Source organism: Arachis stenosperma, chromosome 1 (genome assembly GCF_014773155.1).
Source record: "Arachis stenosperma cultivar V10309 chromosome 1, arast.V10309.gnm1.PFL2, whole genome shotgun sequence".
NCBI lineage: Eukaryota > Viridiplantae > Streptophyta > Magnoliopsida > Fabales > Fabaceae > Arachis > Arachis stenosperma.
This window is the reverse complement of record NC_080377.1, coordinates 25,375,643-25,447,731: the sequence shown is the minus strand read 5'-3', so window position 1 is coordinate 25,447,731 and position 72,089 is coordinate 25,375,643. Positions and strand designations below refer to the sequence as shown.

The window sequence follows — 72,089 nt, the reverse complement described above, 5'->3', positions numbered from 1 at the left end:
TTATATAACAAAGGTAATTTTGAGTGGTATTGCAGTTTAAAATTTTAAATAGGCTCATATTTTAGTATTAAATAGTAGAAGAGTCGTCATAATATCCGATCTATCAGAGTCACGCAACCGGAAGCGTGAGTTTTGATAGTTAGGGTGTTACAAAGTTTACTGTCGAATTTATCGTCAATTAAATATACCGGTAACTATTAATTTAATTATTAATAATAAATAATATATTACTGTTGAATTTTCTAGGAAAAAAGTCCGATGGTAACAAGCTTCAAAATTTCGCAATTAAAATTTTATATCCGTCGATAATTAGCGGTGGATGAAAAAATTCTCCGATAAATAGTTACTGGCGAGATTTATATTATCGGATTTATTCCACTGTTTAATCTGACAATAAATAAGTTATTGGCGAATATTTTTGATAAATTTATCGATAAATTTGATAGTATCCGATGACTTTTTTATAATAAGATTATGGGTTTGTGTGGGAGAATGACAACACAAGAAAAAAGTTAAAAAATAAAAAAATAAAAAATAAAAAATTTAAAATAAAAGAAATAAAAATATTTAAACCGCACCTTTCTTTCAATCAAATTGAGAGACACAATGCATTTTTATTCTTCAATATTTTGTACGAGTACTGAAAAAAAATCATAGCTCCTTGCTGAAATGAGTTTGTATTGTTGAAATAACAACACTTATTTTATTTTATTTTTGGTAGGCTTAGTTACACTATAGACCTATATATGATGAATGTTCTACGTAATATCTTGATATAAATAATCATTCCCAAAATTTTAGTGACCGAGTAAAAACTTAAATGGTTTTATATCTAAATAAATGATGTTAATACTTAGAGAAAATTACATTTTCCTTTTCTATGAGATGTTAAAATGATTCTCTTCTCTCTTCTATTTTATAAATGTATATTTTCCTCTCTTCTATTTTTTAAAAAATTCCTTCTTTAATTTATTTTTAAATTTTTTGTGTTAATTAATATTAACTTTATTCATTTTTTAAGAAAAAATAAATTATTTTTTAAAAAAATACCTATTAATAAAAATTTTATTTTTTATCATTAAATTTTGCTTACCAAAATATCCTTTAATAAATTATTTTTTATTGATTAAATTGTATTTTTTAAAAAATTTAATAATTATATTTTTTTCTAAAATATTCTTCAATAATTTTTTAATTTTTAAATTATAATTTTACCAAAATTTTCGTTAACAATTTTTTTATATTTTACTATTAATTTTTTGATATCTATATATATTATTTTAACATTAAACAAAAAAATTTTTTGATATCTATATATATATATATATCTATATCCTTCATTGATATTTTGGAATTTATAGTATATTCTCTTCTTTTTATCCTATTTGATTTTCAGTTGCTTGGGGACAAGCAACAATTTAAGTTTGGTGTTGTGATGAGCGGATAATTTATACGCTTTTTGGCATTGTTTTTAGGTAGTTTTTAGTAAGTTCAAGCTACTTTTAGGGATGTTTTCATTAGTTTTTATGTTAAATTCACATTTCTGGACTTTACTATGAGTTTGTGTGTTTTTCTGTGATTTCAGGTAATTTCTGGCTGAAATTGAGGGATTTGAGCAAAACTCTGAAAAAGGCTGACAAAAGGACTGCTGATGCTGTTGGAATCTGACCTCCCTGCACTCGAAATGGATTTTCTGGAGCTACAGAACTCCAATTGGCGCGCTCTCAACGGAGTTGGAAAGTAGACATCCAGGGCTTTTCAGCAATATATAATAGTCCATACTTTATTCGGAAATTGACGACGTAACTTGGCGTTGAACGCCAAGTACATGCTGCTGTCTGGAGTTAAACGCCAGAAAAACGTCATTATCCGGAGTTGAACGCCCAAAACACGTCATAACTCGGAGTTCAACTCCAAGAGAAGCCTCAGCTCGTGGATAGATCAAGCTCAGCCCAAGCATACACCAAGTGGGCCCCAGAAGTGGATTTATGCATCAATTACTTACTCATGTAAACCCTAGTAGCTAGTCTAGTATATATAGGACCTCTTACTATTGTATTAAACATCTTTGGTCTCAGTTTTATTTTATTCTTCATCCTAAGAGGCTATTGATCACGTTTTAGGGGGCTGGCCATTCGGCCATGCCTGAACCTTTCACTTATGTATTTTCAACGGTGGAGTTTCTGCACACCATAGATTAAGGGTGTGGAGCTCTGCTGTACCTCAAGTATTAATGCAATTCTATTTTATTCCATTCAATTCTATCTTATTCTTATTCCAAGATATTCATTCGCACCCAAAAACATGATGAATGTGATGATTATGTGACGCTCATTATCATTCTCACTTATGAACGCGTGTGATTGACAACCACTTCCGTTCTACATGCAACAGAGCTTGAATGTGTATCTCTTAGATTCCCCAACAGAATCTTCGTGGTATAAGCTAGATAGATGGCGGCATTTATGAGGATCCGGAAAGTCTCACCTTGTCTGTGGTATTCCGAGTAGGATCCTGGGAATCCGAAAAGTCTAACCTTGTCTGTGGTATTCCGAGTAGGATTCCGGTAATGAATGACTGTGACGTGCTTCAGACTTGCAAGTGCTGGGCGTTAGTGACAGACGCAAAAGAATCAAGGGATTCTATTCCAGTAGGAGCGGGAACCAACCAGTGATTAGCCGTGCTGTGACAGAGCGCGTGAGCGTAGTTTTCACTGCGAGGATGGGATGTAGCCTTCGGCCAGTGTGATGCCTCCAGACGATTAGCCATGCGAGTGACAGCCGCAGAGGACCATTTTCCCGAGAGGATTCAAAGTAGCCATCATCGAACGGTGAACCCCTATACACAGCTTGCCATGGAAAGGAGTAAGAAGGATTGAGTTGAAGCAGTAGGAAAGCAGGCGTCCTTGAGCCATACAGTATCTCCATATGCTTATCTGAAATTCCCACCAATGAATCTGCATAAGTATCCCTTTTATTATTTCTTTTTATTATTTGATTTTCTAAATTCCATAATTTTATCTGCCTAACTGAGATTTACAAGGTGACCATAGCTTGTTTCATACCAACAATCTCTGTAGGATCGACCCTTACTCGCGTAAGGTTTATTACTTGGACGACCCAGTACACTTGCTGGCTAGTTGAACGGAGTTGTGAATTCAACTGGTGCCATAATAATGATTTCATACAAATACAAGGAATATGGATCACAATTTCGTCCACCATTTATTCGGGAATTGATGACGTAAAGTGGCGTTCAACGCCAAGTACATGCTGCTGTCTAGAGTTAAACGCCAGAAACACGTCATAACCCGGAGTTGAACGCCAGAAACACGCTATAACTCGGCGTTCAACTCCAAGAAAAGCCTCAGCTCGTGGATAGATCAAGCTCAGCCCAAGCATACACCAAGTGGGCCCCGGAAGTGGATTTATGCATCAATTACTTACTCATGTAAACCCTAGTAGCTAGTCTAGTATAAATAGGATAAGTTACTATTGTATTAGACATCTTTTGATCACTTTGGATCTAAGGAACATCTGGGGGCGCATAGTCCTTAGACCATGGGGGCTGGCCATTCGGCCATGCCTGAACCTTTCACTTATGTATTTTCAACGGTGGAGTTTCTGCACACCATAGATTAAGGGTGTGGAGCTCTACTGTACCTCAAGTCTCAATACAATTACTATTATTTTACATTCAATTATCTTTTATTCTTATTCCAAGATATACGTTGCACTTCAACTTGATGAATGTGATGATCCGTGACACTCATCATCATTCTCACCTATGAACGCGCGTGACTGACAACCACTTCCGTTCTACTTTAGGCCGGGCGCATATCTCTGAGATTCCCCAACAGAATCTTCATGGTATAAGCTAGATAGATGGCGGCATTCATGGGGATCCGAAAAGTCTAACCTTGTCTGTGGTATTCCGAGTAGGATCCCGGGAATCCGGAAAGTCTAACCTTGTCTGTGGTATTCCGAGTAGGATTTCGGTATTGAATGACTGTGACGAGCTTCAAACTCCTGAAGGCCGGGCGTTAGTGACAGACGCAAAAGAATCAAGGGATTCTATTCCAACCTGATTGAGAACCGACAGATGATTAGCCGTGCTGGGACAGAGCATTTGGACCATTTTCACTGAGAGGATGGGATGTAGCCATCAACAAGGGTGATGCCTCCAGACGATTAGCCATGCAGTGACAGCGCATAGGACCATTTTCCCGAGAGGATAAAAAGTAGCCATTGAAGACAGTGATGCCCTACATAAAGCTTGCCATGGAAAGGAGTAAGAAAGATTGGATGAATGTAATAAGAAAGTAGAGATTCGAGAGGATTCTAGCATCTCCACACGCCTATCTGAAATTCCCACCATTAATTTACATAAGTATTTCTATCCTATTTTATTTTCTGTTTATTATTAATTTTCGAATTCATCATAAACCAATTTAATCTGTCTAACTGAGATTTACAAGGTGACCATAGCTTGCTTCATACCAACAATCTCTGTGGGATCGACCCTTACTCACGTAAGGTATTACTTGGATGACCCAGTACACTTGCTGGTTAAGTTGAACGGAGTTGTGCCACACATAGCAAAGAGCCATAATAATGATTCCATACAATAACAAAGAATACTACATTGATGTGATCACAATTTCGTCCACCATTATCTTTAGTAATTCTTGTTCATATCTTTTATTTAACTTTAAAATCTTTTTCTTACTTTTTATCTTATCTTTTATATCTTTTTCATATCTTTCAAGTTTAACAACTTATCTTTTTCTATCTTTTTCAAAACTTCTTTATCTTTCTTTTAAGATTTAATTCGAAAATCCCTCCCCCCTCCGTATATATATATGTGCTCCCCCCTCACTCATTCACCACCTCTCCATTCAAATTCTCTTCTTCTATTCTTGCTTCCTTCACTTTCTTCTTTTTCTTTTCTTACCTTTTGCTCGAGGATGAGTAAACCTTTTAAGTTTGGTGTGAAAGGAGCCCTTTTCTCTCATTGAGATTCAAATCCCATGGCTCCAAGAAGTGGCAAGACCGCTCTAAGAAACTAGAAAGAAGATGACCCAACAATTATTTTCAAACCTGTTAGATTCTACACCAAGCAACATTAAGAACATTATCACAAAATAATGAGTAAGAGGCCAGTGATCCCTGAGGTCAGGTTCAAATTAGGAGAAGAGGAATACCCGGAGATTCAAGAGCAAATTTGAAAGAGATGCTGAGGGATTCTAGCCAATCTTGAGATCACTATTGGATTCAACATGATCCATGAATTCTATGCAAATCTGTGGATGACAGATAAACAAAACAAAGATGGAATAACATTCCATAATTTTTACACTATAGTCAGGGGAAAGATCATCTACTTTTATCTGGATAGAGTGAGAGAGATCTTTAAATTACCCTTACAAAGGGATGACCCTGATTCCTACAATAGAAGGATGGTAGCCAACCCTAAGCTGGATCAAGTCTTAGAGGACATCTGCCTACCCGGAACTCAATGGATTGAGGATGCAAAAGGCAAGCCAAACCAGCTGAAAAGAATGAACCTCAAGCCAATTGCTAGAGGATGGCTAGACTTTATTGGGCGTTCTATACTCCCTACCAGTAACCACTCTGAAGTCACTATTCAAAGAATTGTGATGGTTCACTGGATCATGATGGGGAATGAGGCAGAAGTCTACCAAATAATCCCCTGTGAGATGTACCATGCAGGTGATGGAAAGCTCAAAGATACCAGAGGATCATCCCAAAAGGAAGGCACTTGAGCCTCCCCAAGAGATCCCTCCAATTGAATTTTGGGATCGGTTGAAATTAACATCTTTTAGGGTTTGCTTTTACTTTTTAAAGAGGAGATTATCTAGGTTTATAAATATTCAGAAACATTCACAGAAAGAGATTACTTCAAATCTTCTTTTACTTTTGTAAAACATGAGTAACTAACCTCCTGGTTAAGGTTAGGAGCTCTATTTATTTTTTATGGATTAATATCATTACTCTTCTATTTCAATTAATGTTTGATTCCATTCTAAGGTGTTATTTTCTTTCTTAATCTTATAAATCTGGGGTGGAACGATAGTTTGAAACCTTATTCTACATGAGCACTTATGATTCTCGACAGAGTTATCTCGCTTGGGCTACAACTTGAAAGCATGCCACCTAAATTGCAATTTATCTAGGCTAATTAGATATGTGATATATAATCCGGTTAGCATTGGGTAATTGAGGTTTTGTGGTGCTAAACTAAATTTCTGAGCTTCACCCTCTAATCTGAAAGAATTGACCTTGTCTGTGGCGTTTTAGTTAGATTAGGAGAGATTAACTCACCAAGACATTAGGCTTTAATCACTAATGATTTTCCATGGAATGAATCACTCATTGATGGAATAGTGAGTAAGAAGTATTAATCCGGAAAGATAAGCACCTCCGAGGCCTTAACTACTTTCATATATTGTCTCTTTTCCATTCTTTAATTGCTTTTCTTTCCTTTCTTGTTTCATGCAAATTCAACAACAACAACTCTCTTTGTTTTTCGCCTGACTAAGTCCAACAAGATAACTATTGCTTCTGAATCCAACAATCCTCGTGGGATTGACCCTCACTCACCTGAGGTATTACTTGGATAACCCGGTGCACTTGCCGGTGAAGTTGTGTGAGTTCTAATTTTGTGCACCATGATATTGAGGGATGATAATGATTGATTATGATTAAGGTATGATGAGGGTAATTATGATATCAATAGATGATGATGATTGATTATGAGTAAGGTACGATGAGAGCTAATGATTAATGAATTGATTGAATACGGAATTAAATTGAGAAATGAATTATGAGTCTCAGTTACTGATAATTGATGAAGGATGGGGATTAGTGAACCTAAGCTTGGTAAATTGATGATGGATTAGGGAGGTTGAGGATTCCCTCCGGGTTATACTTTATATACGTGAATAGGGATTATGACGAGATTATGATTGAAAAGTGTGACGGGCACTATATCCCGGAATGAATAGGCGAGTTGAGGTTGAGGTTCCCTCTCTCGTATTATGATTATAATTGAGAAAGTATAGTGATTTACGATGTGAGGACGGTGGCGTTGTCCCACTCACAGAAAGGTGAGTCGAGATTGATGATTCTCTCACTTGCTGTGATAAACAAGTTGAGGTTGAGGATTCTCTCTCTTGTTATGGTGGGAAGTGGGTTGAGAATTCCCTCTCTTGCTACATCAGGGAATTAAATAGAGAAGGTTGAAGATTCCATTCGATTTAATTTCTGACTGTAGTGTAAACGAGTTAGCTTGAGGATTCTCTATCGTTACATTACAGTCTCTCTCTTATTGTGAGGTTGAGAATTCTCTCTTGGAAGATTGAGGATTCCCTTCGTATAGAGAGATAACATCCGGGTTAGCTACCGGACATGTCAGATCTGCCTGTATAACCAACAGATGAGCTCATTGGCCATAGGGAAGACATGCATCATTTGCATATGTATGTATTGTTTTAGTATGTATCTTGTACTTGGCGTGCCTTCTTGATTAAATATATCTATATGCTACTTGACCTAAATGTTTTATCTGTTAGCACTATCTACGTATTCCTTGTATTTTTTTGTCTATGATTGCATAACCCTCATGCTGGCGGTGGTGACGCTGAGGGTTGATTATTGATGCAATGGTAATGATGGAATGATTGGACAATTGAAAATGAGTTGCTTGGGTAGCAAGGATCGTGGCCTTGTCTCACTTGCTCTTGGTTAAAAATTGAGATCACTGGTAAGATTAATGACTTGTATTGAGAGGAAATGATATTGAATAAATGAAACTAAATTATTATGATACTGAGAGAATTGTTGACTTGTATTAAAAGGAAATTGGGAATCTGAGATTATTAATTAGTTGAGATTTAGTTTCTGTTTACCCTGTCGGGATTTATAGAGGACCTTAGGCTTGGATCTTGTCTACTGGAGTTTTAGAATTGCCTAGTAGGTTCGTGTAGTCTTTACATAATCTCTATTTAGAATTTTTACCCTGCTGAGAACCCTGTAAAGGATGATGTTCTCACCCGTTTTAGGAATTTCTACTTTATAGATACAAAATGTGATGCACCTCGCTCGGCGTGCAAGATCTGCTCTTGGAAAGCAAAGATTTCACCTTTGTGGTTTATACACTCTCCGATATTAGGGTTTATGGTTTGTGCTTTATCTTATTGAATTTAATGCCTAAAAATTGTGGAGTTAAACTCTATTGGCTGCACACATAAAAACTATTCTAAAAGTCGATGCATGGATGAGAAAAATTTTGGATGGGAGCTCTTCATGTTTCCAGTATTTTTTTTTTGTCATGTCTTCCATAAGAATAATAATGTCTTCAATGGATTTTTTTAATTTATGAAAGTACTTATAACACATACTTCATATCATGCAGACCAAGTTTATCCTCCCAGCTAGTGGAGAAAAGTGGATGATGCAAGTAATTCTGGATGCTTGGAAGTGGTTCAAAAGAAAGATTAAGCAGAAGCACTTTGTTCCCTATGATAATATTGAAGATATAGTGAAAAATCGACCCACGCAAGTAACCAAAAGTCAATTCATAAAATTGATCTATTATTGGAGTCATCATATAATCCAGGTAAAATTATACTGTTCTGTTCACTGCAATTTCCATTCTGCAAGTCTGGTTTCTGGTTTCTGGTTTAGGGCACTTCTAGTTACTGTAATTCTATTTTCTGTAATTCTGTTTACTGTAATTCCCGAATTTCGATTTTATACAATTTTGGTTTTGTGCACTTCTGTTAAGCTTACTCTCCGCTCTTTGCTATGGCTCCCTTTGTCTCTGGTAAGCTTCCATTTTTTCTCTTCCCCTGTATTTTGCCTGATTATATGTTAAATGAGTGAAACCATACTTGTTCTACAGTGATTTATGTATCGAATATACTCTTATGTAAAACCACTTTGAGAAAATTGATTTCTAATATTTTGTTTTGTCACTTATTTGTTTGATAAAAACATCCTTGGATCAAAGATGTGAGAAGCAATGTAGGTTACATTTTGTTTCTCATGTCTTCTTTTGTTTCTTGTGTTTATGTTTTCTTTTTAGTTATTTTTATGAGCTTTGTTTTATTTTTAGTACAAATGGGCTTATATGTTTCAAGTTTTAAAATCTCAATCACGTTAAAGATTGACATCAGGAAAGGTTAAGAAGTGTAGTGGAGACAATACTTTCTTCCTTGTTGTTCTTCAAGTCTAGAACAAAAGTTTAGGCACCACAAATTAGGTTTTGAAGGTATATAAAGACCTTATGGGATTTGTTTATGGTGATGATCAATCACTTTAATTCCATATATGCTCACATGACTTTAATTCAGAAAATAAATCTAATAGAGGTTGCACTGTAATTGGATATCAATGTCCCTTGTCTTGCTAAAATTTCTTGCTTTGATGATATTTTTCTCTATTGTTAGTTTTTCTGGGTATGATTTTCTTAATGCAAATTTTGGATCTCTTAATGCACATTGCTTAGGTTTCTCAATGCGTATATAATTTGGTCTTGTCGAATTCAAAAAAGCATCTCATGACATTCTAAATTAATGGTAATTTCCTAACCTACTTCAGCATTTAATTCTTGACTATTAATTATAGTACTGTACTGGGTTATTAACCTTAATCTTATTACACTCTTCAATGTTGTTGTCGTAAATATGCCTTTCTTTCTTTGATTTTCACATATAAATAGTAGGTTAATGTTGTTTAGCTTTTAAGATTGAAACTCTGAAAGATTCCTAATTTTGTTTGTATCACTGTTGTAGGCCATGCAGTTGCTGCAGCTGCAATTGTCTTCCCTCCATCAATTGCTCCTTATCAAAATGGTTGTGTTGCTGCTTGTGTCCCACTCTATCATCAAATTACTGTAAAAGGAGTAACTGCTTCTCGTTTTCCAAATCAAGTAGTTATAAATGGAGTAGCTGCTGTTCTTGTTCCAGATCAAAGTGCAGTAAACAAAGAAGGAGGAGCTGTTTCAGTTGCTCTTGTCCTATATCAAAATGCTGCCAAGGTAGAGATGACTTCGAAAACTACTGCATTCTCCCAAAATCCTGCACTTGTTCTTGCCCCAGGTGTCCCAAAGTATGCCCTTGTTACTGTTGTACAAAGTCCTTTTGGAGAAGTATTTTCAGCTGTTTCTATTGTTAGTATTTCAAATTATATTATATTACCCGCTCAATTTGCAATTATGATATAGTTAGAGTATAAATAAGTGGGATTGCTAAAATTTAGTGCTCATTTATTTTAATGCCATTGTCAAGTTTGTCAATGTTACTAATTAGTATCTATCTTTTGCCATTGTATTTTCTCTATTTTTAGTTTGTATTTGACGCAAAAGTGCATGAGGTTGCAGAACTACATGAGAAAGGATTATCTAATTTGGTATCTCTACAGTTTGTGGAAGTACCACTACAATTTGCACGTGTATTAAGGTATGAACAAATATATTACCATCTCTAATAAAATTATAAAAATGGATATATGTTTTCCTTCATTTTATTTTATTTTATTTTTGGCGAATTGCTGCTATTAATCTAATATTACAATCAGGATGGGTTGAGATGGATATTTTGGGCATAAAGATCATTTTAAATCCTTATGTGAGATGGTGGAAGTTGGTAATGATTACTATCTTCTTGGCTCTGATTAATTATAAAAGGAGAAGTTGGTTGATTAATGTTAACAATGTAGTAATAATTATAAGGGTTAAGTACTTTTTTCGTCCCTAACGTCTTGGGTGAAAATCAAAATCGTCCCTAACCTTTTTTCCTTATTAAAATCATCCTCAACGTTATAAAATATTATAAAATTGTTCTACTTTAATTTCATTTTCTTGACCAAATTACGCTTAAAATTAATAAAAATAATATTAAAAAACAAAAATAACCCCAACCCCCTCCCCCCCACCCTGTCTCCATATCTCTTCCCTTTCTTCCCACTCATCCCCTTCTTCCTACCCTTCCTCCTACCCCTTTCTTCGAAACCCTCCCTCCCAACCACAACCCCAATTCTTCTTCTCTTTCTTTCCGCCACCGTATCATCTCCGCCCCCATCTCCTTCTCCACCTTCTTATCCCTTTCCACCAACCTCAACCCTTCCTCCATTGACATTGGCCTTCCTCATATCCCACGATGACCACTTTCTCAGTGATCTCGGCCTCTTCTTATCCCTCAACGACAACCATGTCCTCTGACTCTTCTTTGGTGCCGACTCCTTCTTCGTCGCGCTCTTTCTCTTGCAGCGCCGGCATGCGTTCTTCCTCTCGCAGCGCCACGTCTCCATTCTGCCTCCTACAGTGTTGCGCATCCGTTTTGCCTTCTTGCCACATCTCACCTCCTTCCAGATTCATATCTATTCTTCTTCCTGTTCTGATTCTCTAATTCTCTATATTGCTTCCTGAAGCTCACCTCTTTCCATGGGGATCGATGGAGGTAGGAGGAATGAGGTCAGTTGTGAGAGGTTGGGAAGGTAGAGAGCATAGGGTGGAGGGATAGATAGAAGCGTCTTCGAGTTTGTCATCATGAATCTCTCTTCTTTTTGTTCTTCCTTTTTTTAATTTTTTTATTTTTGAAGAACATAAACTGATAAATATCATTTCTTTCTTTTTACATTTGTTTAATTTCTGTTGCTGCTGAATTTGGATCTGAAGTTGCAGTTGATGATTGCTGAATTGTTATTAAATTTAAAATTTTTGTTGATTTATTTTGTGGATGTTGTTGTTGCTGTTGTTCATTTTGTTGTTGCTGTTGCTGAAAGTGTGTTAATGTTGCTAAATCTGCTAAATTTGTTGCTAAATTTTTGTTGTTGCTGTTGCTGAATTTAGTTTGTGAGTGGGTGATAATGATTTAGAGAGAAAGAAGGTGTGATAGTTATGGAGCAGTGGTGATGGCCATGAGAAAAAGAAGAGAAAAAGGGAGAGAGATGCCTAAGGATGATGAAGATGATGCAGAAGTTATGGACAAAAAGTGATAAGGATGATGAAGATGATGCAGAAGATGATGCATAGGTGTGATAGTGATTTTTGGTTTTTTTTAAGGGCAAAATAGTCAGAAAAATGTTGTTGATGGGCAAAAGGACGATTTTATAACGTTTTAGAACGTTGAGGATGATTTTAATACGAAAAAAATGTCGGGGACAATTTTGATTTTGAACCAAGACCTTAGAGATGAAAAAAGTACTTAACCCTAATTACAACATTATGTTGATCTAGTAATAGTTCTTGTTCATAATTCACTATTAGTTCAGATTGCTTAATTGTTTAGTTGATGATAATTTTTTTCTGTTGCTGATTCTAGATTTATCAGAGAATACGGATTCTGGTGTTACTCTGTATTTGTGCAACATCTATTTCCTGCAATTGATTTTACACAGCCAACTATCTAGAATTTATGATTTTGATTTAAGAACCCTTGTGGTTTAGTACAAAATGTCACACTTCTTTATGCTAAGTGTCCTTTTATTTTGTTTCTAGATAGATAACAATGAGCATATTTGGTAGAAGGCTAATGCTAGAGAGGCAAAGGAAGAACTAATTGATAAAGGGCCTAAGTTTTTGGACTAATATATTTTTGTTTACGAAAACTTTTGTTGTTAATTGTTTAGAATTATATAAAAAGCAGTGTAATATAGATTTGCTGAGGGGTAACTTTATTCATTTTGTAAAAGTTAATTTAATTTTACTTATCTTCTTTTTATTTAATGTGAGATATATAAATATTTAAAATTATGATCATCTCAATACTTTTGGTTCATTATAAATATATTTGTTTAAGGATAATTTTTATTATTTGAAGAATATTATATAATATTATTGTGTATTTATTTTTATTTTATAATATTTGACTAATTTAATTAAAAATACAAGATTATATATATAATTATATTACTAGATATTAGGTTATAGAAAAAATTATTAGAATATATATATATATAGAAATAAAAAAAATGGCAAACATAAGGTTACATTTATATAGAGTAGTTATGATATATAATGTGGTTATGCTATAAAAGTGATGCAGTAGCAAAGATAAGTATATCTTATAAAGGTAAAAAGTGTAACTTTTGGTCCTAAAAAGTATTACTTAAAAAGCGTATTTTATTCTCAAACGTTAAAATTATAATTTTTAATACAGAAAATTAAGCATAATCTTTGAGAATAGACAACGACTGAATAGATATCCCCTATCAAAACGTCTCTATAATCAAAAAACATTACTTTTATTTAAAGTATTAATTTTTTTATTTTTTAACTATGTTTTTCAAGTGTGACTGAATTGATATTTTTCTTGTAATATATAGTGTGTGTTGTTTTCACGTTATGCATTGTAAATGTGGATTGGAATGCTTTGACTATGCAAGTTTTGTTCAGCATTTCTATTCAATGAACGTGAATGGAATTTTGCTTTCAAACACACGTTCAACCAATTTTGCTTTTAAAATAGTTCATTGAAAAATTATGATTGCAATTTTTTTTTACCAATATTGTCCTTTTTATCTACCAAAAGATTTATTGTTGTAGTTAATTCTTCTTTCACCTACTTTATTCTTCTTACTACAAAGAAAAAAAAATTAACTCAAATATTTTTTTACATACTTTAATATTATTTTGGAAGATTTTTCTATTTATCTTTAAATAACATAATTTTAGTAAAAAGTATAAGTATTATATTAAAATAAATGAAGAGTAATGATTAAAAATATAGTTCTATGTCTTTTTTTGTAATTTTACACATATAAGTACTTTAAAAAATTATTCAAACGAAATTTGTTTTGTCATAACCAATTTTGATATTAACTTGCTAAATATAAATCACGTGGATATGAATCCAATTTTAATCAAATTCAATCCTACAAAATAAAGTTAGAGTAAACTCGAGTATGCAAACTCAAAACCAAAATGTTACATCCGTACGTTAGTTTATATGGTATAGTTGAATTCAACCGGACAACAACTATGATATAATTAATGGTTGATGCTTGTTAGGTAAAGTGACATTTATTTTCTTTCATGGGAAGGTAGTGTAACAATTACTCCACGTTTGTGATAAACATTGGTTAGAATAATGCGGTAGCCAAAATATTATAAATAATAAATAAAATATATGAATAACAATATTTGTATCGAGAAAAGAATATAAATTATTTTTTTATAATTTAATTGACAATTTATTTTTTTTATAATTATGTTCTCTCATTTAATTTGATAAAAAATCAATTTTAAATTTATCATGAACCAAATTTCAAAAAAGTCTTTTTCATTATTATATTTACAATTCTATAATTTTTTTTTCAAATAAAAAATTTAAATTCTGATATTTTTAATCCTAAAAAAATCTCAAATTGTCTCAATATATTTTATAAAAAGTAAAAACATCTTAAATTTGATTAGTCTCTATTATTAAAGTTCAGAAACTTTTAAAATTATTAATTTTTGACCTGTATGTAAATTAAAATAATAAATAATAAATTAATACCAATTCATTGATTATAGATATTATATTTTAAAATTATAGATATATGTTATACATATAAAATTATGGATGATATCAAAATTAATTATAGAACCACATTGCTTCCCATCAAGACAACAACAATGACTAGATATAATAATAAATTAAAAGAATTAAATATAAATAATTATATATGTTTTAGTTCATAAAGTACAAAACAAGAGAACATATGTCATGAATTAATTTGGGACTCGGTAATTAAGTCTACGTTTGTTTACTTACAGGTAACGAGCACTGAAACAGGAAGATAATATAAAATCATGTTTCGTAAATGAAATATAGATCCAAATGTTATAATTTTTCCTTTGATAATGGATTATGTCAAATTGAAAGCGAACTAAGTTTACATATTTGGTATCATCAATATATATATAATTCTAAAAAAGTTATATTTGTATTAGTTTATATATATACCTTTTATAGGATAAAAAATAAATATTTTTATTTTTTCACTTCTCCTTAATAACTTTTAATAACAAAATAAAAAATATAAAAACATATCCACGCAATATTAGTATATATAATATTTCTTACATATTTTTATTAGTAAAATTTATGTAGTAAAAAAGTAAATAAACTTTCGGAATTTAAAATAGAGTTAGCAATGCGTCTCATCTTTAAGATAACTTTAAGCGATTGAAACCATTTTATCTAAATCTTGTGTAATTTCTACTAGACTAACTCTTAATCTCTTATTAGGTTTTAAATATATGGATATATGTGGATATGAATATTTAGTTTGTTTTCAATGCAATCAAGTTTTCAACTTATTTCCTTCTCGTTTAATTTTCATTGAGATGAATGTTGGACTTTTAATTTTCCACATAAGAAATACCACTACTATTATGTTGAAAACTCCAATACTAATGGTGCAAATTGTTAGAAAGAGAGGAGACTAGAGGAAAAGTTTTGTATATTTTGTTATGCGAAATATATATATATATATATATATATTACAATTTATTATTTATAAGTATTGAAAAATCAAAAAATAATAAATAAATAATTTTTTTCAAAATTATTATTTCATTCAATGAAAATTAGTGGTTTGGGTCCACGCTGAACCTCATACAAGACTTGAGTGGGGTTTTCCAAAGAAAAGAAATATCTATAGACAACAAAAAACGATAGAAATAATTTTTTCACAAACATAATAAATAAATAATATATTATTATTAATATGAGTATAATGTCATGCTAATAAATATATAAATATCCTAATAATTCTGATACAAATAAAGTAACTATTCCAAAATGGAGTAGTTATTTAAGTTTTATTTTTTGAGAAACATTAAAAGAAAAAAAATTGTCTTGGTGAAGGAACAAATTGACTTATGACTAGTTCAATTATTAATCTTGTTTTACAACTACCAGGCAAAAGTATTCAAGCGTAGTATAGCAATATTTTTTCCACGTTACTTTCTTACTGTGTCCTCTCCCAACGACCCACCAATATAATATCAATGTGAGATGTTTTGGGGGCAACAGATGGAGTGCGTTGAAGGAGGGATTAGATGAAGATGAAGATGTTGATGACGACGACCATGACGACTACGATAGATCGCAATTTGGGTTTAAACAATAAAATAGTCATGTGAAAATGATTATAATGGAGGTAAACATGTTATTAGGATTTTATTTTTTTGGGATAATGTCATCTTATTTCTCATCATCATGTTTAGATAAGATATTATATACATACAAAAAAATCAAATACTAAATAAACTATTATGTATTTATATAAATACATATATTATTTAATTTATTTTTAATATATAATTTATACAAATAATTAATTTGATAATTGATTTTTTGTGTATAACATAGTATATAGTTGTATATTTAAATTTATGAGTTATCCAGTACTCCTATTTTAAAACAAAAAAAAAAATAATTCAAATCACGACATTTAGGTTTTATTGACAAATTTTAGGACAATTTACAATTTTACATACTTAAAATAAGGTGAAATTCTTTTTTCAATTGTTTTAATTTCACTTCAATAGGTTACATTTCTATCTTTTGACATATGTATGCAACTCGTTGGAGCTTGAAACAAATTAGAAAAAAACATATAGTTTGGGATGTAGCTGAAACAAACTATGTTGTTTTGCTGGACTTAGTCAGACGAAAAGTGAAGAGAATTGAATTGTTGTTGTTGTGGGCGCATAAAATAAGAAAGTAAAAAAAGTAATTAAAGATTGTTAAAGTGATAATATATAGAAGTATTTAAGAGTTTGGAGATGTTTATCTTTTTGAATTAATACTTTTTACTGACTATTTTAATAACGAATGATTCATTCCATGACAAACTATAAATGATTAAACCCCAATTCCTTGGCAATTTAATCTCCTCTGATTCTCATCAAAAGCCAAGGTCAGTAGTCATTCAATTCGAACGAGATGAAGCTTAGAATTCTAGTTTAGCACCACAAAAACCTTAGTTACCCAAAACTAACATGATTTCATGTCACATATCCCAATTAGTCGCAGGTAACCCTTAGTTTAGGAGGAGTATTTTCAAGCTGCAGCTCAAGCGACCTTAATCAGAGTATCACAAAAAGCTCATATAGAATCAGGGGTCATACTTCCGTTCCACCCCAGATTCATTGAATTAAGAACGAAAACAGCACCTTAGAATTGAATCAAATATTAACTAAAAGAGAAGAGTAATAATATTAATCCATAAGAATAAGCAGAGCTCTTAATCTTAATCAAGAAGTTTAGTTACTCATACTTTAAAAAAAAAAACAGAGAAAAAGATGTAAAGTAATGTGTCTGATGATCCTCTCTAATCCTAAGTGATCTCCTCTTTAAATAGTGAATACTAAACCTAAAAGATATTAAATTAATTTAAGAATTACAAAAATAAAATAAGAAAAGCCTAAAGAGTGCTAAAATTCACTTTGGGGTGCACTTGGTGAGTGTTTGGGTTGATGCCAGGCGTTCAACTCAGGTTCTGGGCGTTCAACTTGGAGAGGGGGGTGAATTCGCTGGCTTCTGATCTCTGGCTGGCGTTGAACACCAGTTTTGAGCGTTCAACTTGAGAGGTTGGTCCTTTTTTAATTTGGGCGTTAAACGCCCAGGCTTGGCGTTTAACGCCAGTTTTAACAATCATTCTAGAAGAAAAGTATAGACTATTATATATTGCTAGAAAGCCTAGAAGTTATCTTTCCAACACCATTGAGACCGCATCAATTGGACCTCTATAGCTCAAGATAGGCTCATTCGAATGCATAGAGGTCATAGCATCTACTATCCTTTCTTTGTCTCTGAACAAGATTCTGCCAAACTCGCCCAAAATTCACCTGAAATCATAAAAATGACACAAAACTCAAAGTAGCATCCAAAGATAAATTTTTCACTAAAACATGATAAAAATTAATAAAATCTAACTAAAAACAACTAGAAAATACTATAAAAAAGGGTATAAGATGCTCACGCATCATTCGTGTGAGACACTCCCGAGTTATTAGAGAGGAGCTTGTTATGCCTCCCTCCAACGAATTATGAACAAATTTGTGATTTGTTTGAGGGAACAATAAATTAATGTATCACATGGGCCTAGAAATATGGTTTGAATTTAAGTGTGTTATGGAGTGGCTGAATACAATGTCTAATGATAAAAGCTTTCTTATGCACCACAAAGGAAAGATTAAGAAAAAAATTAAAGGAAAAATAAAGTTCACTAACAAGGATCAAACATGTGTCTTTATCTGTCAATCAAGTATTTTCACTTACTACAAATCAACACATTACAGAAACCTGAAATGTATGGAATCAAACTGGTGAAAAAATTATTTTACAGTATACCAATTTTTGTTGTGTTAGATTTTGTAAAATATGATTCATTTGTGAGAGAAAGTGATGAAGATCTAAAAGTGTTGTTTCACTGCTAGAAAAAATTTTTGGAGGTGAGAACCATTGAGTTGTATACCAAGCTTGAGGATGTGATTGTAAATTCTAAAGGATAAGCTCCGAATCCACAATTTGTTAGTTTGAGGAGAGCTTCGAGGTTTAATGATTATGGTTGCATGAGGTCCAACATTAGTGACATCTTCATCTTTTGCAGCTGATTCAAACCATGACAATAAGGGTGTTCGTAATGTGGGAGATAATTGTTCCTTTGTGAACTTGCAATTGCAATGGCATCTTCTCCTCATATGGTCCTTTCTTCTACAGAGGATAGAGAACCAAAACCAATTGAAGAGGTACTACGAGAAGATGATTTGGACGAAGATCCAGCCATGATATTAGGGATAGCGACGATGATATAAGGAGCACTCCAACCCTACAAGAGGTCCATCAAGCTCTAGAATACAACAATACTGCCACATTTTTTCTCTCTAAACTTGGAGGCGATTGCACAACAAATATTTTTTGTTGTAGAATCTATATTTGGGGAACAGATCTTGCATGTCACAAAGCACTCCAACTGAGTTCCAAATTGGGATCCTTTTAAAGTAAAGCAAAAGTTGTACTTAGTGTCAAGAGTTATAGCATCCATCGTAGAGTTGAGTACAGAGTGTTGGAATCAAATAACATCAACTACTATGGGAAGTGCAAGAAATTTGAAAAAGGTTGCAGTTGGTTAATTTGGATTACACTTCGTCGGAGAAAGGGTACTTGGGAGGTCAGAAGGTATAATGGACCTCGCACATATTTGGCAACCAAGATATCTAGCGATCACAATCAACTTGATTATCATGTGATTTGTATTTTCATCTTTTTGGTGGTTAGGGCTAATACTGTTTTCACAGTGAAGGTATTGCAAAATGCAACAAAGACAAGTTATGGTTATAGGGAGGTTTAGTTGAAAAAGTAGAAGGCAATTGCACATATTTATAGAGATTGTAAGGAGTTTTACAACAAGTTGCCAAGTTGGGTTATAGGCATGCAGCTAACCATGACTGCGAAATTGCAGTGCTAAAGACTTCTTCATTCAAAGTTGGAGATCAAGTAGACAACTCTTGTCAGTATTGATAAAACTCACTTGTACAACAAATATGGGAGTACACTACTTCTAATAGTTAAGTAGGAAGGGAGTTCCAACATCATCCCCGTAGCTTTTGCACTTTTGAGGGAGAAAACAAAGAATCGTGGATCCAATCTTTGCCATCACGTAACATTTCAGGTAGGATATTCTTGTTATATCTAACAAACACAATGGGATTAAGGTTGCTTTAGAGGCTTCTAATTGTGGTTGGCTCCCATTAGGTGCGTGTTATGTTGCAATAAACTTTACTTTAAGTTTCAAGAGTGAGAATGCAAACAGGCTACTTATGAATGCTTCTTGTGCCAACACAAAACTTGAATTTGACTATTGGTTTGACCTATTAAAGATTGATGACCCGACTATGTGTGAATGGGTTATCAAAATCGAATACGATCAATAAGTGAATCTAATATCAAGACACCAAAAGAAAATTTAGACATATGACCACAAACATATTTGAATATGTTAATTTTGTTCTGAAAGACACAGAATCTTCCAATCACTTTGTTAGTCAAGTCCACATATAGTAGGTTGGTTGAACTATTTGTTTGCAAGAGAGTAGAGGTCGAGGCATAATTTGAGATATGCCACCAATTTTATCAAGCTTTGATCAAAGCTATAGAGTGCAAGAGAAGGAATTTGAAATTCTTCATAATAACTTTGTACGATAGGTCTAACACTCTAAATTTACAATAGTAGAGACGAGTTTTACAAATAATTATTCACTTGGCTCATATAGAATATCATTAAGGGAGCAAAAGCACGACTGTTTACCCATGTTGGCATGCCATGGCTTGTTGTACCTACTTACAACTCAATTGGGTAACTTATGTTCATGGTGTATACCTATAATGTTGGTATTTAACGTCTATATATAGAATGAGATTCACTTCTATTCTAGAAGATTTTTGGCCACCATATGCTTAGATTTGTTATGTTCTTTTTCCATCGTATCTATAGTATTTCACCTTGCTCTGTTTTCACTCCGCTTTAAAACATTATCCACATGTACTTGAAATAATGTCTTAATATTATCATTTGGTTCCGTTTGTTATTGCTTCATTTATGTTCATATCATCATTTAAAACCTTACATAAATGACTAGGTAAATAACCTAAACCAAAATATAAATTTGAGATTACATAAATGATAATTTAATCATCATATTGTTTCTTTTACATACGTTCATCTCATCATTTAACCTTACATAAATGACTACGTAAATAATCTAATCAACCAAAATATAAGTTAGAGATTACATAAATAATAAAAAATTATTATTTATACACTAAAATCAGCTATTAATATATTTGTATATAAATATATGTGTGGTTTAATTTATTTTTAATATGTATTTATATTTCAATATTTTAGTATACACATAATATAATCGATAAATAATAAAGGTTAGATAAATGATAATCTATAATCACCCAAAAGAATGACTGCTTGCGCACAATTTTATACATGTAAAGTGTCCTCAATTTTACTGAAGTTTATTAAAAGAACTATCGCGAAAATATTTTAATGATTTTTTTTCTTCTCAGTTGTTTTATTAATTCTTTTTTTATTATGTCATCAGTAATTAATTTATACTAATCTGATTTGATTGAAATCTCAGAAAAAAAAAAAAACGTAAGAGGTTTAAATAGTTATTATGTTTAATTCAAAAATTGAGTTACGTGAATTGAAATTCAATTATATATTTTAACACAATAATATGTTTTAGGAGTAGTAATTAGTCGCTATAATATATGATAGGAGTATGCTTTAGGTGTTAGGAGATATAGAAGATGTTTCATGTCGGGGTCTCATTTCATTTTCCGAAGTTTTTAATTCTAGTAAGTGTGGCGTGGCTCATGACGTATTCGGGGAAATAAGAGACATCTTCACATCTACCATTCAATTTTGAGCAGGTGGGAAGCTGCGATAAACGTGTGAGGTTGATTTTCAAAGCTTGCTCTTTTTTGGTGGTTCCAAAAATTTGTGGCAATATTATAGTACAATCAGATAGATTGAAAAAGTAAAAAAAAAAAAAAAAAAACATTTTGAAATATATTTGAAAATTAAAGTGTGAGTTTAAATTTTTTGTCGCTGTAAAATCTTTTTTTCTGGGGGATTTAAATTTACTTTTATCAAGGATACAAAAATGCAGTCCGTGGTCGAACAGGTGGATTTAAAAGTTAAAAAATTTAAAATTTAGTTGAAATTTATATTATTCAAAGTTGAATTAGGTAAAAATATATATATTTATGTATAAAATATATTTTAAAGTAAAATATCATTTTTTGTCTTTAATATTTAGAATAAATCGTAAAGTTATTCTTAATATTTAAATCATCTAATCTAAGTCGTTTTTAAGATTTTGAAATTATTTTAATATTATTTTGCTGTTAATAATTTGTTAACATACTTAATAATTTGTTAACATACTTACAAAAATTATCAAATCAAGTAAAATCATAGTGAATTTTTAATGGAATGGGTTGCATTACAAATCCAAAATTTTTACTCATATTTGTAAAATAATTAGTAGATAAATTTTTGAAAAAGAAAAACAAGAGTATGATACATATACAATAATATATATATTATACTGAATTTTTTTAATATTTAATTTAATTAAACTTTATTTTTAACTTTGAAAATTATATTTTACTTCTATTCTTCAATAATATCAATTTTTTGCAATAGATAAATTTGATAATTATCTACCGTAAAAATTGATATTATTAAAGAATAAAATTAAAATTTAATTTAAAAGTTAAAAATAAAATTTATTTAAAAATCAAATATTAAAAAAATTTGGTACATTAGAAACAAAAACGTATAATTTATACTTTATTATATGTATCATCCTCTTTTTTTTTTTTCCTTTCAAGAAATTTTATCTATTAGTCATTCTATACAAGCATTCGACGATGAGTTAAAATTTTGAATGCGTAATACAATTCATTCTGTTAAAATTTATTTTCATTTTACTTGATTTGATCATTCTTCTAAGAGTAATATATCATTTTATTTCCCACCAAGTTTCCATCAATAGGACTCCGCCCATAACACAATCGACAAATCCAAGATATATTCCTACAAGTAAAAGGGATTCGAATAGATATTGATTGTGTTTGAAAATTTATTAAACGATTGATTAGTTTAATCCCAATATCTTGATTTCGAATGGCAATACATCCCAAACCTATATATATATTGTCTGCTAATACACGACCAATTAATGTTTGTATCAAAATTCTTTCTGGCATTATTTCATTATTTTTGTCCTATTTAAGTTCCTACGTTTGAAAATTGTATTAATGTTGTCTACCGTCAACTCTGTTAATATATCACTATCGGCAAGATCGATAATATTGAGACAATTTTAAAACATTAGAAAATTAAATAGGAAAATTTAAACGTAAGTGACAAATTAGAGACTTATACCCAAAACTTTGGAGACCAAAATGATACTTTACTATATATTTAAAAAATATTATTTTTGGTTTTTAATTGAGTAACTGTTAAAAAATTAAACCAATTTAATTAGTTTATTGATAGCTAATTAGTCTACAATCATACTAGGTAACTAATTAGAGTATCATCCAATTACATCTAATTATTAGTTATGTTGTAAAAAAAGTCGGAAAAAAAATCCAAATTCAATCTAGACCTCACTTTCACTCACGTTCACAAAAACAAAATAAACTAACTGAAACCTCTCCTTTCTCATTCCTCTTTCACAGTTTCTTTTCCAATGGCACACTTATCGCGAGCTGGTCAGTACTTTTTACTAATTATGCGTCGAAAGAATGCCATTATCGCGTCAGAAGTCTGCGTTGTCCACCACAACGTGTCGGAACGCTGCGGTGTTAACCACATCGTGCCGAAAGAATGTTGCTATCGCAGCCTCTATCTATCTATCGCTACCATTTTGCGTGTGCAAGTCTGTTTAGCTTCATCGCTAGTTCAAGCCATCACCATCTGGATGTTCTTTTTCGATGATTTTGAATGTTTATTTTTGTTAGGTTTTGGATGTTTTGTTTGTTTTTTTCATTATTTTTGGATTTATTTATTAGGTTTTAGATGTTTTCTTTTGTTAAGTTTTGAATGTTCTTTTCCAATAACTTTGGATGTCTCTTTTCCACTGAACAGATTAATAATAATAATCCACGAGGAGAAGAACAGACGCGAGTTCGCTGCTAATCGGATGAGTCGGAGGCTTTTTCTGATGTTGATAATCACCATTGCTATTCGTTGCCACTATGAATAGAAAGATCTCATACTAAGTGAAGAATGTGATATTGAGATAGTTGGTGCTGCGATGTTCGTCGTGAAGAGAATGATGGACAATAGCAACACAAAACACTGAGAGTGATGATCAGTAAAAAAACATAGCAAAAAATGCGTAATTAATACATAATTAAAATAAATCAGCATATTGTTAATTTAAATCAGTATTTTATTAATTAAATAAACTCATTTTCGATTAGCTACAGTTTGGATAAACAACTTAATTAATTAAGCTCTTTTGAAAAAATGCTTAAAACATAAAGACTTATATTAAAAGTAGCTTATAAATAAATTATTTTATATTTAAATTTTTAGTCAAATAGAAATACTTGTATAATAAATAAAGAATGATAAATATAGTTTTTGAAAAATAAAGAAGTCATATTTTTTTCACTTCTTAAAAAACTTTTAAATAAGGGTTAAGTATGATTTTGGTCCCTAACGTAGAGGTCGAAAATTTATTTCGTCCTCGACCTTTTCTTCGCTACAAAATAGTCCAAAAGATTTCAGTTTATTTTAAAATCGTCATTATTATCAAATTTTTAATTTTTATTCCAAAAATATCCCTAATTATAAAAAAACAAAAACATTGAATAAGGGGGAAACGGAAAGGGGGGAAGGGGGAAAGATCTCCCCGCTCCAATCCGCCGCCGTTGCTCCTCTGGGCTCGGCGGAGGTGCTCGATGGTGGAGGGTTCTGGTTCGAGGCAAGAATAAGGCCGACGTTGCTCCTCTGGGCTTGGCAGAGGTGCTCGATGGCGTTGGGTTCTGGTTCGAGGCAAGAACAGAGAAAGGTTTCGGTGGTGAGCCGAGGGAGGAGAAGAGGTCGCGCTGTGACAATGGCGCTAGGGTAGCGCGAAGAGAGAAGATGGAAAGGGTTGCGGCGCTGTGATGGCGGATCGGCGCTGTGATGGCGGTTTTGGGTGGCTCGCTGGCTTCTTCTTTTGCTTCCATTCTTCTTCTGCTTCTGCTTCCATTCTTCTTCTATTATGTTGTTGATTTTTTATTATTGTTGCTTCTGGTTGCTTCTGCTTCTGATTGATTATATTATTTCATTATTGTTGTTGTTGTTTTGCTCCTGCTTCTATTTCTGCTCCTGTTCCTGTTTCTGCTTGATTCTATTGTTGATTCATTGATGATTCATTATTGTTGTTGTTGTCTTGCTCCTACTTCTGCTTGATTACATTGTTGATTCATTGTTGATTTATTGTTGTTGTTGCTTCTGGTTCTGTTTCTGCTTGTGCTTGTGCTTGTACTTGATTTTGGGAAAGAAGGAGATCGATGGACAGTTTAGTCCGAAAGACGGTTTTAAAACTAAATTAAATCTTTGGAATTATTTTGTAGCGAAAAAAGTCAGAAATGAAATAAATTTTCGGTCTCTACGTTAGAGACCAAAATCATATTTAACACTTTAAATAATTTTACAAAAAATTAAAAACATCTTTTAAAAGTTGTATCAAATAATACTAATGTAATTTTTTATAGTTAAAAAAAAAAAAAGAAAGAAAGAAACGTTGCCACTTTCTGAATGGACTCTAACTCGATCAAACTACCTTATTCGGTTCAATTGAATAATGATTTCCATAAAACACTTGTTAAATCTAGAGACAGATAAAAGATCAATAAGGAGTTTATCCAAACTCTTTCAAACCAAAAACGGAAAAACTAAAGTTGGGGCTGACATTGAAAACTGAATCTCATGTTAAGTTTTTGTAAGAGACAAAGACCCATATTCATGGTCTTCACGTGGGGGGTGTGACCCACTGCTCCCCTCAATCACAAAGAATAACAAGAGACCCCATATTTTTTAAGTTGGTTCACGTATTGTAAGGATACATAATATACAGGGGTATGCTCTATTCTTTCTTTTTTTTAGGAAAAAAAAAAAGAGAAACTCGCAAAGTATGTCATTCACCCTTTCTCACTTTGTATATTTATGCCAGCTCTCAATACATATTTGAGTTTCTCCCGTATCTTATGACTTTGTTTAGGTGATGTTTTGTTTTAGTGAATGTTCTATTTTTAACCTTTTATACATTCAAATTATTAGAAATTTTTTATTTAAATTAAATAAATATAATATTTACCGATTTAAATACACATAAAAAAATTTATTAAAATACGTAATTAATCATATCTCAAATACAGTAGCTAACTTCTAAAAATAGTCACATGTCGGGTACTGACCCCGTACTGTGATACAGGGTCTAAGAGTCATATTTCGGGTGCACTCGAAATATGAACATGAGAGCATTTCGGATACACTGTATCTGAGATATGTTTACATTCTAATGTGTATTCGAGATACGTGTGAAGATGTAGGATGGGAGCACTGCATCCAAGATATAGTCAAGATCCTATATGCTTATTATAATATAAATAAAATAGCATAACAAATAAAAAAATTACATAACTAATTAAATTTGTGTTAACATAACTTTTTAAATAATTTTTTAAATAGTAAATTTAAATTCTTCCGAGAGAATTTATTAAATATTTTAATATAGAAATTCTTTTAAATACCGTTATATATAAAATTTAAGAGCATATCATACTTTTATATTCTACTTATAATTTATAATTCAAGCAGAGATAAACAAAAGTGAACAAAGAAAAATATTTATTTTTATTAGAAGTTTGGAAATAAATTAATAAACACATATAAATTAATATATTTGTTCCTATTAGTATATTATCTTTGTTCTCATTGAAATTTATGTTAAAAAAATAATATTATTAAATTTAACTTGAAACAATATTTATCTTATTATAGGTATCAAAAATATAAATAAATAAATAAACAAATTCAACATTAATAAATATCGATATATAATATATTTTTTAAAACTAACCAAGCTTAATTAATTACTAAGCTAAAATTTAATTATCTAAACATAAGTGAAATTATTAGCTTTTTTTAAAAATGGTTAAGATAAAAAAGTATTATCTATTTATTAATATTTTTTAAATTGATAATATATCAAATTAATTTAAAAAATATATATAAAATATAATATTTAATTATTTTAAAATAAAGAGAAGAAACCTTTTCAATTAATTTTTTATTATTTTAAATTAAATATATTTTTCAGTTTTTATATATCTCGGATGCAGTATCTCCATTCTGCATTTTTGCATGTATCTCAGATAAACTGGTCTATATCAAAATATAAACATATCTTTGATGTAATGTATTCAAAATGTGCTCATGTATCTCAGATGAACATGTTCATATCTCAGATGCACCCGAGATATAATTCTCAAACCCCATATCATAGAACGAAATTAGTGCATTCGTGGTATGACTATTTTTAGAAGTTACTCACAGTATTTGAGATGTGACTAATTATGCATTTTAATAAATTCTTTCATATTTATTTAAATCAATAAATACTATATTTATTTAATTTAAATAAAAAATCTAAATTATTATTATATATTATATATTAATTAAAATATTTTTTTATCCTTTCCATATGCACATGTAATAGATAAATACAATAAGTGTGTGTTACCTCCTTTAAATACGTTTTATGCATGTCTTTGAATAATTTTATATTGTTAATGGCATGACTTGTCACTAAACAAGGCCTAAAGAATACAAGTAATTTTGTTTCATACGTACGTTGAATCATTCTATATTTTTTTTAACCATTTAGATAAAAATTGTTTAAAACCTTTTTTTTAAATATTTTTTAGTAATTAAAATTTAACATAATCAATTAAAGCGTATTGTTTTTGTCAAAATTAGGTCAGATAAATTAATTTGACAAAAAAAAATAATAAATTAAATCTTGAACTGATCTAAATTAATATTATCTTTATAAAAAATAACTACAATACTTTTATTATAAAAAATGATTAAAATATTCTTATTATATATATTAATTTTAAAAATTTTAAATTCTAACTCTTTTTTTTCTCCATCATAATATAAGGTTAAGATTTAAAATTTTTAAAATTTATATAATAAAAATATTTTAATTATTTTTTATAATAAAAATATTATAGTCTTTTTTATAAAAATAATATTAATTTAAATTAATCTAAAATTTAATTTATTATTTTTTTGATTAAATTAATTTATCTAAATTAATTTTAATAATAATATAATTTAATTTGTTATATATATATATATATATATATATATATTAACTTTTAATTAATAAAAAATATTTAAAAAAAAACATTTTAAACATCTTTATGTAAATAGTTTTTTTATTCTCTTTTATCATTTTCCGGTTCGTTAGATATACATACATTAACTTAATGTATGTCGGAGCATAATATATTTTTTTTTGGTGAGTTCTACCCAACCCCCTCTATTTCAACATGTAAATTACCCCTCGTGACGTGACATGCTTTAATTGGATGCTTAGTTTTAGTTTGAGTTAATTTAACTCAATAAGAGTTAATATGTTAACTAAAGTAAGGTAATTTTGTAATTAAATATTTTTATAAGAGAGATAAATATATAATTTCTATAAACATTAAAAAATAAAGTTATATTTTATCATTGTGTAGAAATTCAATTTACCCCAATCCCATTTCTCTCTGAAATTGAAAGAAAAAATCAACTTATTGGATGTTCCATATTTTGATGAACCAGGAAATAAGGGTGTGTTTGGCAACCACGTTCAAAGAGAAGAAGTACGTTTAGATATCTTGAAAGCTGTAATTTTTGGTTTGGCAAATTTTTGATTCATGAACGCAGAAGTAATTTTGCATTCAAAACCACGTTTTCAAGAAGCAACAATTTTAAGCTTCTGCGTTTCACCAATGGGCTTTTAGCCATCAATACTCAATCTTTATTTATTTTTTACCAATTTTATCCTTTATGCATACTATTGTATTATTTATATTATTTTTGTTTATATGAACTATCTTTTTCTATTATTTATTATTTTTTTATTAATTATTTATTTGATATTATACACTTTTATAATTATAATTTTTTTGTATTATTTTTATTTTTTTTAATATAATATATTGATCCTATTAAGAAAGTAATTAAACAAAAATTAATTGTAAATAATAATAATAAAAAATTATAACATACTAAAAAAGAGTACTAAGAGTACTAAAAATATACTGTATAAAAAATATCATAATTTTTTTGATTTATTTCAATTACTACCAAAATAAATATTTAATTTTTTTATTATTTTTAGTATTCTCTAAAATTTATATTTTGTTAGTTTTAATTAAAAGTATATTTTGCCAATTTTTATATATTATTTTTATCTTAGTGTATAAATATTAATTTTATTATAGAATTAATTAATAACATCTATTCAAATATCTAAATTAAAATAATATACAAAAATTATTTAAGTTGATGTCTATTTTAGTAATTTTGTATCTAAAAGTGATTTTGAATAGTGTAATCCAAACAACATTTATTTTACTATAATTCATTTTGATATAAATATTGCCAAACATAAATCACTTAATACAAACTTACTTTTCATCAAAATCAAGTTTGCAAAATTAATTTTATTCAAACTCCCGTTTGCAAACTGTAATCCAAACACACACTAAGTATTTAGAGAAAATAACTAATTAAATGGCCAGGAAAAAAATATTTGAGCCTGCCAGAACACCGTGAGACCATCTCGACCACAAGGTTGTAGTGCGAACGATCATCCACCGTTCAGATGGCATGCGCTTTGGAACAATTAATCACGCTCTGACCTCACCGTCATAGTTCAACCAAAGTCTTCTTAGAACTCAAGGATACAGATGTACGAGCCTATAGAACAGATCCTGTTCAAGTAAGGTCGTGTTCTGTGTTTTGTGTTCTTTGTGTTTAGTTATAAAAATTGCTTTTGTTTTGTGAACCTAGCCCAGGTGAGACTAAATTTACGTTTGCGAAATTCAGAAAATATTAAAATTTAAGAACGTGAAATCGATTATGATGGCTTTTTATGATGATAGTGTAGAAAGGGAAGACGAAAAAGAAAATGAAAATAATGATGATAATGATAATGATGATGGTGATGGTGATGGTGATGATGATATGGGATTTCTGGATGGCATTGAAATTAAATTTGGAGGTATTTAATTATATAATCACCCACTTTGGACTATAATTTAATTACCAATAATTTAACCATAGTTAACATAGCAACCAATTAAAAGATGACATGTCAGGGTAAATTACATATTATTATAGGAAGGGTAGGCTAGAATTTACCTTTTTTGAAACATATATCTCATATCAAAATATTTTACTTACTACACGTATATCTTGTCATATCATATAGGTGATGAGATAATTTAATCTCAAATGTTATATTCCTGTCCTTTATTTTTAATTTCCGATTTCCACCTATGTGATCATTATCCTTGATTAACGATTGAAATTTACACAAGTGTTTTGACATTTTAATGGGATCTATTCCCCGTAACTCCCTCAATCTTTCTCAACCTCATTTATTTATCTTTATTATAGTCAATCGTTATCGATCCCATTCTTTGTTTATGCACTATATACCCTAATCACCGCCACTACCAATGTCTCTACTCAAAACTAAAGTCTCTCATTCATTCAGGAGAGTCTCTTTTTAAGCAACTGATTTTTGTAGACACAAACACGTGACCTAACTTACTTATCCACACACTTCAACCTTTCTTTCTCCAACTTAATAATAATCGCCAATAATATATATTATCCAAATTATTGAACTACCAACGTCTTCAATTTTTTTTATTTTAACCATTTGATTAATTTGAGTTGGATTATTAGAATAAATATTCAAGAAAAAATTTATATTTTTCGGTAACTATTTTATTTTTTAAAAATTTGAACTCAAAATCACTTATTATAATTTATAATAGACTTCAGTGGTCTAACTGGAATGAATCAAAATTCATGCATGTAACTGGAAAGTGAAATTGATACACAAATTCCGTGGACATAGATACATATATGCCATAATAATAACATGGTATAGTTACAAGATTGAATAACAAAAACAAATTCAGATAATTCTTTCCTACATTGATATGTCTTCTATAAACATACAATAATAAAAGAAATCCAAAAGAAAAACTAACAGTAATTTTTTATCAGTAGTTACTGCTAAAATTTCTACAGTGTATATATATATATATATTACTTATACTAATTATACCATTAATCCTTTTCACTAGCTACAGATAGTCCATAATAATAAAGACGTATATCCCTCAACCAAACAAATACAATGGTAATGAGGGAATACTCCTGTCTAATTTTGTTCTGTTTTACATATCCTTGAAAAAAGGGAAGGAAAAGCCTAAATAATAATACAAATAGACTATTTTCACGAAGACATCTTCATTTCATGTAGAGAGATGGTTAAATGATTTAGCATGTTTAATTAAATATATTTGATTGAACTATCTAATAAAAATCAACATGCTGCGGAAGGATTGGTGAAGGGACTAAAGAAGTGGTGAGGCTTGGGGGCCATGGAGATCAAAGGAGTATTCTTGATGTTATTGGAAGCGCTGCCACCGCTGCCAATGGCAACGGCCCGGTCGCAAGAAGGGCAGATGGTGAGTGTCGCGGCGGGCATGGGAGGCATGTACAAATGCTGAGACAGTTTGAGTGCCTTAAGCTCTTGAAGCTCTTTCTGTAGCCTTCTATTCTCATCTGTTAGTGTCTCACAACACTTCTTTAGGAACTCGCAATCTACCTCCGTCTGCTTCAGCTTTGTTCTGTTACAACAACATACTCAATCCAAAAACTTCTTAGATAACAACTAATAGTGTTTTTTTTATCAATCATCTTTTCATAATATAACATGGTATAATATATTAGCCACACCATATCATACGAGGTGTATATCAAAAAGAGTAATATTAAAAAGATAATAATTTAAAATTATTTTATTCGATTTAATATCTATAATTTTATATATATAATATTTAAAATTATATATTTATTACATTTAATATTTTACATTTATTACATCTGATCAGGATGAATTTTTATTATTTTTTAAATATTTTAATATAAAATATATATTTAAATACAAAATATATTTTAAAATTGAATTAAACATCTGTTATATGGTGAATATTTACATGTTATTATTTTAATATAAAATTACTAGTTGATTTAAATGATTTAATAAATTTAATTAAATTATCATCTACTGTATATTTACTGTCTATTGATTCTTGACTATCAATTTTTCAAAAGACAAACTCATGTAAATTTTTACTTAAGATATATTTATATTTATATATTTATATGTAAATATATAATTGTTAATATAGTTATTATATTTTATATATAAATAATATTTTTTGTTAATATATTTGTCTTGAAACAATTTTTTACTAGTTCTCGTTAAAAAAATTTACATGTATTAAAAAATAAATATTTAAAACAAAATATTAGTTACTAATATTTCTCAAAATAACTAAAGGTCAGTATACCTTAGTAAAACAAAAAATTAAAAAATTAACTAATATAATAACTCAAATAAAATAAATATAAAAATATTCCTCACCTAATAAAAATATTCATCACCTAATATTTTTATTAATTAAAATCAGATAAAATTTACGTGGCTATCCCACTATATTTTTTAGAACTTCTGATTTTTCTCATTTATGAAAATACATAAATATATTCCAAAATAATTAATCAAGCAATCATATCAGCGTATATATATACACCTGGCTCTCCGGTTCTGGAACCACACTTCAACTTGTCGAGGCCGTAGATTCAATTGCATCGCTAAAGCTTGCTTCTGCTTCTGTAAATCCAACCCAACAAACAAACAGTATTAATGATATAAAATCACTTAATTATTCTTCGTCTATTACAAATCATACTGAAATTCATCAACATATCTAAACGCCAAAAATCGAATAATATATTATTATTATTATTAAGATACATGAAGAAACTATACATAGAGATAAACTATGTATTTTTTTTCCATCTTTAGTTGTCGTTGAGTCTCTTTGATATTTGGAAACGAGAGAGAGAGAGAGAGAGAGAGAGAGAGAGAGAGAGAGAGAGAGAGAGAGAGAGAGAGAGAGAGAGAAACTAATTACAGGATTGAGAGTGCTATGTTGTTTGAAGCTGTCTTCCAACAGAGCAGATTGTTCTTTGGTGAGCCTAAGCTTCTTCCTGGCAGCGGCGGAGGCGGTGGTGCCACCGTCTTCCTCTTCGTCGCTGATTCGCGACGAAAGCCTCTCAATTTCCGTGGCCTCCGCCTCCGCCTCGGCTTCGTCGCTAGCGCTAACATCCCTCTCTCTCTTGACTCCTCTTCTGCAGCCGCTGGAGAAAGACGAAACGGCGCTGTGGTGAGGCGAATTCTGTGCCGACACGTCACCAGTAGAAGGGTAGTCCTCACTACTGTAGACCTTATTGTTGTTAGCCTTGGTAGGGACTACCTGGACCCTATGGTGCTCTTGCGGATCATCGTTTTTGTTTTTGTTCACATCGTGACCGGAGAGAGCTAAAGTAAGAGACGGCAATAGCAATTCAGCATCATCGGTTGTTACGGTGGAGGAAGAGGAGTACGGCGGGATCTTAGTAGAGGTAGTTATGGTTTCTTGTGTTGGTGAATCAGAGGAGGAACTCAGAGCCAACCCTAGAACAAGATGAAGGCCTGAGTTGTTATTATTATGAGTAGAATCATGATGAAGACCCATTTAAGGTGCTTCAAAATCTTCTTCTTTGTTCTCTTGTGTTCCCTTAAGGGAGAGGATGAATGAATGATGTAGAAGATAGAGCGAGGGATAAGAGAAAGAGAAAGAGAAAGAGAGAGTTAGATGATTAGATGATGGTGTGGTTTATAAAGTTTCATTTGAGAGAGAGAGAGAGAGAGAGAGAGAGAGAGAGAGAGAGAGAGAGAGAGAGAGAGAGAGAGAGAGAGAGAGAGAGAGAGAGAGAGAGAGAGAGAGAGAGAGAGAGAGAGAGAGAGAATTGAAATTGAAATTGGAATTGGAATTGGGAATGATGGAGTGAGACTATTTGAGTGGGGACGAATGATGGGTGGGTGGCTGTGTGATAATTTGATATATCAAACGGTGGAATAAATGAGTAGAGAGAAACGAATCCGGTAGTCTTGTTGGAAATCATAAAAGTCCCCCTATATTTTTCCATTGCAAAGGTTGACCATTTGAATTTTCAGCCCCACTGCCACTATTTTTGTATACATACAATACTCTATTATTTTTAGAGTATTATTTGTACTATATTTATCATAAATAATAATTATTCAAAATGAATATGAGTTCAAATTAATATTAATAATGTTTATTATATATTTTTAAAATTATCTTTTAATTATGATACATGCACTTGTAACATCATGTGCATGCATTTGATAAATTTTCTACATATTAAACATTATTATACGAAAAATGATATTCGCATATATATATATATATATATATATATATATATATATATATGTACTTATGTGTATGCTGTTTCTTCTTCTTCCTTTTATTTTGTCATTGTCGACTTCTTTTTCTACATGCGTGATTTTTTCATTGTTATTATTGTCGCTGACTCGCTACCACTATCGTTGCCGTCGTTCTTCCTCCTCCTCTTTCTTTTTTCTCGTCATCATCCTCTTTCATTATCATCGTCATCATCATGGTCCTTGTAATTTTTACTTTTTCTTCTCCTATATATATATATATATATATATATATATATATTCAAAAAATTAGAGCACAACACAAAAAATTTTTATTGATCACATGTCTAAAATATATACAGTACAGAAATTTTAGTATACAATACAATAATTTTGGTGCATAGCACAAAAATTTTGGTGCCTAACACGAAAAATTTTTATGGATCACACAATCAAAACATTTACACGTAACCAAAAAAATACGCGCAACACATAAATTTTAGTGCATAACAGATCTTTTGATATATAGTAAAATTTTAAAGAACTACATGTTTAGAACATCGATTCATCCAACTAACAAAATATATTCGCAGTAAAAATTTATGTACTATGTGCAAAAATTTGTATAATATATACAAATATTTATGTGTTATGTACAAAATTTTTTATGTTATATAAATAATTTGTGTTATGTATAAAAATTTTTGTATTATATCAATAAATTTTTATACTCTCCAAAAGTTTTTATGTTAAAAAAATACAAAAAAAAAACGGTTACTCATGAATATATTTTTTTCATTGAACTTATATCAACTTAATTGGATTTAGTTAAAAAACGCTTATCTATACAGTGTTGGGCGGATAAGCTAAACATTAATAATGTGCACTAATAAACTAGTTGGATAAACCATTATGGGTTAGATATGGTAGGCACTACAAAAAAAATTGATTAAAATCGTAGTTATTTTCGGTATTTCATCACGCAAAATCACATTTAATCACTAAAATAGTATACTTTGTGTTTGATTTCTAAATTGAACCTAAATGTGAAAACATGTATTTTTGGGCTTAAATTGAGCATTTTAATTTCACTTTTATTCCATTCGATGCCGTGATATGTTTTGTGAGTGATTTCAGGTCTATTAGACAAGAATGGATAGGTAGAAGTGGAAGGAAGCATGCAAGAAGAGAGAACACATGAAAAAAAGGAAAAGCACACAGTCAAGTGTGTGTACGCACAACTCTCTGTGCATATGCACAAGAGCAGAATCAGCAAGTGTGTGTACGCACAACATCTCGTGCGTATGCTCAAGTAGAAAAATCAGCAAGTGTGCGTATGTACACATCTGTGCGTACGCACAGCTACCAGTGCGTGACTTCATTAATGAGGCACGTGGCTCGCGATTTTGGAGGCCTTTTGGCCCAATTTTGGATATATTGAAGCTGAAATTGAGTGCTATATGAAAAGGACTTCATTCCATATCAAAGCATTAAGTTTTCATTAGGTTAAATTAGATTAAAAAGCATTATTAGGAGTAGGAATAATTTAGAGTAGAAAATTCTCTCTTAGGTTTACTTAATTTTCATTGTAGCATTTTATAGTTTCAAGTTTGATCTTGGATTTTACTTATCTCATTGTAAGTACTCTTTAATTTTCTCCTTAATTTCACTACTCTTGTTACATTTTCCTATAGTTCAAGTTACTTTGTTAATATATGCAATTTTGGTTTCTTGAAGTTTTCATTGATGAATTTAATGTTTTATAATTTCTCTTTACTTGTTTGAGTGTTTATTGTTGATTTTGTGAATAGTTTGGTGATATTTTTTATTTTTCTTTGCAATTTCTTATGTTTTGGTTTTATACCCACCAAGTGTTTGTGAAATTGTCACTTGGTAATTTTGAGTAGCTTTTTACACCTTGACTTGGGAATGAGTTCCTAGGATATTAGAGTCATAATGTCTGACATTTAGTGGTAATTCTTGGGTAATTAGTTGACTCTTATTTCCATTGACGCTAGCTTTTTACTAAGAAATTAGTAAGTTAGCTAGGACTTATGGATTAAGGTCAATTATGCTTGCTTGATTTACTTCTCGATGTTAGGGGTTGACGAAGCGAGATTGATTCATCATAGTTATTATAGTTGTGGACATAAAATATCAAATCATAATATACCTGACAATATGTATATAAATTGTCTAACTTTGTCTAGTCACTAAGTCTTACCACGTTAACTAAGTTACTAAAGTCTAAACATTTAAACTAATTATTCACTGAAAATAAAACAAAAAAAAACTACTAGCCTCAAAATCTAAAGCTCTAACCACGTACCAAGTAGCATTTAGTCTATTAATGTCTCCATCGCAGACATATTCTTGCGGACCATATTTACTTAATGAAGTCAAATTTAAGCATTTAGAAACTAACAAAATTTTTAAAAGTTATTCAAATGCATAACAAGCTCGGCTACTGTGACCTTATATATGCGTCTGAGCATATCTCAGATGCTGAGACTCAAATTAGATAAATTGTACGTATCTCAGGTTATGAGATCTCTTTCTCAGTTGCCACATATTTTGTGTGCTCAGTCTCCAATTTTCATAATAACACATATTACGGGTGCATCTAAAATATGTCTCGGCATTATCTAATTACAGTACAGGATCTCAAACGTCGAAATATATTCAATTTTTAACTTATTTCTCAGCATTCAAGATGTGTAAGAATATGTTTTATTATAAATACTTCACATTTTATGTATTTTCGTATATTATATATTTGTTTAATTTAAATAAAAATTCTAAAATATTACGAGTTCTTTCAAATCGTTATAATATAAATGCCATTTTTAAACTATTTTTTTTAAGAAAAAGACAAACATTGATATTGTACTGACAATAAAAATAAAAAAGATATTTTTTATTTTTTAATTTAAAAATATATAAAATTTTAATTAATTAAAAATATAAAGAAATCAAAAAAATTAAAAATACAAAATTATTGTTATTTTTTAAAATATAAAATATTTAAATTTTTTTTAGTTCAAAATATATAAATATAAATAACTTTCTTTAAAAAATTAAATATTTCATATTTTAAAATTAAAAGATATTTTTACGTTTTTAATTAATTAATAATTTATTTATTTTTGAAATAAAAAATAAGAAACTAGTTATTTTCTCAAAAAAATAAAAAATAAAAATACAGAAGGCACATCAAGAGGGTTGCTTTCACCAACGACACACGTACCAAATATAACTATACATTTGCTTTTTTTTATATTTTAAAAAAGAAAAGAAAATAAATGCATGACTATACATTATTAATTTATTATTGATATTTTTACGTCATTCTTTTCAATATATGCTTCCTTGCGTATGCAATAGCTTCTCCCCTTGCGTTTTTCCCAATTATTGGTTCCCTTTTAATCCCGGCAGCCTCTATTTGATCATTGTTTATACAATTTCGCTATCTAATTAACCAACAATTAGCATTGTTTTTTTTTGGAGAGTACACCAATTCAAACTTTTACGAAAAATATTTAAATTTTAATAAAAAATATATAAATTTTTTTATAAAAAATTAAAATTAAATAATAATAATAAACATTTAAAATTATTTTAAAATTTCATTTTAAATTTTTAAAATTATATTAAAAATTTTTAATAAAAAACATCCAAAATATAATAAAATAAAACATCTAAAACTTAACAAAAAACAAAATATCCAAAAAAAATTTAAAATTCTTTAGAGTGAATATCAATTCAAATTTTCACGAGATAGAAACCTCTAAAATCTAATCCAAAAACTAGAAAAAAAAATCTAAAACCAAATAATAACAAACATCTAAAACCATTTTAAAAATTTCAAATATCATTTTAAATATTCATTTTAAAAATTTCAAAATTTATTTTAAAAATTCCTAACAAAAAATATCTGAAACGTAACAAAAAAATCATTTATCCAAAATCTAACAAAAATAAGATATTTAAAATTATTTTAAAAATTCTAAAACCTAACAAAATAAAACATAAAAAAATTAGAAAAAAAAACATTTGAAAACTAAGTAAGAAACATCTAAAACTATTAAAAAATATCCAAAATCCTAAAAAAGAAACATCCAAAACATAAGAAAAATCCAAAATTTAGTAGAAAAAACATTCATAATGTTAGTCAAAAAATATTTTCGATTAAGACGAGCTAATTCAAAGTGTTGAAGAGACAATGAGAAGGGAAGCAGATGTCGAAAAAGGGGCACGTGCAAGTATAAGTTGGGAGTTGCTTGTCATGAACTTGATTTTGAATTTCTTCTTAAATCGAACGGGCTTAATCGAATAGGTATTCGAATAATAAATCGAATAGTTTCTCGAATAAAGGATCAAACGGTTACATAAGTGGAGAAGTTGAAAGCTTTCACCACGTGAGGAATTGATGGGTAACGTTTCATTAGCAAAAGAGTGGGAACGGTTACCAGGGAATGCGCGCGCAAGACAATATTGTGTAATTAATAGTCGATTACAGAGGTAGGCTATAAATATTAGAAAGTTTTAGGAAAAAAAGGTTGGAAATTTACTTCAGAAAACATTCAAACACACTCACATCCCCAACAAATTTCTGAGTCTGCGATCAAGTCTCTTTTTAGTAGGGTTCCTTCCATATTTTTATCTTTTCAATTTACAATTCATGCAAAAACTTTACTTTCCATGTTCAATTTACCTTTCAAGCAATTTTAGTTTCCTTGTCAAATTTACATTTCAGCATCTTTTAATTTCCATGTCGAAAGTCCTTTGATTAACTCGAAGGCATTTTATCGCTTTGTTTAATTTTAATGCAATCTTTTTCGATTCCAGTCAATTTACTTTTCAAAAACTTTATTTTTAATTTATTTTGTTCTTCTACAAATCTTAATTTAATATCTATTTCAAAACTCGTCTAATTCGATACGCTTTGATGCACTTATAGAAAACTGGTACCTGAAAAAGAGGAGTTGATTTCTCTCACAGACCATTAGAATCGAACCACCATCGATTTGTTAAAAATTGACAAAACAAATTGGCATGCCCGGTAGGACAGTTTAAATTGAAGTGTGTCAAAAATTTTATGTATTATTTGGTGTATGCGATTGAGAAGTGAAAAGATCATTCACATGGCTAATGAAGTGTCAAATGTGAATGGTGATTTATCCACCAATGATAGCATATGACGATTGGATTTTTGACGGTTTAGAATTCACAAATGAATTCTCGTTGCAAGTATAGTTTCTAAACCAATCACTAATCCTTTCATACAAAAAGTTGTTTGTCACTAAAACAAACCCCTAAATTTATAAACCAAAGTATTGGACCTCGGGTCGTTCTCCCTAGGATTTACAATAAAGTGTCTTGTTATTGGTTGTGAGTTGTTTTGGGGTTTTTGAGATTTTAGACAAGAAATATAAATGGCAAAGAAAATAAACTAACAACTAATAAAACTCTTGGCAAGATATGAGAACTAGAAGTCCTATCCTAGTTATCCTTCTCAATTATGATGAGAATTGTGTATTGCTCCCACTTAGTTAACCTCTAACCATGGAGGAAAGTCAAGTGGATGAATCAATTTGATTCCTCAAGTCCTAATCAACTCCTAAAGGAAAGAATAGCTTTAGAGGCATTCAAATCAATTAGCAACTTCTAATTATCAATCAACAAAGGAATTAGATAACTCAAGAGTCACTAATTACTCTACCTAGGCCAAGAGGAACAAAACCTACACTAAAATCCAACCAAGCATTTCATCAAACACTTGGAAGGCACAAAAGAAAAGCAAAGCAAATTGACAACAAGAATAGAATCTAACAACATTTATTGAAAGGAATTAACAACAACAATCAAAAGAAACACATTTATTATGAATTACCTTTTATTGAATTGGAAGAAAGTAGAAGGAACAATACTAGATCTACAACAAAATATAAGAACAACATAAAGGAAATTACAATAAAAGAATGGAAGAAGAATGAATGTGACAACAAGAAATTGAGAAGATAGAAGTAGAAGAAGATGAATCTAAATCTAAATCTAAGAACTAAACCTAATCCTAATCCTAATTCTAGAGAGAAGTGAGAGCTTCTCTCTCTAGAAACTAACTCTAACTACTAAACTAAACTAATGATCAAAAATATCTAAAGTATATTGATTTTCCTTCAATACTTGACTTAAATAGCATCAGAAATGAGTTGGATTGGGCCCACAAGGCTCCTAAAACCGCTGGGGACGATTTCATTAAAGTGGGCCACGGACAGAATCGGCGCGCGCGCGCAAAGTGCACGTGCGCGCCCCTGAACGCGAAGCAACATATGGCAAAATTTATATCATTTCGAAGCCCTGGATGTTAGCTTTCCAACCCAACTAGAACCGCATCATTTGGACCTCTGTAGCTCAAGTTATGGTCGTTTAAGTGCAAAGAGGTCGGCTTGACAGCTTTCCGGTTCTTTCATTTCTTCATGAGTTCTCCAACTTTACATGCTTTTTTCTTCATTCCTTTAATCCAATCTTTGCCTCCTAAATCTGAAATCACTTAACAAACATATCAAGGCATCTAATGGAATCAAGGTAAATTATATTTATCTATTTTAAGACCTAAAAAGCATGTTTTCACTCTTAAGCACAATTAAAGGAGAATATACAAAACCATGCTATTTCAATGGATAAATGAGGGTAAAAGGTTATAAAATCCCCTAAAATCAATACAAGATAAACCGTCAAAATGGGGTTTGTCAACCTCCCCACACTTAAACCAAGCATGTCCTCATGCTTAAGCCAAGAGAGAAACAAAGGGTATCAACATTTATTCCATGTAAATGAGCTATATGCAATTATCTAAATGGATGCAACTAAATGCAAAATGGTTTTACCTACTTGATTAAAAATAAATCATTTCTCCAAGTCATACTTGCACAAGTAGGGCCAAGATCATATAACGATTCATGAGTCCTACCAATTCGAATATCAAAATGAAGTTCAAGTAGACTTGCAAGAAGAATGCTCATGAAAGCCGGGAATCAAGGAATTGAGCATCGAACCCTCACCGGAAGTGTTTTCACTCTAGTTGCTCGGTGTTTGGGGTTGATTCACTCAATTCTCCCCTAATCATGCTTTCCGAGATTTGTTTTTCATCTAACAATCAACAATTATTCAATGCACGCATACAATTATCATGAGGTCTTTTCTTTAGGTTGTAATGGGGCTAGGGTTAAGGTAGGATGCATATTTGGTCAAGTGAGCTTGAAGTTTGAATCTTTGATAGGCTTAGACTTCCCACCTAACCTATGACATCCTATATTCTAACCTAACTACCTATTCTTCATTTTTCCACATACTCATGCATTCTCTTTTCATTTCACAACACATATGCATTGACTTTTATTTGAGCTTTACTTTGGGGCATTTTGTCCCCTTTTTATTGTTTTTTTTTTCTTTTTCTTTCTTTTCTATTTTTTTTCTATATTTTTTTTCCATATTATTTTTCTTTTCTTTTTCTTTTGTTTTTTTTTCTCATCATTTTTTTTATATACAAGAGCATCAATGCATAAGGTCTATACATTTGATCAATACACGAGCATGTACCCCAATTCCCAATATTTTCAATAATAATACAAAACTACCCTTTTATTCACCCAATGTCCCAAGGTTCCCACACTTGAATGATACTCACACACACTAGCCTAAGCCAATCAAAGATCCAAATTAAGGACATTTATTGTTTTTCGCTTTAAGGCTTGTAATGTGCTAAAATTAAGAACAAGTGGGTTAATCGTAGGCTCAAATTTGGCTAACAATGGAAGATAAAAGGTAAGGCCATTTGGGTAAGTGAGGTAATGAAATGATGGCCTCAATCATATAAATGCATAAATACAAGGAATAATGGGCATAAAGAATCAAACAAATCAAAGATTACAATCATAGAAAGAGAATAATGCACACAAGAAGGGAAAATAAGTGGTTATAAGATGTAACCACACCATTAGGCTCGAATCTCGCAAGCTTGTGTTCTTAGCTCAAAAACCATGTTCCAAAATGCATTCTTTCAAGCAAGTTCCACAAATTTTCTTTTTCAAATTGGTAGGGTGCCCTAAAACAGTTTCTTGGAAAGAAAATCATCACCCTAACCAAGTAGTCCTAATAAGAAAGAAGTGGTAAAAAAAATATGTACAAATTCTAACTAACATGCAACCTATCATGCAATGTAATAGCTAATCTAACAAAGAAAAATAAAAATTTGGTGTTGAAAAGGAAATTGGTACCCATGGAGATCGGTCGGACGACCTCCCCACACTTGAAGATTGCACCGTCCTCGGTGCATGCAAAGAGGAGCAGGGTGGACGTGTTGCTACAATTGATGAGCTCCTTCAAAAGGTTGTGCAGATGACTTGTTTGTTGCCCCTTTTGAAAGCTTTTCCTTTCTCCCTCCTTGGTGGCCAACCTAAAAGGATAGAAAAGGAAAGGAATATTAGGCCTATGACAAAGATATCAAAGTAAATAGAACATAGGCGGGGGTTAATGCCAAGTAGGAGTATGGTCCTCTACTACATGGTAGCTACAACATGTAGAGGAGGAAACAATAAGAGAAAATGGCATATCAATGATACTTGATGCAAGAGTAAGGTTAAAGCATGGAGAGTATATTGAGCATCAAGATCAAATAAGAATTGATACAAACAAGATTAGTGATACGAATGAAAAGCATTTGATTCTATCCTAACTCAATGATGAAGCGGTACAAGAAAAAAAACAAAGGGTAATGAATTAGGAAGGACTAAAGCACTAATCTTGTGTGTTGACAAATATTACAATTAATGTAACAAGTCATGAAGCACCAAAACAAATGCAAGAAATTCTCAACAATTGAGTGAGAGAGTTCAACACCATTATTAAAATGAGAAATTTAGAAAATAAAATGAGAAAAAATTATAGAAACAAAATTAAAATGCAAAGAATAAAAGTATGCAAATGTAATAGACAAAAGGAAATGGAAGAAGAGAAAAGAAAAAAAATTATTTTTTTATATTTTTTTAATTTTTTCTATATTTTTAATTAATATTTTTTTTCTTAGTATTTTATTTATTTATTTATTTATTTATTTATTATTATATATATCTATATATATTTTTTTATTATTAAAATTTTTTTTTATATTAAAAGAGAAAAGAAAAAAAAATCTTTCAAGAGAGGAAGAAGAAAAAAAATGAGAAAGAAAGAAGAAGAGAAGAGGAAAGAAGGAGATCAGAAAGGAGGAAGGAGAAAAGCAGGGAGCAAATCCGCGCGTGCGCGCACAGCGTGCTTACATGTGGATGAGGTTGGAACAATCCGCGCGCGCGCGCACAGCGCGCTCACGCATGGATGCAGCAGGGACGATCCGCGCGCGCGCGCACAGCGCGCTTACGCGTGGATAAGCTTGTGCTCCCAGCACCATGCTGGCACAACGCGCGCACAACTCTCTGGATTTTGTACCAGAAGTTGCAAAAGTGCAATGTGCGCGCGCGCGCACAGCGTGCTAGCGCGCCGATGGCCGTTTTTTTTTTTTTTGCTAAAAAAAAAACAGAAAAAAAATGCCCAAGAGCTCCCTATAATGTCCAAAACTCTTCTTTATTCAATCAAATATCAAACAATTCACAAAAAATGCAATTTGATTTTAGGATATATTCATCTACTACTAATGAATACAACATACTAACAACCAATCTTTACTAACAAATCAATATGAAATGAAAATCTACCTACAATGGCAACTCAAATCACTTATTAAACAAAATTAAAAGAGAATGGAAAGAGGTTACCATGGTGGGGTGTCTCCCACCTAGCACTTTTAGTTTAAGTCCTTAAGTTGGACATTTTGAGGGGCTCATTGCCATGGTGGCTTATGTTTGTACTCATCCTTGAATCTCCAAGGATCTTTGCTTCTCAATTGGTTGACAGAATTTCCAACCATCTTCACCAAACTTGGGTGAGGTTCTCCCCAAGATATGAGCTCCCAAAATTGGTCTTCATGTTGTGATCCGGGATCCCATATCTTATTTTCACACCCATCTTCTAGTTGATCATCATGATTCAACTTAGGTGGTAGGCATATAGAATTCTCCTTTATGCACCACATTCTCCTTCTAGACCCATACAATTTAGCATTCCTCCAACCATAGTATTTATGCCTTGAGGGTTTAACCTTAATGAGCCTAACATTCTTTTTCCAACCATTACACCACTCCCTCTTACTCTTCACTCCACAAAGAGCTCTAAGTTGACCATCATTTTCAATCAACCCATATTCAAGTGAGAAAGTGAAGCTTAGGGATAGAAATTTTACCGACTTGAATGTTATGTTAGGTGATGGTGGCTTGGGAAGGGGGACCTCCCCACACTTAGCCATTGCGATGTCTACGCTCTTGTGCTCTTCCCTTGTAACTTCCACCTCTTGACAACTTATATCAACCTCAACCTCTTCCTCTTGGTAGCTTCCTTCCAATTTAATATTGTCTTCGTGGCTTACCAAGGGTATGGGAGGTGAGGTATCTTCTTCCTTACCCTCTATGTCAAGCTCAATGGGAGAGGATTCAATTGTGGATAGGAACTCATCAATAATTGAATCCATCTCTTGATCAACCTCTTCAAAGTCTTCAACCATGATGTGCTTTGGAGGTTGCGCACCCTCCTCAACATCAATGTCAAGCTTCTTGGAAGAGTTTTCCATGATGGTACATTCCCATGGACTCTCAACGTCTCCTAAATCTTCAACCACTTCTTCCTTTTCTTCAATAATCATAGGCTCCTCCAATTGCTCTAATACAAAATAGCCTCCCTCATTTTCCACCGGGTTTTCCAATCTCTCCTTCATGCTATGATCTTCAATGGATTCTTCACATGTGGCCACGGAAGCACCTTGAGTGTTCAAAAATTTGTAGGCTAAGGTAGACATTACCTTGGTCAAGTTAGTCATAAACTCTAGGGTGTTCCTTTGCATATCCGCTTGTCCTTGAAGTAGCAATGTGAGAGAGTCATCTATTGGGACTTGGGGTGGATAAGAGGGTTCATTATTTTGGAGAGAGGGTTTATAGTAGGAAGGTGGTTCTTCTTGGTAAGGGTATGGAGATGGTGTGCATTGAGGTGGTTCTTGAGAGTAATTGTGTTGGAATGGTGGTGGTTCCATGTATGGTTCATATGGCTCATAAGGTGGTGGGTATGGTGGATAAGGATTGGGGTCATATGGAGGGTTTTGGTGATAAGAGGCTTGTGAGTATGGTGGAGAGTTATGTTAAGGATATGGTTTATAGGCATATGGTGGTGGTTCTTGAAAGTCACAAGGAGATTCACCATAGCCATTGGATTGGTATGCATCATGGAATGGCTCTTCTTCATAGTGCATTGGTGGGGGTTGTTGCCATGAGGATTGATCATAAGCATATGGTTCCTCCCACCTTTGAGTGTCCCATCCTTGATACACATCTTCATTATAGTCCTCATTTCCTACAACATGTTTATAACCAAACTCATAGCCAAGGTGAGAATTCATGATAGCAAGAGCAAATAAGAAACAAAAACTAATAAGAGATAATGAAACAAAATACTAAGACTAGCAAAGACTAACAAGCAATCAAAAAAATCAAGCTATTCACAATATTCACATATATACAATAACCAATAACGCAACACCATTGCAAATCCCCGGCAACGGCGCCATTTTGACGAATGAATTTTTGCCGGTATAGAATTTATCAAGTGATCAATCGTAGTATAGTCTAAACCGACGCGAAATCCATCATCAAACAAATCTACAATCTATATCCGAGAGTACTAGTCTCCCGAGTCGTTCTCCCTTGGAATTGCCAAAGTGTGCATCTTATTGATTTAATAAGCCTTGTTGGAATTTCTTGGAGGTTTTAGCAAAGTAATGAGAAACAAACAATCAATTATCAAAAGACTTGGCTTAGGGTTGGCATTAGAAATTCTATCCTTATAGTCCATTCAATGTTGACAACAATTAGACTTTGCTTCATTTAGTTATCCCCTAAGTATAGAGGAAAATCAAATGACAACAATCAACTTGAGTCACAAGTCCTAGCTCCACCTCATGGGAATCTAGCTTTAGTGCACTCCAAGCCAACTAGCAATCCCTAATTCCAAATCAACTATTGATATAACTATTCAACTTCTTCCAATGACCAAACCCTATGCCAAGTGTAAAAATTCTACTCCATAGCTAGTGTTGACATTTTATCAAACATGTGATGAGCAAAACAAGAAAGTCATAGTAAAATGAGAAGAAGGTAGAATTGAAAGTATTGCAACACAAGGATCTAACAACAAGTCTCAAAGAGTAACAATGGAAATCAAATCCTCAAAGTATGGATGAAAACCAAAATTACAAAGTTGAATTCTAGATCTATGAGAATTGATCAATTACAACTACTACTTGGAAGTGGAGAGGAAAATCTATGACATGAACAAAGTGGAGTGAGAATTGTAATGGATCTCACCAAAAAGTCATTGAAAATTCAGAAATTGGATGAAGATGAACCCTAGTGAAAAGCTTGGAATCTCCCTCTTCTTCTCCCAAAATGTAACTAACTCTCCTCCAAAAATATCTAATTCTAGAAAAATGAACCAAGTGTCCTTAACCCTTGCTCCTTTGGTCTTCTTAAGCTCTTCCCGCCAAGGCATATCCCCAAAAGTGGGATTCTTAACTACTTCCACGCCTAAGTCACGTGACTTCTAAAAAAAATCATATTCGCGAATCGGCGCGCACGTGCAAGGTACGCGCACGCGCCGTCGAGGCGTCTTGTAAAGTGCGCGGAGGCGTGATGTACGCGTGCGCGTCCATGAAGGTCCTGGCTTAACCGCTACTCAAGCCGGCTCGTGGCTTGGCTCTTAGTCTCGGCTTCACGTTGCTCTATCCGCGTGGACGCGCCAGGTGCGCGCACGCGCCCATGCGGGAATTTCCAAGGCTCAATTCTCATGCTTCTTTCCTTTGCACCCGTCTTCCTTCTCTCTTCCGGTCCATTCCTACTCTATATCCTGAAACCACTTAACACACAAGTCACGGCATCGAATGGCATCAAGAGAAGATTAGAAATGTATCTATTTTAGTGCAAAATAAGCATGTTTTCATTCATAAGGCAAAACTAGGAAAGGAATGCAAACTCTTGTATTTTTCCTATAGAAAGTGTGTGGAATCATTGATAAAACCCCTGAAATCAGCACAAAACAAACCCTCAAAATGAGGTTTGTCAGCATACCAGTAATTGTGCAACAAGCAGATGTGACTTCACGTTCGGAAGGTGCAATTGAAAGTGAAAGCATAGCGGTTACCACTGTGCAAACTGAAAATGTTGGACGTAACATTCGTCCACGTGGTAATTTGCCACTACCTCCAATAACTACCAGTTGGCCTCCTTATGGCCTTCCTCCCGGTTACACTCCACCGGTGGGTAGTTTTGTTCCTTTTGTTCGATTTGAGAGTGTAAATTGAGGGAATAATTCTCAAAACCCACAACAACATTCCGAGTATTATCGTGATTATAATGTGGGCTCTATTTCGAATGCTGCTAATTCTATGGCGGTATATCAACAGCAAGTAGAGTAAAGTCATCATGACTTAGTCAATCTGTTAACTCAGCAAATGACCACAATTCTAAATCCTATGATGGCTGATCACAAATCAAAATTCGAACGTCTTGCTAGACAAGTCGAATGTATTGCTCGAATCGTAGATTATGAGAAAAGTGAAAGGCAAAATAATGGCAGGGGAGATAATAAAGAATTTGAGAATGTGTTTCAAAATGAAAATAATGTTTTAAATAGAGAAAATCCTCATGTAGTTCCTCGTGGTCAAAATACTGATGAATTTATAGCTAGATTACGTGCTAATCATGGCGGTGAACGTTATCAAGTCACCAAGATTGTGAAAGAAGTGCTCAATCGAGTCGGTTTAAATGTTGGTTTTATGAATCAACCTCATTTTGTGTCTGCTTTTCGTCAAGTTGTCCAAATGGCTGAAGTGCCAAGAGGGGTGAAAAATCTGAAGATAATCACAAAATTTGTTGGGAAAGTTGGAGAATCAACCACTGAACATGTTGCTCGATATTTGGTTGAGATTGAAAATTTAGCCAATGATGAGAATTTAAAAATGAAGTTTTTTTCTTCTTCGTTAACAAAGAATGCGTTTACTTGGTTTTCAAATCTTAGACCAAATTTGATAACGTCATGGAATCAGTTGGAAACCTTATTTGAAAGGGAAACCTTATTGTAAATTTCACCAAGAAATCAGTCATTCGACTAACAGTTGTGTTCGTTTCAGGGACCTAATTCAGGAAGCTATAATGGAAAGACGGCTGAAGTTTGATGATGGGAAAAAAGAGATGAAGGTTGATGTTGATCCTTTCGATGTAGATGCTAGCTTCATTGAACCGTGTTTCGGGGTGAACATGGTTGGAATGTCTTATGACTTTGACGTGGCTCTTGATGATTTTGAGTCACAAGTTCAGTCGGTGTATCCCTGAGCGGGAGATGGCTTGCTGGACTTCTAAGTATAGCAAAAGATTAAAGACCGGGACGTGTCTCTTTGTCCACGGTGTAATGTTGTTTTCAATGCTGAAGTTGCAACCATTTTTGAAAAGGAGAGGATGAAAAAGGAATTGGCTTATAGGAAAGAGCAAGCTCAACAAAGACAGCTGATTTAACGTGTAGAGGGTCAGAGTTCTAAGACCCCTCAACAGAATGTGGTTTCACCTTTGAGCCGGTCTCAGGCCATAGGTGTTCAATGGACTCGGAACTATCAGGAGTTCCAGAAGCGGGATGCTCTTTATTGTTGCAACACATAGTGTGGACATTGGGGACCTCCTTGAAACCAATATCCCTACTACCGTGGTCAAGCCAAAGGGTATCCAAGAGGGAAAGGAAGAAAGAACCCTAATCAAAACAAGAAGCCTCAGGCAGATGTAAGCAAGGGGGCAACGCCTTCCGTTCATTCCCGAATTGTCTTTCCTTCTGATGGAGAGACGTGCTCGAAGGGGATTCCATCTCCTGCGAAGATGGAGAAAGGTAAAGCAATAGTTCAGTCTTTGGGGGTCGACAAAGGTAAGGAGGTTGATGTCGATGAAGAGTACTTCGAAGAAGGGGATGATGATATAGTTGGAACGATTTCGATTATTCCAACCGAGTATCTGGGGGAATATGAAGGCAACCCAGAGGAAGATTATGATATGGAAGCCGAAGAAGCTTTTTCCTTCATCCGGTATGAGGATGAAACGTGTTACTTTTTGAGGCCTACTAAGAGGCAGAAATCCCATCTCCGTCCACTCCATATCATCACTACTCTGAGTGGGATCAAAGTGAATAAAGTTCTGATTGATGGGGGAGCGGCAATAAGTCTCCTGCTTGAAAGGATGTTGATGAAGGTGGGGAAACATCTTGATGATTTGGTCCCCACAAATATTGCTGTAACGAACTTCAGTGGGACTTCGACCCCAGCAAAAGGTCTAGTTAATTTGAGTGTAAAAGTTAGGTCCTCCGAACAAAATACTGTGTTCGTGGTATTACCATCAGAAGCAAGCTATAATGCTTTATTGGGGCGAGATTGGATCCATGGTGTGGGGGCTATACCTTCTATTGTGTATCAAAGTGTTCTTCTTTGGACGGAGGATGGCAAGCCTGAAGTCATCAAGGCAGATTCGAATCTTTATGTCAAACAGATCCATGTTGATTTCAGAATGTATAGTCGTAAATTGAAGCCTTTGAATGTTGATAGGACACTGAATTCTTATAATTGTGAAGGTTGTTATTTATCTTCGGAAGGTCTATCGGTGAAGTTGTGCTACCCACAGTTGAATGTAAGCCCGGCTGGTTGGGATTGTCTCTCTTAAAAGGTTTGCTGAAGGATTGCTTTATGGACCAGGTCCAGGATGTTTCAGACTACCTGGTAACTTTATATAATTATTTAAGTAATTCTCTTTCTATAGAAAATAAAAATGGTTCCTCTGATGAAGTGGAACCATGTAGGAATATAAATTCTTCCGGTAGTTGTAATAACTCGATGCCTTCTATTGAGTTTTGTCATGGTTTTAGTTTTTCTTCTTGTAATACAAGTGGTGTTTCAATACAAACTACCGATTTAATAGCAGAGGCACATTCTGCTGAAAATCAAATTGATATTAATCTAGTAAAAGATCTAGTATATTCTATTTCTAATGAATCTGTTGATTTCTCTTTCGATTGCATCTATGATTTAGAACCTTTGGGTTTCAAAAAATATTCAGTAAAAGATGATGATCATTTTAATGGGTTTGAATCTCAAGATCCCTTAAAAGAAATTAATTTAGGGACTCTTGATGATGTTCGAATTATATATATTTGTAAAGATCTTGTCGATCCTTTTCGAACAGAACTTTTCCATCTTTTACATGAATTTAAAGATTGTTTTGCTTGGGATTATCACGAGATGCCTGGTCTCGATCGTTCTCTTGTAGAGCATCGATTAGCATTGAAACCAAATGCTCGACCTATAAAGCAAACCCCTTATCGTTTTGCTCCAGAAATCAATCAAAAGATTAAAGAAGAAATAGAACGTTTGATTAAAGCAAAATTTATTCTAACTGCATGATATGTGGAATGGTTTTCGAATATTGTTCCTGTGATGAAGAAAAATGGAAAGTTAAGAGTATGTATTGATTTTCGAGACTTGAATAATGCTACTCCAAAAGATGAATACTTTATGCCAGTTGCAGACATGTTGATCGATTTTGTAGCAGGAAATGAAATTCTAAGTTTTATGGACGGTTATTCAGGATATAACTAGATCTTCATTGCAGAAGATGATGTGTCCAAAACTGCCTTTCGTTGTCCTGGGGCGTTAGGCACTTATGAATGGGTAGTTATGCCCTTTGGTTTGAAAAATGATGGTGCAACTTATCAACGAGAAATGAATGCTATATTCCATGAGTTTATTGGAAAATTTATAGAGGTATATATCGATGATGTTATGGTCAAATCGATTTCAGTGAGTCAACACATTGATCACTTAAGAAAAGCATTTGTCACCATAAGGAAGAAAGGATTAAAAATGAACCCTTTAAAATGTGCTTTTGGTGTATCGGTTGGAAATTTTCTAGGTTTTATTGTTCATGAGAAAGGAATTGCGATTGATAAAAGCAAGGCTGATGCAATATTAGCGTTGTCTGTGCCTAAATTGAAGAAAGAAGTGCAATCTTTCCTAGGAAAGATGAATTATCTTAGAAGGTTCATTTCGAACCTTTCTGATCGAACTCGAGTGTTTGCACCTTTAGTGAAGTTAAAGAATGATTCACAGTTCAAATGGACAGATGAGCATCAGCTAGCATTCGATTCGATTAAGCCTTATTTATCTAAGGCTCCGAATATGACAAATGTTCGCCCATATGAGCCCTTAAAATTGTACATTGCAGCATCTATAAACACAATTGGGTGTATGTTAGTCCAAAATGATGAGAATGAGCATGAAAGGGCTGTTTATTACCTTAGTCGAGTTCTAACAGATATCAAGACAAGGTACTCCCCAATAGAAAAATTGTGTTTGTCTTTATATTATGCTTGTATGAAATTAAAAGGCTATATGGTTGCTAAATCAATGAAAGTTATAGCACCAACTGATCTCATCAAAATATGTTGAGTTTTCTGATGTTACGGGGACGTTTAGGAAAATGGATGCTAGCTTTGACAGAATTCGATTTACAATATGTCCCGGCCAAGGATGTAAAACGTCAGGTCATTACAGATTTTCTTGTTGATAATTCAAACCATCTGAATGACCAGAGGGCAAATATAATCGATATTGAAGTCGATTATTGGAAGTTATATTTTGATGGATTGAAGCACAAAGATGGTGCAGGAGTAGGAATTCTTATTGTTTCACCAGAAGGAATTCCATCGGAATTTTTATTTGAGTTAAAATATCCTTGCTCGAATAATATGGCGGAGTATGAAGCTTTAATTTTGGACTTCAAAATATTGATCGATAAAGGAGCTCTGGAAGTTCAAATCCTAGGGGATTCTCAGTTAGTCCTAAAGCAGTTATCGAAATAATTTAAATGTAATAATGAGAAGTTACAGAAATATTTAGCAACGGCTTGGAAATTGTTAACTTCTTTTCAAAAATTGTCTTTGGTTCACATCCCAAGGATTCATAATGAAATTGCTAATGAGTCAGGCCAAATTTCTTCGAGATATAGGATTGACCCAGAAACTTTTAAAAAGTTGGCTAGTATCCATCAAATATTAGTACCTACAGATGAAAGGGAAGCTTTATGTATAGGCGAATGGGAAGATAATGGTTGGAGAAAGCCTATTGCTGAGTATTTAAAGAATCCCAGCATCCCAGTTGAAAGAAAAATAAAATTACAGGCGATTAAAGAAGATGAAATGGGTGTTATATCGCAACCATGTGTATTGGCCATCCATGATAAAAGATTATATTGATTATGCAAAATCATGTCAGGAATGTCAAAAACATGGTTTGATACAGCAGATTCCAGCATCTGAATTGCATTCAATAATAAAGCCATGGCCATTTAGAGGTTGGGCTTTAGATTTGATTGGGTTGATTTATCCTCCTTCATCGAAACAACATAAATTTATCTTGGTAGCAATTGATTATTTCACAAAGTGGGCTGAAGCAGTTCCTCTAGTAGAAGTTGGTCAAAATGAAATAATAGACTTTATTGAGGAACATATAATCCATCGATTTGGAATTCCTTAAACATTAAGTACTGATCAAGGGACTATGTTTACTGGTCAGCGAGTTAAAAATTTTGCAGCCTCGAGGAATATCAATATGGTTACCTTAACCCCTTATTATGCACATGCTAATGGGCAAGTAGAGGCAGCCAATAAAATCCTGATAAGTTTGATCAAGAAGCATATTGGAAATAGACCTCGAACGTGGCATGAAACTTTAAGCCAAGTATTATGGGCTTATCGAAATTCACCAAGGGGGTCAACAGATACTTCGCCCTTTAAATTGGTTTATGGCCATGATGCGGTGCTACCACTAGAGATTAATTTGAATACTTTGAGAGTGTCGAAACTGAATGATTTGCCAGTCCATGATTATCGGAATGCAATGTTTGATGAGTTGAATGAATTAGATTCAGAGCAAATTCTGGCACTTGAAAATATGGTTCGACAAAAAGAAAGTGTTGCTCGAAGTTATAATCGTCGAATAAGAGAAAAGTATTTCAGTATAGGTGAGTTGGTTTAAAAATTTATTTTGCCAATGAAAAAGAAATCTCGATTTCTTGGCAAATGGTCCCATACTTGGGAAGGTCCTTTCCAAGTGATAGGATTGTATTCGGAAAATGCATATCGGATCAAAGATATCGAATCGGGAAATATAATTGACTTGATTAATGGAAAATACTTAAAGCAATATTATTGTTTGCTAAATTAAAAGTCAAAGTGCATAAGTCCGAAAGAAAGTGAAACTATTACAGATATTGAAATTTAAGGAGAAGCATGAGGTGCCATAAGATTTGCCAAGTCTGAGCGTAGCTTTGCTTTTTCATGGTCCAGAATTGAAAGTGCCTCGGCATGTTTGAACTTTTCATATTGGACATTGTCAAGTTGTCTCCCACATTCTTCTTGTTTGGTCTCAATAGAAACAATTTCTTGAATGAATTGTTGTTGTTCTTGCTGGGCAGCGGTCAGAGGTATGACTATATCAGCTCTTCTCTTGCGTATTTTAGCAAGTTTTTCATTGATCTGGGCCAATTCTGCTTCGAGTTTTATCTCTTCCTTGTCATAATAGGCTTGAACAGAAATAGCCTGAGAGATTCTCAAATCAAATTTTGCCCGGGAAGTTTTAAGTGGTTGAAGGGCTGCAGTATAGTTTTTTACTTCAGTCTTGATTTTAGCCTCCTCATTTTCAAGTTTTTGAAGCTTGTTTTGGAAAGCTACATTGTTGTTGGCAAGTTGTTTGAATTAGTGGACTATGGCAGAATGTGGAGTAAAAGCCAGAAGTTCAAAGGCAAAATTTAACAATTCAGATAAAAGCTGGTTGAGAATTGCATCATTGATCCATGCAGCAAGTGGATGATCCAAGAGTTTAAGAAGTGACCGAAGTTGTTCTCGAGTGTTAACACTCAACTCGAATGAAAGACTAGATGTTGAAGGTATGGAGAGTACCGGGGCAGGAATAGGCACTTCGTCCTCTTGAATGGCTTGATTTAAGATGGAGATTAACCTAGCCAAAGTAGCGCTTGTAGGTTCAAAAGAAACACCCAAACCTCCAGATCCTTGATCAAGGGGAGTTTGAAATTCAGCTTGTTGAGGTGGACTGGATGCTCTCAAAGGAGAAGGAAAGGTTTCTATGACTCTGGATAGAGGAGAATCGGAAGTAGTGGTCTCAGCAACTCGAGAAAGAGAATCAGAGTCAGGGGCTACTTGATATTCAGCAGAAAGTGCAGCTTGGATGATCGGAGAGGTATATCCAGTGCTCAGAGTTTGTGTTGGTGATTGTTGGGTTTGCTCTATTGTGAGATCAACCACTTGTGTCCTAGTGGGAAGTGGAAAACACGTTGCAGTGGCTGAATAGACTCTATGGCCTAGATTGAATAATGAGATATGGTTTGTCCCTGGTCATGTTGTTGTTGTTGAAGTGGTTGATTCAGCACTGGGGGTGAAGTGATTGATTGAGCGGTAGTAGTGGGATGATATACAAGGTACACGGTTATAAGTTAAGATTTATTCTAGCTCAAATGAAATATATGTAGAAATGATAATGTTACCAGAATAAGTCTTGGCTTTCGAATTAATTGAGGACCCGAATCTGAATCAGCTGTGTCCTTTGATTGAGAGGAAGTAGCAAGGATGTTCCGGATGGATTGCTCGCTTCTATCGGAGCTCTCACTCGATGGTTGCAACCATAACTGATGAAAAGATTGAAATCAAGAGTTGTTAAATAAGTGTGATTGAGAAGTATTTCAGTTTAAAGTGCATGAGTATATTTAGAAATAGTTACCCTTCTAGAAGTTCTGGTGGGAGTTCTTTGACTCTTGTGTTGTGGTTGTTGCAAAGAAGCTGTGTTGTCATCTTTTCTTTTTTGAGATTTTTTGGGAGAACCTTCGACGGCGGGGGCTGTTCGAATGGCATATTGCTGGATTTCCTCTAAAGTACTATTGTACCTAGAGTAGTAAGTAGTCCACCGTTCGAAGCAAGAATTGGTGATGTAGGAGTTGCGATCATAAACGAGAAAAATTGAAACGCTCCCTATGTTGTTGATTTTTTTAGAGGCAGAAATTAAGTTCACCGTGAGAAGTAAGAGTGATGTGGCAAAATGGTTTGTTAATTCGAGGAAGAGGGGTTGGAATGGCCTGTGAGAAATCCAGTTGCCTGGCTGTGAAGTGAGGGGCATACATGGTCACTTTGAACCTTTCTTTTTTGTGTTGGGACAATCCTATAGGAATTACTTGAACAGCCAGCAAATTTGCCAATTTCGATTAGCCAGTTTATTTTCCTCAGTGTCATTTGGAAATAGTAAATGATCAAGCCATGCAGGATGGTGCACGAAATTGCAATAACACTTTTGCAACTCCGCACAACTAACCAGCAAGTGCACTGGGTCGTCCAAGTAATACCTTGCGTGAGCAAGGGTCGATCCCACGGAGATTGTCGGCTTGAAGCAAGCTATGGTTATCTTGTAAATCTTAGTCAGGAGATCAGAAATTATCAGGATTGTTTGTGAAAAGCGAAAGAACATGAAATAGTTACTTGTTTTGCAGTAATGGAGAATAGGTTGAGGTTTTGGAGATGCTCCATCTTCTGAATCTCTGCTTTCCTACTGTCTTCTTCATCAAACACGCAAGTCTCCTTCCATGGCAAGCTGTGTGTAGGGTTTCACCGTTGTCAGTGGCTACCTCCCATCCTCTCATTGGAACGATTCCTAATGCCCTGTCACGGCACGGCATTCCATATGTCGGTTCTCAATCAGACCGGAGTAGAATCCAGTGATTCTTTTGGCGTCTGTCACTAACGCCCCGCCTTCAGGAGATTGAAGCACGTCACAGTCATTCAGTCATTGAATCCTACTCAGAATACCACAGACAAGGTTTAGACCTTCCGGATTCTCTTGAATGCCGCCATCAGTCTAGCTTATACCACGAAGATTCCGATAAAAGAATCCAAGAGATAACTACTTAATCTAAGGTAGAACAGAGGTGGTTGTCAGGCACATGTTCATAGTTAAGAATGATGATGATTGTCACTGATCATCACATTCATCCGGATTAAGAACAAGTATTATCTTAGAATGGAAGCAAGCATGATTGAATGAGAAACAGTAGTAATTGCATTAATCCATCAAGACACAGCAGAGCTCCTCACCCCCAACCATGGGGTTTAGAGACTCATGCTGTGGAAGAAAAGGTGTACAATGTCATAAGGTCGCATTCCGTACTGATTACAAAGTCAAAAGGTCCTATATGTAGTAAACTAGTATCCTAAGGTTTACAGAAATGAGTAAATGACAGAAAAATCCACTTCCGGGCCCACTTGGTGTGTGCTTGGGCTGAGTATTGAAGCTTTTATGTGTAGAGACGTTTTCTGGAGTTAAACGCCAGTTCTCATGCCAGTTTGGGCGTTTAACTCCAACTTTTATTCCAGTTCCGGCGTTTAACGCTGGAATTTCTGAGGCCGGATTGCTACGCGGGTTTGGGCCATCAAATCTTGGACAAAGTATGGACTATTATATATTGCTGGAAAGCCCTGGATGTCTACTTTCCAACGCCGTTGAGAGCGCGCCAATTGGGCTTCTGTAGCTCCAGAAAATCCACTTCGAGTGCAGGGAGGTCAGAATCCAACAGCATCTGCAGTCCTTTTCAGTCTCTGGATCAGATTTTTGCTCAGAACCTTCAATTTCAGTCAGAAAATACCTGAAATCACAGAAAAACACACAAACTCATAGTAAAGTCCAGAAAAGTAAATTTTAATTAAAAAATAATAAAAATATACTAAAAACTAACTAAAAGATACTAAAAACATACTAAAAACAATGCCAAAAAGCATACAAATTATCCGCTCATCACAACACCAAACTTAAATTGTTGCTTGTCCCCAAGCAACTGAAAATCAAAATAAGATAAAAAGAAGAAAACATACTATAGACTCCAAAATATCAAAGAAACATAGCTCCAATTAGATGAGCGGGACTAGTAGCTTTTTGCCTCCGAACAGTTTTGGCATCTCACTCTATCCTTTGAAGTTCAGAATGATTGGCATCTATAAGAACTCAGAACTCAGATATTGTTATTGATTCTCCTAGTTAAGTGTATTGATTCTTGAACATAGCCAGTGTATGAGTCTTGGCTGTGGCCCAAAGCACTCTGTCTTCCAGTATTACCACCGGATACATACATGCCACAGACACATAATTGGGTGAACCTTTTTAGATTGTGACTCAGCTTTGCTAAAGTCCCCAATGAGAGGTGTCCAGGGTTCTTAAGCACACTCTTTTGCCTTGGATCACAACTTTATTCCTTTCTTTTTCTCTTTTTTTTTTCTTTTTTTTTTTCGAATTTTTTTTTTGATTCATTGCTTTTTCTTGCTTCAAGAATCAATTTGATGATTTTTCAGATCCTCAATAACAGTTCTCTTTCTCCTCATTCTTTCAAGAGCCAACAAATTTAACATTCTTAAAAACAACAAATTCAAGAGACATATGCACTATTCAAGCATTCATTCAGAAAACAAAAAGTATTGTCACCACATCAAACTAATTCAACTAGTTTCAGAGATAAATTTTGAAACCCTGTACTTCTTGTTCTTTTGTGATTAAAGCATTTTTCTTTTAAGAGAGGTGATGGATTCATAGGACATTCATAACTTTAAGGCATAACTTTAATTTTATTAATTATGAATTAAAAACAAGACTCAAATATAGATATAGAATGAGACTAGAAAAATAAAAACAAAATAAAGGAAAATAAAAAATAAAAAAAAAACGAAAAACAGAGGCTCCTAATGATAGAGGTTTTCACAGAGTTAGGACTCAACAACCTTGATTTTGAGAAGTGGATGCTCCCTCAGCTTGAGAGGAGAGCTTTTGGCGTTTCAACTCTTGGAGTTCACGCCCCTGCTTCTCTTGATGGTGACCTCGGAACGGTTGCTAGTGGGCAATATGGAACGCCCAATAAAGTCTAGCCAACCTCTTGCAATTGGCTTGAGGTCTCCCCTCTTGAGTTGGTTTGGGACACCCTTTGAATTGGTTATCCACTTAGTCCCAGGGAGGCAGATGTCCTCTAGAACTTGATCCAAACCTTTATCTACTCTCACCATCCTCCTATTGAAGGAATCAGGATCATCTTGTAGTTGAGGTAGTTTGAAGATTTCTCTTATTTTGTCCAGATGGAAGTACATGACTTTCCCTCTGACCATGGTTCTGTGGGTATGGTAAGCGGTTCCAGTCATTCTTTGCTTATCTGTTAGCCACAGATTTGAGTAGAATTCCTGAACCATGTTCCTTCCAACCTTTGTTTCAGGATTGGTCAGAACTTCCCAACCTCTGTTTCGAATTTGCTCTTGGATCTCCGGATATTCATCTTCTTTCAGATCAAATTTAACTTCCGGGATCACTGACCTCAGACCCATTATTTTGTGATAATGGTCTTCATGTTCTTTGGTTAAGAACTTCTCTTCATTCCAAAGATTCTTTGGATTAGTCTCTTTCTTTCCTCTTGAGTTGGTTTGTTTTCCCTTGGGAGCCATGATCTTGATAGATCTTAGCTTAGTGATCACGGAAAAGCACACCAAACTTAGAGGTTTTGCTTGTCCTCAAGCAAAAAGAAAAGAAAGAAGAGAAGAGAGAGAGAGAGAGAGAGAGAGGAAATTCGAATGGTGTGAGGAAGGAGGGGTGAGGAACGTTCATTTATAGAGTGGGGGGAGGAGAATTTTCGAAAACAAAAGAGAGATTTGAAAGGAAATTTGAAAAGATTTTGAGAAAATTTGAGAAAAGGGTGAGTTTTTGAAGAAGATTTGAGATTATTTTGAAATAGATTTGAAGAATGGTTTTGATTTGTGAAGATTTGAAAGTGAATGATGAAAGGTTGAAGTGCATTTATGTAGAAGATTATGGGTAAAAAGAGGAAAGTTTGAAAAAATTTGAGTTGAAAACAAAAATGTGGTCCCCCCCACCTTTCTGGCGTTAAACGCCCAGAATGGCACCCATTCTGGCGTTTAACGCCCACTTGGCACCCTTTTTGGGCGTTTAACGCCCAGCCAGGTACCCTGGCTGGCGTTAAACGCCAGAAAACCTTCCTCACTGGGCGTTTTTCTGAACGCCCAGTGATGCTGCACACCTGGCGTTAAACGCCCAGAATGGTACCCATTCTGGCGTTTAACGCCCAAAATGGTACCATTACTGGCGTTAAACGCCCAGAATGGTACCCATTCTGGCGTTTAACGCCCAAAATGCACCTTACTGGCATTTTTTCGCCAGTAAGCTCATTTTCTCTGCTTTTTGAGCTGAATCCTTCTGTAACTCTGTGAATTCCTTCATTTTTGATATTTGCCTCTGTAAGAACAAATCATACAACCTACTAATGACTGGGTTGCCTCCCAGTAAGCGCTTCTTTACTGTCTTTAGCTGGACTTTCACTGAGAATCACTCTAGTCTCAGTTTTGAGCACTCCTGCTCAAAGTTTCCTTCAAGATAATGTTTGATTCTCTGTCCATTAACAATGAACTTCTTATCAGAATCAATATCCTGAAGCTCAACATATCCATATGGTGACACTCCTGTAATCACATATGGACCCCCCCAACGGGATTTGAGTTTTCCTGGAAACAGTTTGAGCCTAGAGTTGAAGAGCAGAACTTTTTGTCCTGGCTCAAAGACTCTGGTTGACAATTTCCTGTCATGCCATTTCTTTGCCTTTTCCTTATAAATTTTTGCATTCTCAAAGGCATTGAGTCTGAACTCCTCTAGCTCATTTAGCTGGAGCAGTCTTTTCTCACCAGCTAACTGTGCATCCATGTTTAGGAATCTGGTTGCCCAGTAGGCTTTGTGTTCCAGTTCCACAGGCAAATGGCAGGCCTTCCCATACACCAATTGGTATGGAGAGGTGCCTATAGGAGTCTTGAATGCTGTTCTGTATGCCCACAGAGCATCATCCAAGCTCTTTGCCCAATCCTTTCTTCGGGCCATTACAGTCCGTTCTAGGATTCTTTTTAGTTCTCTGTTAGAGACTTCAGCTTGCCCATTAGTCTGTGGATGATACGGAGTTGCCACTTTATGGCTGATTCCATATCTAACCATAGCAGAGTATAGTTGTTTATTGCAGAAATGAGTGCCCCCATCACTGATTAGCACTCTAGGGACACCAAATCTGCTGAAAATGTTTTTCTGGAGGAATTTCAGTACGGTCTTAGTATCATTAGTGGGTGTAGCAATTGCTTCTACCCACTTAGATACATAGTCCACTGCCACCAGAATGTAAGTGTTTGAGTATGATGGTGGGAATGGCCCCATGAAGTCAATTCCCCATACATCAAACAGCTCTATCTCTAATATCCCTTGTTGAGGCATGGCATATCCATGAGGCAGGTTACCAGCTCTTTGGCAACTGTCACAGTTACGCACAAACTCTCGGGAATCTTTATAGAGAGTAGGCCAGTAGAAGCCACATTGGAGGACTTTAGTGGCTGTTCGCTCACTTCCAAAATGTCCTCCATACTGTGATCCATGGCAGTGCCATAGGATCCTCTGTGCTTCTTCTCTGGGTACACACCTGCGGATCACTCCGTCAGCACATCTCTTAAAGAGATATGGTTCATCCCAAAGGTAGTACTTGGCATCTGAAATTAATTTCTTTCTCTGCATGTAACTGTACTCCTTGGGTATGAACCTCACAGCTTTATAGTTTGCAATGTCTGCAAACCATGGAGCTTCCTGAATGGCAAATAATTGCTCATCTGGGAAAGTCTCAGAAATCTCAGTAGAAGGGAGGGACGCCCCAACCACTGGCTCTATTCTGGACAGATGATCAGCTACCTGATTCTCTGTCCCTTTTCTGTCTCTTATTTCTATATCAAACTCTTGCAGAAGCAACACCCATCTGATAAGCCTGGGTTTTGAATCCTGCTTTGTGAGTAAGTATTTAAGAGCAGCATGGTCAGTGTACACAATCACTTTGGATCCTACTAGGTAGGATCTAAACTTATCAATGGCATAAACCACTGCAAGTAATTCTTTTTCTGTGGTTGTGTAATTCTTCTGTGCATCATTTAGAACACGGCTGGCATAATAAATGACATGCAGAAGTTTATTATGCCTCTGTCCCAACACTGCACCAATGGCATGATCACTGGCATCACACATTAATTCAAATGGTAATGCCCAATCTGGTGCAGAGATAACTGGTGCTGTGACCAGCTTAGCTTTCAGGGTCTCAAATGCCTGCAGACACTCATTATCAAAGATAAATGGAGTGTCAGCAGCTAGCAGATTACTCAGAGGTTTGGCAATTTTCGAAAAATCCTTGATAAACCTTCTGTAAAATCCTGCATGTCCCAGAAAGCTTCTGATTGCCTTAACATTGGCAGGTGGTGGTAATTTTTCAATTACCTCTACCTTTGCCTTATCCACCTCTATCCCCCTGCTTGAAATTTTGTGCCCAAGGACAATTCCTTCAGTCACCATAAAGTGACATTTCTCCCAGTTTAAAACCAGGTTAGTCTCTTGGCATCTTTTCAGGACAAGTGATAGGTGGTTAAGACAGGAGCTAAATGAGTCTCCATATACTGAGAAGTCATCCATGAAGACTTCCAGAAATTTCTCTACCATATCTGAGAAGATAGAGAGCATGCACCTTTGGAAGGTTGCAGGTGCATTGCACAGACCAAAAGGCATTCTCCTATAGGCAAACACGCCTGAAGGGCAGGTGAATGCTGTTTTCTCTTGGTCCTGAGGGTCTACTGCAATTTGGTTGTAGCCTGAATAGCCATCCAAAAAGCAGTAATAATCATGGCCAGCTAGTCTTTCTAGCATTTGGTCTATGAATGGTAAAGGAAAATGATCCTTTCTGGTGGCTGTATTGAGCCTTCTGTAGTCAATACACATGCGCCACCCTGTGACTGTCCTTGTGGGAACCAGTTCATTTTTTTCATTATGAACCACTGTCATGCCTCCCTTTTTGGGAACAACTTGGACAGGGCTCACCCAGGGGCTATCAGAAATAGGATAAATGATCCCAGCCTCTAGTAATTTAGTGACCTCTTTCTGCACCACCTCCTTCATGGCAGGATTTAGCCTCCTCTGTGGTTGAACCACTGGTTTGGCATTATCCTCCAACAGGATCTTGTGCATGCATCTAGCTGGGCTAATGCCTTTGAGATCACTGATGGACCACCCAAGAGCTGTCTTGTGTGTCCTTAGCACTTTAATCAGTGCTTCCTCTTCCTGTGGATTTAAAGCTGAGCTTATAATCACTGGAAAAGTGTCACCCTCTCCCAGAAATGCATATTTCAGGGATGATGGTAGTGGTTTGAGTTCAGGCTTAGGAGGCTTATCCTCCTCCTGAGGAATTTTCGAAAATTCCTTTGCCTCCTCTGGCTCTTCCTGATCAGTTTGAGCATCTTTGAAGATGTCCTCAAGCTCTGATTCTAGGCTTTCAGCCATATTGATCTCTTCTACCAGAGAGTCAATAATGTCAGCGTCCATGCAGTCCTCTGGTGTGTCTGGATGCTGCATAGCTTTCACAGCATTCATCTTGAACTCATCCTCATTGACTCTCAGGGTTACTTCCCCTTTATGTACATCAATGAGAGTTCGTCCAGTTGCTAGGAAAGGTCTTCCTAGAATGAGAGTTGCACTTTTGTGCTCCTCTATTTCCAGCACCACAAAGTCAGTTGGAAAGGCAAATGGCCCAACCTTGACAATCATGTCCTCTATTATGCCTGATGGGTGTTTAATGGAACCATCAGCAAGTTGGAGGCATATCCTGGTTGGTTTGACTTCTCCAGTCAACCCAAGCTTTCTGATAGTGGATGCAGGTATTAGATTGATGCTTGCTCCAAGATCACATAGGGCTATCTTGGTGCAGGCGCCTTCTAATGTGCAGGGTATCATAAAGCTTCCAGGATCTTGAAGCTTTTCTGGTAAGCTTTTCAAAATGACTGCACTGCATTCTTCAGTGAGAAACACTTTTTCAGTTTCTCTCCAATTCTTCTTATGGCTCAAGATCTCTTTCATGAACTTAGCATAAGAGGGTATTTGCTCAAGTGCCTCTGCAAACGGAATCTTTATTTCAAGAGTCCTTAGATAGTCTGCAAAGCGGGCAAATTGCTTATCCTGTTCCGCTTTGCGGAGTTTCTGAGGATAAGGCATCTTGGCTTGATATTCTTCAACCTTAGATGCTGCAGGTTTATTCCTTACAGAAATGGTTGAAGAGGCCTTGTTAGGGGGATAATCATCAGAACTCTCAGGTGCCTGATTCTCCTTGGGCGTTTGAACGCCAGGAGTGGATGAAGTTTGGGCGTTAAACGCCAACTTCTCCCCCTTTTCTGGCGTTTGAACGCCAGAACTGGGCAGGGAATGGGCGTTTAACGCCAGCTTTCCTCCCTGTTCTGGCGTTTGAACGCCAGTATTGGGCAAGGAATGGGCGTTTAACGCCAACTTTCCTTCCCTTTCTGGCGTTTGAACGCCAATAATATTCCTCTCTGGGCTCTTACTGTCCTCAGAGGGATTTTGAACAGTGGCTTGGTCATCCTCTGTCAACTGTTCCTTAATTAACTTCTTGCTCTTTTGAGCAGTGGCATTCAGTGTTTTCCCACTCCTCAGTTGAACTGCTTGACATTCTTCTGTTATTTGTTTAGATATTTGCTGTTTTGCTTGATTCAACTGCAGTTCTATGCTCTTGTTAGCAACCTTAGTATCATGGAGTATTTCTTTAAATTCTGCTAACTGTTCTGTCATCAAGAGCAGTTGTTGATTAAGCTCATTCATCTGTTCCTGAGGATTAGGATCAGTGACTAATGCCATGACCTCCTCCTTTGGAACGAACTCATTACTAGAATACAAGTATTGGTTTCTAGCAACAGTGTCTATGAGCTCTTGAGCTTCTTCAATTGTCTTCCTCATGTGTATAGATCCACCAGCTGAGTGGTCTAAAGACATCTGAGCTTTTTCTGTAAGCCCATAGTAGAAAATGTCTAACTGGACCCACTCTGAAAACATTTCAGAGGGGCATTTCCTTAGCATACCTCTATACCTCTCCCAGGCATTGTAAAGGGATTCATTATCCTCTTGTTTAAAGCCTTGGATGTCCAGCCTTAGCTGTGTCATCCTCTTTAGAGGGTAAAAATGATTCAGGAATTTGTCTGATAACTGTTTCCATGTCTTTATGCTTGCTGTAGGTTGGTTATTTAACCACCTTTTGGCTTGATCTTTTACAGCAAATGGAAACAGTAATAGTCTGTAGACATCCTGATCTACCTCTTTATCATGTACTGTGTCAGCAATTTGTAAAAATTGTGCCAGAAACTCAGTAGGTTCTTCCTGTGGAAGACCGGAATACTGACAATTTTGCTGCACTATGATAATGAGTTGAGGGTTTAGCTCAAAGCTGCTTGCTTTGATGGGAGGTATACAGATGCTACTCCCATATGCAGCTGTAATGGGGTTAGCATAAGACCCCAGAGTCCTCTTGGACTGATTAATTCCACTTAAGTCCATAATGGACAGAAGGGAAATGAGAATAATTGCAAAGAGATAAATTTTGTTTATTTTTAATTTTTTTTTGGAAATAACCGAAAAAAAGAGAAAATTAAAATAAAATAAAATAAGATAAAAGAAAAATAAAATAAAATTCGAAAATTAAAAATAAAATAAGATCAAAGCAAATTGAGAACTGAATCAATTAGTAAAGAGAAAGATTTTGAAAACAGCAATTAAGAAGATATGATTGAAAAAATTTTTATGAAAAAGATTTGATTCTTAAAAAGAGGAAAGAGAAAAACACAAAAAGACACCAAACTTAAAATTTTAGAAAATCAAACACTAATTTTTTTCGAAAATTTTAAAGGAAAAACACAAAGAGGACACCAAACTTAGAACTTTTATGAATCAAAAAGGGACTAAGAACAATAAAAAAAAATTTCGAAAATTAAAAGAAGAAAAACAAAAAGCATGCAATTGACACCAAACTTAGAATATGAACTAGACTCAACTAAAAGACTCTAAACCAACAAAAAGAAAACAGTCCTAATCTAAGCAACAAAATAAACCGTTAGTTGTCCAAACTCGAACAATCCCCGGCAACGGCGCCAAAAACTTGGTGCACGAAATTGCAATAACACTTTTGCAACTCCGCACAACTAACCAGCAAGTGCACTGGGTCGTCCAAGTAATACCTTGCGTGAGCAAGGGTCGATCCCACGGAGATTGTCGGCTTGAAGCAAGCTATGGTTATCTTGTAAATCTTAGTCAGGAGATCAGAAATTATCAGGATTGTTTGTGAAAAGCGAAAGAACATGAAATAGTTACTTGTTTTGCAGTAATGGAGAATAGGTTGAGGTTTTGGAGATGCTCCATCTTCTGAATCTCTGCTTTCCTACTGTCTTCTTCATCAAACACGCAAGTCTCCTTCCATGGCAAGTTGTGTGTAGGGTTTCACCGTTGTCAGTGGCTACCTCCCATCCTCTCATTGGAACGATTCCTAATGCCCTGTCACGGCACGGCATTCCATATGTCGGTTCTCAATCAGACCGGAGTAGAATCCAGTGATTCTTTTGGCGTCTGTCACTAACGCCCCGCCTTCAGGAGATTGAAGCACGTCACAGTCATTCAGTCATTGAATCCTACTCAGAATACCACAGACAAGGTTTAGACCTTCCGGATTCTCTTGAATGCCGCCATCAGTCTAGCTTATACCACGAAGATTCCGATAAAAGAATCCAAGAGATAACTACTTAATCTAAGGTAGAACAGAGGTGGTTGTCAGGCACATGTTCATAGTTAAGAATGATGATGATTGTCACTGATCATCACATTCATCCGGATTAAGAACAAGTATTATCTTAGAATGGAAGCAAGCATGATTGAATGAGAAACAGTAGTAATTGCATTAATCCATCAAGACACAGCAGAGCTCCTCACCCCCAACCATGGGGTTTAGAGACTCATGCTGTGGAAGAAAAGGTGTACAATGTCATAAGGTCGCATTCCGTACTGATTACAAAGTCAAAAGGTCCTATATGTAGTAAACTAGTATCCTAAGGTTTACAGAAATGAGTAAATGACAGAAAAATCCACTTCCGGGCCCACTTAGTGTGTGCTTGGGCTGAGTATTGAAGCTTTTATGTGTAGAGACGTTTTCTGGAGTTAAACGCCAGTTCTCATGCCAGTTTGGGCGTTTAACTCCAACTTTTATTCCAGTTCCGGCGTTTAACGCTGGAATTTCTGAGGCCGGATTGCTATGCGGGTTTGGGCCATCAAATCTTGGACAAAGTATGGACTATTATATATTGCTGGAAAGCCCTGGATGTCTACTTTCCAACGCCGTTGAGAGCGCGCCAATTGGGCTTCTGTAGCTCCAGAAAATCCACTTTGAGTGCAGGGAGGTCAGAATCCAACAGCATCTGCAGTCCTTTTCAGTCTCTGGATCAGATTTTTGCTCAGAACCTTCAATTTCAGTCAGAAAATATCTGAAATCACAGAAAAACACACAAACTCATAGTAAAGTCCAGAAAAGTGAATTTTAATTAAAAACTAATAAAAATATACTAAAAACTAACTAAAAGATACTAAAAACATACTAAAAACAATGCCAAAAAGCATACAAATTATCCGCTCATCACAGGACCACAATTTGGACGCATGAAAGAAGTGAAATTGAGGTTTTCATTGTAAAAATCTGTACAGGAATAGAAAAGAGAAAAAACAACAAAAAATCAGTCTTCATTCGACTGTGTATTTGGGAAATTTCGCTTATAATCAGCCAATCAGAAGCCTTCAATATGTTGTTTGTCAATAGCACCACCTCCAGGTTTTGTCATATATTTTTTAAAAATGGCATTAAGCCATAGTTGGAGAATCCAGAGAGGGCCACCTATACTGATCAGACAATTGTATCAGAGACAATGTACAAATTGACCAAGCTCTTTGAAAACATGCCCTAGAAAAAGCTTGGCCAAATTAAGAGTATTTTCTTTATGAAGCAGACAGCCAGGAGAAGGAAAAACTTTGACATCTAAACACTTCGAGAACAGAAAACGATTGCATTTAGCCAATAGAACAGAAAGGCTACATGCTCGTCATTTGTAACAGTAGTGCCCTCTGCACCCATGTTATGAGCAATGAAATCACTATAGGAATTGGTGGAGACAATATTGTATTGGTGCCTGGGTTGCATGTCAGAAGTACAGTTTAGAGGATTTATCGGAAGCCCTGTAATAGCGGCTACATCCAAAAGAGACATACTAATCATTCCACAAGGGAGGTGAAAATTGTTGGTTGTCCTGTTCCAAAAATAGGTTACGGCTCCAATCGTCCAAGGGAGTGTTGAAGGTGAAGTAGGAAAGCCCTAGGAGTTTCTGAATCCCCAGAGCCCCCCAAGCAGTGCTCTTTGTAGGGGTAAGGCGCTGGTGCCATGCTGTGAAGTCAGTCCCTCGAGGGTTAATCTTTGGGTTATTTCTGAAGGGTTTTCTATTGATGAAGAAAGGGATGTCGAGGGCTTGGTTAATCAACAGATCTTCTTCTTGAGCACTAAGGAAGAAAGGAAGTTTCTTGTTTGCCTTTTCTAGGGTTTCAATAGGTTCAAGAAAACAATGGACGTCTCCCCTACTGTAAAAGGAATTAGGATCCTGGAATCATTGGTTTGAAGCTGTGGGTCAACAATAACTTCATCATTGACCTGATTCAATACATGAAGAGTTGGTGGAGACGGTGGTTCTACTATGGGACCTTTACTTTTGTCTTGTGTGGCAGCGTGAGATGATGAAGCGGCCATTGCAGAGCAAAAAAGGGTGAAGTCTGAAGAGTGAAAGTGGTAAGAGAAGGATGAATGCAAGAGAAATCGAGAGAATAAAGGTTCGAGAAAATTTGACAAAGATAGAAATGTCGAATTTAAAGAAAAATTTCACTGTAGCCGTTTTCGCAGATAGAATTCAAAAGGAAAGGAAGTAACTTCGCGAAGAAGGCGAAGTGGTGGAGAGAGAAAGCGCAATTCACGAGAAACGTACCGAACGGATCAGTATTAATGGAAACTTAAATGGTAATTATTACTGACTCAGGAAATTGAAGTTTGAATTTAGATTAAGTGTTTTATCTTCCAAAAATGACTTCAAAGACAAAAACATTAATCTAAGGGGGCAATTTGTTAATCAAAAAATATTTTCGATTAAGACGAGCTAATTCGAAGTGTTGAAGAGACAATGAGAAGGGAAGCCGATGTTGAAAAAGGGGCACGTGCAGGTATAAGTTGGGAGTTGCTTGTCATGAACTCGATTTTGAATTTCTTCTTAAATCGAACGTGCATAATCGAACAGGTATTTGAACAATAAATCGAATAGTTGCTCGAATAAAGGATCGAACGGTTACATAAGTGAAGAAGTTGAAAGCTTTCACCACGTGAGGAATTGATGGGTAACATTTCATTAGCAAAAGAGTGGGAACGGTTACCAGGGAATGTGCGCGCAAGACAATATTGTGTAATTAATAGTCGGTTACAGAGGTAGGCTATAAATATTAGAAAGTTTTAGGGAATAAAGGTTGGAACTTTACTTCAGAAAACACTCAAGCACACTCACATCCCGAGCAAATTTCTGAGTCTGCGATCGAGTCTCCTTTCTGTAGGGTTCCTTCCATATTTTTATCTTTTCAATTTACAATTCATGCAAAATCTTTTCTTTCCATGCTCAATTTACCTTTCAAGCAATTTTAATTTCCTTGTCAAATTTACATTTCAGCATCTTTTAATTTCCATGTCGAAAGTCCTTTGATTCACTCGAAGGCATGTTATTGTTTTTTTAATTTTAATGCAATCTTTTCCGATTCCAATCAATTTACTTTTCGAAAACTTTATTTTTAATTTATTTTGTTCTTCTACAAATCTTAATTTAATATCTATTTCAAAACTCGTCTAATTTGAGGCGCTTTAATGCACTTATAGAAAACTGGTATCTGCAAAAGAGGAGTTGGTTTCGCTCCCAGACCATTAGAATCGAACCACCATCGATTTGCTAAAAATCGACAAAACACATAACTAGTAAAAAGAATTATCCAAAACCAAGAAGAAGAGCAACGCGACCTCCTTCTTCCTTACTAGTCGTTCCGTAACGACCCTTGGTAGGGAATAGTAGCGAACGTGTGGTAGTTCCTTAGTGGCATGATGTGATGAGTTTGGGAAGGGAGGGAGCGGCAGTCTGCGTCATTGCGGTCATGATGGGGAGCTGCGTTCTTGTCGTGACTACAGACACAAGGAGAGCCTGCCACGGTGCTCTATAGTGATGTGTTGGCTAATGAAGGGGATGCATGTTTGCTGCGTTGTTCGCAAAGGGAGGGCATTGTGGAATTGCGGTGATGGTTGGCGACAAGGACGACAATGCTGGTTTTGGGAATAGATGGCGCTGCGTGCGGCGTCGGTCGATCAGTGGCGTCAAGTTCGCAAAAGAAAGGGGTGGCATGCTGTCATGGTCAGCGACGTTGGGTGGGGCGCGAGCGTGTGGCTAGAGAAAGAGGGATAAGAGTTTGTGTGGTTATAAATCAAATTTTTTAAATAGCATAAAATTAGATTGATTCTTTGAGTTTTTTAATTTTTATTGGGATTTTTTTAAATCAAATTTTTTAAAAAAATTGTTTAAATTGACTACGTATGTCTCCTTGATTTTCTCTTCTTTATAACTTTTTGCTACTATATGTTTTTAAAAGCATATTTTAAGAATGTTATAAACAAATTTTATTAAAAATATTTAAAAATTAATATTTAATATTTTTAATATTTGAATTAATAAAAAATTAAATTTTTTTACTATTATATTTTAAAAATATATTTTAAAATACAAGTTATCTAAATTCCTCATTTTATCATTCAAATAATCTCCTCTTTTCTATTTTGATTTGTTTTGTGTTTATTTATGTTTTCTAATACTAGACTTAATTAATGTCTCCAAAAAAACGTATAGAAAAAATAAAATAAGAAATTATGCCTTTATATTCTTTGTTGTTATTGTTATATTATGCCTTCATTCCTATTTTCATTATTGTTCACAATGTATGCGTAAACAAAACAATAAGCAATTTTATTTCAAAACAAAATTATTTTATTTATTTTTATTTATTTATCTATTTTTTTTCAACATTTTTATATTTAGAATCTAATTTTCATATATAGTCTGTTTATAAAAAAAATAATCTAGTGCACAAGTGACATTTATATAAAAAAAACTGCATCCAAAGATAATTGTATCATATAATTGGTTATTTTCACAGTTTAAATCTCTGTCTTTGAGGTTATATGGAGATAACTCAAATAATATATTTTTTATCAACAAAATAACTATTTTTATGATAGAAGAAAAAAAATAATGATTAAATAATTGTATAAAATAGTTTATATTACTTATTACTATTAATCTATCAAAATTACCTATAAATTATTAGAGTTAACAAAAGCCACCTAATGTTACTACTCGCTATTAGCTGTATGAAAATAAATAAAAACACACAAAGGCGTGTATATATATATATATAAACCGTTCATATTGCTTTTACACACTCATACAAAGATTGTTTCACAAGTAATTTCCGAAATAAAGAAATGAAGAGCATGATGATTGGGAAATAGGTAAGTAGTGTAACCGTGAGTAAGTGTTCTCTATCATTAAAAAACAGAAGCACATGAACTGTCCCCCATTCCATGTGTATGTGTGACAGTGTGAGTGAACAGTTAAGTTACATTTGTTTTCAGAGATTAAGATTGAGAATAAGATTAGGGGATTAAGATACGGTATTGTATTTAGTGATAAGAAGTTGAAACTAAAATTTCAGTTTTAGAATACAAAATTTTATTTCTTTAGTACTTCTAAAAAATATGAACAAAAAATTAAAATTTTGGAAACCAAAAACTAAAACTTGAATAATATTATTTTTTAAAAATATTTTTATTGAACTTTTTAAATTTTAAATTTATTCTTAATTTTTTAAAATTTATTTAAACTAAAAATAATACCAAAATATAACTCAATCTAATATATTTTATACTAAATATAATACAAATAAAAATTTAATTTAATCTTTATTTTTCAATCTAAATCTCTCAATTTTAATCTTCTTTCCAAAAAACAGCCTTAAAAATGGGTGCTATGTCGATCACCTTGCTTGCCAATATTATGCATACTGTTTAATGAATAAGGAATATAATGTGACGAGTGGAAGGTTTTAATTTTGCGCATATATATTATTATGAATGCGAAGATGTTTGGAAAGGGATGTGCACTATTTGTTTGTTTCGAAGATAATTTTATCAATAAAAGTATATATTAACGAAAAATTAATTGGAGATAACATTTTCTATGAAAGAACAAAAAATTTTGGGATAAATTTATCCATTAAAACAAATCTTTTGGGACATGTATAGAATGGTTATTTTTTATATATAACTAATTTTGTCCGAACCTAATTTTTGTGAATATTTATATCTCCAAGAGATTTGACACATAATTGTGTATATTAAGCATTTAGTTTGAGGTTTAAATCCTGGCGATAAAGATATTAATTATGTTACGTGTATATCTAAAATTAGTTAAAAAAATATTAAAAATAATTTAAATAATATATATATATAAATACACACAAATATATAACACCTAATAATTTAGTAATTAATTTTTAA

The 72,089-nt window shown here is 33.8% G+C and overlaps 2 protein-coding genes and 1 pseudogene across 2 annotated transcripts; 1 reads left to right on the top strand and 2 right to left on the bottom strand.

The window, feature by feature from the left end:
- Window positions 1-29,427: 29,427 nt before the first annotated feature.
- LOC130954446 (small nucleolar RNA U3) lies at window positions 29,428-29,623 on the bottom strand (annotated as a pseudogene).
- A 1,266-nt stretch (window positions 29,624-30,889) lies between these two features.
- LOC130937837 (homeobox-leucine zipper protein HAT22-like) lies at window positions 30,890-33,640 on the bottom strand. The gene is made up of 3 exons (XM_057867108.1): window positions 32,897-33,640; window positions 32,513-32,592; window positions 30,890-31,543 (listed from the first exon to the last, which is right to left on the bottom strand). The coding sequence occupies exons 1-3, from the start codon at window positions 33,497-33,499 to the stop codon at window positions 31,237-31,239; spliced, it is 990 nt and encodes a 329-aa protein (XP_057723091.1). The 5' UTR covers window positions 33,500-33,640; the 3' UTR covers window positions 30,890-31,236.
- Window positions 33,641-53,044: 19,404 nt separating this feature from the next.
- On the top strand, window positions 53,045-53,470 carry LOC130976694 (uncharacterized). Its single transcript, XM_057901613.1, has one exon. The coding sequence runs from the start codon at window positions 53,045-53,047 to the stop codon at window positions 53,468-53,470; it is 426 nt and encodes a 141-aa protein (XP_057757596.1).
- Window positions 53,471-72,089: the final 18,619 nt, after the last annotated feature.

Excerpts from the sequence above, each read along its gene's own strand:
- LOC130976694 (XM_057901613.1), top strand. The coding sequence starts at position 53,045 with ATGGTTACCTTAACCCCTTATTATGCACATGCTAATGGGCAAGTAGAG.
- LOC130937837 (XM_057867108.1), bottom strand. The coding sequence starts at position 33,499 with ATGGGTCTTCATCATGATTCTACTCATAATAATAACAACTCAGGCCTT. Across the intron at positions 32,593-32,896 it reads AACATAGCACTCTCAATCCT|AAGCAGAAGCAAGCTTTAGC; the intron begins GTAATTAGTTTC and ends TTGGATTTACAG. Across the intron at positions 31,544-32,512 it reads TTCCAGAACCGGAGAGCCAG|AACAAAGCTGAAGCAGACGG; the intron begins GTGTATATATAT and ends TTGTTGTAACAG.